This window comes from Pollicipes pollicipes, unplaced genomic scaffold (assembly GCF_011947565.3).
Source record: "Pollicipes pollicipes isolate AB1234 unplaced genomic scaffold, Ppol_2.1 Scaffold_7261;HRSCAF=8764_pilon_pilon_pilon, whole genome shotgun sequence".
Classification (NCBI taxonomy): Eukaryota; Metazoa; Arthropoda; class Thecostraca; order Pollicipedomorpha; family Pollicipedidae; genus Pollicipes; species Pollicipes pollicipes.
The window spans coordinates 62297507-62368659 of NW_023597054.1; the positions used below are offsets into that span (position 1 = coordinate 62297507).

The 71153-nt window shown below is 56.5% G+C and overlaps 1 protein-coding gene and 1 long non-coding RNA gene across 2 annotated transcripts; one reads left to right on the forward strand and one right to left on the reverse strand.

Annotated features, from left to right (window-relative positions):
• Positions 1 to 12905: 12905 nt before the first annotated feature.
• On the forward strand, positions 12906 to 14219 carry LOC119111796 (uncharacterized). The gene is made up of 3 exons (XR_005095618.1): positions 12906 to 12950; positions 13318 to 13390; positions 14096 to 14219. It is a non-coding gene; the product is annotated as an uncharacterized LOC119111796 (long non-coding RNA).
• A 217-nt stretch (positions 14220 to 14436) lies between these two features.
• LOC119112113 (fibroblast growth factor receptor-like 1) lies at positions 14437 to 47101 on the reverse strand. Its single transcript, XM_037236133.1, has 8 exons — positions 46996 to 47101; positions 30046 to 30189; positions 21534 to 21806; positions 20156 to 20352; positions 18677 to 18830; positions 18132 to 18247; positions 16897 to 17131; positions 14437 to 16189 (listed from the first exon to the last, which is right to left on the reverse strand). The coding sequence occupies exons 2-8, from the start codon at positions 30140 to 30142 to the stop codon at positions 15852 to 15854; spliced, it is 1410 nt and encodes a 469-aa protein (XP_037092028.1). The 5' UTR covers positions 30143 to 30189; positions 46996 to 47101; the 3' UTR covers positions 14437 to 15851.
• Positions 47102 to 71153: the final 24052 nt, after the last annotated feature.

Genomic DNA, 71153 nt, shown 5'->3' on the forward strand with positions numbered 1-71153 from the left:
ATGTTTCACCGCCGAAAATGAGCTTCGCAGCAAAGTCAATTAATCTTGGACTTATCGAGCTGCGAGCCGCTGTCGTGTGCTTACATGCGATAACGGGCCTGTGAGTAACCAAGGCGTTCACCAGGGTGACTGGGACACTTACAGTCAGACTGTGCCTTAGAGGTGATAGACACAGCTGTAGATACGAGGCAGTGTTTGCTGACAAGCGAAACGTGCGAATTCCAAATCGATGCCGTGGGTGCGCAGTTTGTAGAGGAGTTTTAAGTGGTCTATGACATCGAAGCACCCGCCGAGATTAAGGCGACAGGGCAGTGATATTTCTCCCCGGTCATTTGCGGAAAAGGTTGTGGTCGGAAATGGCGGTCAGCGCGATCTCCGTGGGGTGGCGGGCGGACATAGGTGGTAAAACGTGCCGACTTGGTAGATGGGGGTCGGCAACGGACGGAAACGTAAATCTTACGCGACACTTGATGCCAAAACAGTTTCCTGAAAACGTTGGTGACGGCCACGACACAATAGTACGGCGCACATCGCCTTATCTAGTGTGAGACCACTATGCTAATGCATATCGTCACACAGTATCAGCAACAATTTCTGTAAGACCATTTACCGTATTCTATGGCACCATGGTATCTTTTTAGGCTTCATCCCAACCCGGTAACAAAAATATCCCACAACTTTAGTTGCTCGCTCGTACTCGGCAGCAGATCGGCGGCAAATCAGTGTATGCTTTGTGGCCGGGCTGGTCGGCCAGTTTTCGCGTTTTTTTACCAGTCGACTCTCGGTGTCCCGAAACTAGACGGTAGAAGGTATTGAAAAAGATCTAGATACGGTGAGTCATTGACCGCATTCTTTAGTTCACCTCCCTCCCCATCCCTTCGCGAATAGCGTAGGAGAGATATAGCTTGTATTAGGGGGAAATGCTGCGCGATTGGAATTCAAACACGTTCAGACTCTTTCCACAGCCCGGACGCGTCCCGTGCTTGTGTTGTTTGCTAATGCCGTAGCAGGCTTATCGGTGTCATAAGCCGCAATGGTTTGCCCTGCTTACGGAACACCACATACAAGCGTTGACATGGCGTCTGTGGGCTTGCTCATGGTGCGAATGCTTGTTCCTGTTCTCCAACGTTTTCCCAATCCAGAAATGCTCTACACCTTGTTTTTGGGAAGGGAATGATGAATGTGTTGTGGTTACCCCGCGGTGAGTGGCTGGTTGTCCAGTCAGAGCACTGGAGGGTTCGCTCGGTCAAGATGCCCCTAAGACCATACCATGCAGTGCCAAACCTGGACAGAATTAGCCCGCTTTAGAGACGCATGGCTGCCCGGCTGCCCATGGCTGCCCATGGCTGCCCATGGCTGCCATGGCTGCCCGAGCTGTCGACAGTACCAGACCTTACGCTATTTGTTACTTTGTGCGGGTTTTCATGGAGAGATCACAGTTTAGCTTCGCTCGTCCACGACCGTGACGAAGCTTGGCCGCCCACGGGTATGTCGCTTGTTCCGCTCAGCTCGAGCTTGGTGGTTCCGGTCGGGTCGAGCTCGGTTGTTCCGCTCGGGTCGAGCTGGGTTTTTCCGCTCGGGTCGAGCTGGGTTGTTCCGCTCGGGTCGAGCTGGGTTGTTCCGGTCGGGTCGAGCTCGGTTGTTCCGGTCAGGTCGAGTTGGGTTGTTCTGCTCGGGTCGAGCTTGGTTGTTCCGCTTGAGTCGAGCTCGTTTGTTCCTTGCGGGTCGAGCTTGTTTGTTCCCCGGTCCAGCTGCCCGCAGACCAAGCTCTCTGCGGTTGAACTATCCTCGGCCTGTGCCTGTGAGGGTCTGTTGTGATCGCCCCGCCCAGGGACCTGCACATATTTGCTGGTGTATATCGCAGCGCGAGACGCTGCCTCAGAGGGCGATTCGTTCTGTCCACCCCCCGACAAGGGATGGGGATGGACGAAATTTGATCAATGAGCCCGTTGCAACCTGAGATGTCGCACAATTTGGAGGATGGAGGGCCACGGAATTCATCTTCAAGCATCTTCGACACGTTGGATTTTTTACACCATCTTTTACATAGTTGCAATCACATCTCCGACCACCAAGAGCTTCTCGGCCGGTTAAGGAATCCTAGACACCCCTGGGAACCTCGCAAAAACTTATTCATCGTTATTGCTCTTCAATTTCTCAAGAAAGTTTACGCACCCGTAATGCGTAACTTAGGCACCGTTCGGACGCTTGGAGGAGCCCCAGTTTCTCAAGTGGAAGGGCAACCGCCCCTTTTATCCCCTCCCCTGCCTGGCTACGCCCTGCGTCAGATCCCCCATTTTCGTTTGATCCCGAAATCGATTCGATTTGATTTCAACAGCCAGGCGTACGAACATGCGTGCTCGACGCGGGCCATGCGCCACGCTTCCATGCAGGCGGAGCTTGAAATCGTAAAATCCTCCCCTTTGAAATAGTCTTAATGGGGCTATCTTTTTATATCTTGATTCAGTTTAAAATGTGACGTGAAAAGCGTTCAAAGACGTCCTGCAAACTTTTTGTTTTTAAAGCAGGCCAATGCAAGAATAAAAACTTCAAGGAAGTTTTCAGATCTGGGAGCTTTCAGTTGCGACAATTCTACCGCGTGCTAATGTCATGTCGTCATCGTTAGGGCGAAAGCCCAGCATCAACAGCTATTGCGCTGCCGTCGTTCTGTTGTGGGATAACTGCGTGCCGTTTGCGTTTATTACTGTCTCAGAACTGTAAACCAGTCACTCACAGACCAAAAAGTTTGTGACAGGCTTCCATTTCGTCGGAAGTGTTTGACTACGGAATCTTACTCATGTAGGATTTTTCCCACGAAGCGCGAGAAGATTCCTGTAGTGTTTATTCCTTGTTCGTTGAAACGAGACGATCATTATGGTTTAGCTTCATCTTGCTGGTTGGTTGCAATAGACTTAATAAACAGTTCACTGGGTGCCATAACTGGTGACCTGTGCTGAGAGGGAGATGTCTCGTCATGAAGGCAAGCATTATTATTTTGCTTTATTGTAAGGCTTCTTTGTCTTTGGGTGGCCATCTGATCAGTCAACTTTATGAAGGCTTTGAATCCTTGATATGGAGATTTTGAGCTGGGATTTACGGTTCTGTCAGGATGCCATTTTCATAAAATAGGCTTGTCACCACCTAACAGTCATCAGTGGGTCCTTATGCTGTTCTGTGGTTGCTTGGGTGAGACAAGAAGAGAGGCAACTGCATAGTTCTGTTGTGCTGACATTGTGCTAATAGCATGGTGCCTATGGTTAGAAATGATGATCATTTGTTATTGTCACATCAGGGGATCTAGGCACATCCTGTGAGTGTTGCCCTCTCTCCCCCATTCCTCACATGTTCCCAAGGTACTTGTTCAAAGTTTTGCATCACTGGAACTCTAAAGCTGATCATGACAGAGTCTGCATCATTTTTGAAAGGTATTAAGGCCTTGAATTTGGATTTAGCTAACCTAAGCCTTCAAAATCTATCCTAATTTTGCATAGCAATTGGCTAGATACATAAACCTTGAACTGGCCAACAGGCTATTTATGCATAATGGAAGCTCATGGAAGTAAATGAGCTGAATGCACTAAATACAAGCCTATTTTGCTCTTGATATAATATAGTAGTGTATAGATTAAGGCAATTTTAACAAGGTCCATTGTGTATACTAAGCATGAACATTGTATAAAAATAGAAGTGCATTTTCCTCCCCATTATGGGTAGATGCTTACATGCACAGTTCTTGACCAGTTGTATAGCTGGCTGTTAGGCATGTTTGTCATTATGATGTGTCAGAAATGGTGTTATATGATACTAAAAGGAGAACTAAGGAGAAGCAAACAAGATAAAATAGATATAAAACTTACATTGTTCTTGTGTAGAAAATTATAAATACCATTGCAGTGGAGGTGTATTTAGGGAAAATGTCTTGCAACAATTCAATGAGCTGTTCAGTTCAAACACAAAGCTATCTATTCCATGGATTCATGATCTTGGATATACCTTAATTCTGATTTTCCAACCTCTTAGCCTTATGGACTCAATACACTTGCCACATAACTGTGACCTTTTACTGCTCCACTGCAGGTTGTGTGATTTTGAGCTCTGACTTTTGGTGGAGGCGGCAGGCACCATATGGTTATCGCTCTCCTTAACACGGCACTACATCCACACACATTACAAATGCACTCAAGTAAAAACAAAATTATACTGTGTACATCAAGTGCAGCAGATGGCTTGTGATACTCTGGTTTACTTGATTGCTGTATAAGTTGTGCTTTGGGCACCAATGTACATTATAAGTGAGGAAATGCTGTGAGCTTAGGATTCAAATGTATTGCCATCTATTGCATGTTTTGGAAAGCTTTTAATGCCTCAATTCTGACAAGCTATTTTTATTTGACAATGGAGCAGTTCTGTGTGATAAGAAATAGGTTACTGGGTCATGGTTTTTATCTTTTTTTGTAATGTTATAATGCTTGTGTCAGTTCTTTTTAAGAAACAGTATTTAACTATATATATATATATATATATATATATATATATATATATATATATATGGTATATATATATACATGTATATACATATATGCATACAAAGCTGCAATATTTCAGAATTGTGATGTTAAGGCATAGAGATCATTGACATAAAAGTTGTGGGTGCATTTCCTGTTTTTTTTTTAGAATAGGCTGCATATATTGACCAGTCTGGTACTCTGCTATGAGGAAATGGAGGAACAGTCTGCAGTTGCAGCATTTACATGACCTCCCCTATGTTCAGCCTAAATTTCCTGATCAGGTGGTTTAGTAATCACCTGATACACATGCCCACAGAACAGTGTGATGCAATGTGAATTCATTCAAATGATATGTGCCAATGGATCAATTACACCAGTAAAGCAATGATACACTGGCTAGCATTGCCCTAGTGCATTCTTACCAAGGCCCCTTGCTCTTGCTATAAGTCCTTGTATGGCAGGGGTCTGGGTGACTGTCACTCTTGGACTTCTTTAATCCATCAGCTTTCTAACTACCCTGGAATCCTCAAGCTGTTCCATGTCCCACAGAACAAGTTCTGTGACCAAAGTGCTGCCTTTCTCAGTTGCAGCATAGAATTTTGCCTCTGGAAGGTATCCCTCAGTAGTAGCTGTCTATCTCATAGCATCCTAGTCAGCACACCCACACCATCAGGATCTCACAGAGGATCCTGGCGTAGGTGTCCACTTGATATTTCACACGCATACACTCACACACATCACTGTAAAACACCTGTATCCCAGTCAGCATACCCACATCTCCATCAGCATCTCAGAGAGGACCCTGATGTAGGTATCCACTCAATATGTCACACACACATACACTCACACACACACACATCATTGTATAACATCTTTATGTTGGACTACATAAAAACAGTTTGAAAAAGGCACAGTTTGTTTGCAGCATGGCCTCATTGCCAGGGGAGTCTCTAAATATTTAGTTTCCAATGTGTGTTTTGATGTGACAGGAGGTCAGGAGGTAAGCAAATTCTGATTGGTGGTCTGTATTAGTGGAGGAAGTGGCTGGATATGATAATCTACTCACAGATTCAACATTTATTGGAAACTTGGCTGCATTCTTGTGTGCATTATGTCTGGTATAATGCAGGATGATTATGTTGTGAAAAGAAGCCTAAGCTAGAAAGATTCCAACCATATAAACTAAGTTGTTGTTAACATTGACATGCTTGTGGCCATTGTCATTATAAATAAACCCCATGCCTGATATTTTTGAAGTCCTAGTTTGGTGCTACATGCCATCAGAAAGATGTCACGGCCCTTACTAAATAATATACAAACAAAACGGTGTTCTGGACGATGCTCACTTTATGTTAAGATGATAGCAGCCGAATCGGCGCTGTTTGCGTCGCAGAAGAACGTCAAGTACCGCGTGACTTATGCCCGGTATCACCCAGCCCTGAGAAGCACTCCTCGACCCATGATGCCCGCCAAAGTCAGCTTTCAGGCACCTGACTACTGCCATTGTCCACCTCATACCGCGCCCACTTCCGACTCCAAAGAGCCCTGACCCCATTCCACCAAAACATTTCGGCGATCGTCCGACCGAACCCGCTGGCTACTCTGTTCACTACCCGCCAGGCCTCGTCGCACAGTCCGCGAAGAGCTTAACTCAACCGAAGTCTGGCCCAAGCCGTAGCCTTGTCGAAGTTCGGCCTGTTGGCCGTCGTCTTGAGCGCTGCGTGACCCCTCCCGCGCCCCTTCGACGGCAGGAGTGAGCTGCGACGCCTGCCTGCGGAGCAACTTCCGCGGCCGCCGCTACAAGTGCCTGATCTGCTATGACTACGACCTGTGCGCCGGCTGTCACGACGCCGGCTCGGCCACCACACGCCACGCGGCCGACCACCCCATGCAGTGCATCCTCACCAGGGCCGACGCCGGTGGGTGGAGGACGTGGGAGCGGGCGGCGGCGGGCCGGCGCCGAAGCGCGGAGCGGAGTGCTCGCACGCTGCTGCAGCTGGTGAACGCGGGGGTTGTTCGGCTATCTTAGAAAATGCTCCTTGTGTCGGAGCTGGCGGTAGTGAGTGCCTGTTGCTACCGAGGTGATCCCCTGGCAAAACTCACGGTGGTGAGTGCATGTTGTTACGAAGGTGACCCTGCTGAGTAACCCTTGTGCGAGAGTGAACGTCGATGGATGCCGTTTGTTACGGAGGGAACACCATTGAGTGTCTTTTATCTCAAAGCTGACATCGGCGAATGCTCCTTGTTGCCGACGCGGTGCCGATGAGTGCACCCTGCATGAGAGATGATGCTGGCGCGAGGTTTATGTGTCATGTTGGAAGGCACTGAGTGCTTTTGGGACGGAACTGACGCTTGCCAGTGATCACCGTTGAAGCACACCTGTTCCAGAGTAGACGCTGGGTAACAATGGTTGACGTAACCTCAGAGTAGTGAATTGATGGCTTCATAGAACTGGCTGGGCTTTCCATGCTGCGATGAGGCTCTGGCTTTCTTCTCGTGACCAGCCCCCCCCCCCCCCCCCCCCCGCCCCCCAATAACAACATCCAGCCCGTCGAGAGTCGTGAGTGACGGTGTAATGGAGTGGGCTGTGCCACACCACCGCACAAGTCCAGCCGGCCGCCCACGTGACTCGACCGGGCAGGTCAGCGGCAGCGTTGCTCTCTCATTGGCACGCGTTATGCGGCGGCGAGTCGGCCAGCGACTGCCGGCCGCCCGCCACGTCGTCGTCGCTCCCAGCCCCGCGTAACCGGCCCCGACGACACCTACGTTGCAGAGGTACTGTACGGTGGCGAGGCGCTTCCGCTGGAGCAACCGCGCTCCTTCGTCTGTCCGCACTGCGGCCGCATGGGCTTCACCGAGCTGACGCTGGCCGACCACGTGACCGCCCAGCACGCCGACACGGCCACGCAAGTGGTGAGTCACGTGGGACGGCGTCGGGGGACTGCCGGCGTGGAGAGAGGAGGAGGGGAGGGGCTGCGATGCCGCGACGGCGTGGTAATACAGCGCCGTTTCGGTCCCGTGGACAGGAGCGGAGCGCTAATGACCTACGAGAAATGTCACAGTTGTGCCAAAGCCGCAGTCGCTGAGGGATTTCAGTGTCACAGGTGGAGCGAAACGACTGGTGATTCACGCCAGTAGCTCGGCTACTCTGACGTCACGGACGCTCTGACGTCACATCCGTGCCGAGATTTCAGTGTCACGGATCCGGGACACGAGTTCAGGAGCTCCTCATACCGCGGCCGCGCAACGTGTAGTCCCGCCAATCTGGCATTGTTACTGTTGTTGCGACAATGGCGAGTCACAGCAGGCAGGGGCGCAGCCAGGGTTTTTCTAAGCGGGGTGGCCGAGCTCTGTGAGAATTCATCACGCCGATTTTACCATTACCGCCGAGGGCCGCCTTCGTTGCTAGACAAATGCGTGCCTGAGGGAGAGTCAGGGCCCCTCCCCCTATGCCCCCTAGACTACGTCACTAGCATGAAGTGTGGTGGGGCCGGGTATATGACGTCATACTGTTCTCGGCGCGCACTGGGGCCTGCTGAGACGCCGAGCGGCTGGCGTTCTGGCACGGCAGCCGGCTGGGCTGATATTGGCCGGGCGTTGTTTGGCTAGGAGGGCATGCCAGTAACCACCACGTCATTCTACCGATTGCATGTTGCAGGTCAAGTCGGCCAGTGCTGTTGCTATTTCTAGAAACTTTGTTGGGGTACTGCGTCGATATCGTGACGGCTGGCGTTGTTTATGCCCGCGCTAATGCGGCCCGCCTGCCGTGGTTGATGCTAACAAACTCACTCCATGTGTTGGGTATATGCCTGGACCATCTTGCATGCACCTCAGTGGTGGTGTAAGTCGTAAGCGCGATCCTGTCTGGTCCATTTTATGCGGATCTCCTCCGTCCGCAAACACTCTGCATTCCCTGGCTTGCGGCGCGCGGAAACGTGTGACCGGCTCCGCCTGTGCTGCCACGCTCTCGGATCGTGCGGATTGCAATCTTTGGACGTGACCCTGACGTACCCACAGTGTGTCAGGTCTCCTCCATGGTCCGCAGGTGTGACCCTGATGTACCCACAGTATCACGCCCCCCTCCCCATGTGCCACCGGTGTGACCCTGACGTGCCCACAGTGTGTCACATCTCCCCCATGCTCCGTTTGTGTGACCCTGACGTGCCTACGGAGTGTCACGTCTCCCCATGTTTCGCAGGTGTGTCCAGTCTGCGCATCGGTGCCCAGTGGTGAGCCGAACCACGTGACCGAAGACCTGCCGACACACCTAAGCGTTGACCACCAACGCGGCGGCGGCGTCGGCGGCGGCGGTGGCGGCGGTGGTGGCAGCGGCGGCGTGCCGGCCCGAGACCTCATCTCGTTCGGTGACGAGCAGGTGTCGGCCGGCCGGCAGCCGGCGCGCCGCGTTCCCCACCCGGGCCAGACGGGCGGCGCGCCGCGCATCCGCCGCTTCAACACACATTTCAGGTGCGCCCGCAGCCGGAGGGGTCAGGCGGTCACTGCCTTATGCAGCCCGCGGGTAGGCCCGTTGAACTGGAGCGTGGTCTGCACACAAACTGTGTGTCTAGCTTTGTGTGTGCCAGCAGGTTTGCTATTGGCTGTTTGTTTATCCAATTCTCTAATTTCTGAACGTACGTCTGTTCGCACGCGTTTTTGTAGCCAGACGCAGAGCACAGACGTGTTCACGGATTGCTGTGAGACTTGCACGTGCAATGTTACGTCACAGGTGGCGGCACTGCAAGTACCAGCGGTGTCGCCTTTTCACGAGCGAAGCGAGCACTAACCGCTGGTGTTTATCTAGTAGTGGCCACATGTGGGATGTGACGACTCCACGCCAGTGTTCCCAAGCCATGGTCATAAGTTATCGCATGAGCCTGTTAACGTCAACTTCAGCTGACGGGTCACGAAGGCAGGCTGGAATGATGGGGCAGCTCTGGGCTGAAAGCGCACCTGGCATGGTTGTAATAGTTCGCATTTTTCGCTCTCGTGCCGAGCGGATTAAGAGGCTGTTCTGGAGGCGTGCCAGCCCAACCAAGTCGTCCTGGAGGCATACGTTTGCCGGTAATACCGGGCCACGTTGCCGGTCGTTGCTCGTGCGCCGGCCCGTGCTGATGCTCCGCTCGTTTGTGGCGGGCCGTCGTGACTGATGGCGGCGGCGTCGCCTGGCAGGGAGTCCATGGACCCGATCACGGAGCTGCTGTCGCAGCTGTCGGGGGTGCGCCGCGCCGCCACGTCGCTCTCGGGCGCGCCCAGCGCCGGCACCATCGGCTCGGGTACCGCCTCCAGACTGCAGCAGCTGCAGGTACGGACGAGTCGGGCGCCGCGGCGGCCGCTGGCGGTGTCGGGCCTGACCAGGTGTGGGCGCAATGGGATGTGGAATCGGTGTGAGTGGGAAGCGTTTCTCAGGGTGGGCGCCGTTTCATGGGATTGGGAGAATAGCGCCAGCCGGCGTGAACTATACCGAAAAAGCAAATAACGTAGTAAATACTGTGATACACATGCGAATATATATATATATATATATATATATATATATATATATATATATATATACATAAAAGGAGTTATTTGTGAAACGATGTTGTAGAGCATACATTGGTCATAATTACAGTATTCGGCGTTTCAAGCCTTAGTTATGATCGCAAGGATCGCAAGTGGAAGGTTCAGAAACGTTAAGCAAAAAACAAATGAACGAAAAAACGGGCACTTAAATCCAGAAAATGCTCCGAACTTTTGCGGACACCGTCATCAAAAGGATTGCTCAAAGCAGCTGATAAAGCCAGATATGATGACCGTGGCGTGCTGGACGTCGGACAGAGGTGACGAATGTGCTGCGGTTCTAAGAACTCTCGAGGTCCGCGCTTTCCTAAGCTGTTGCCAAAAAATATGAATATTTTAGGCATAGGTTGCAGGCAATGTTATATGCTACATTTTTTTCGCGTGCGTTTTTCTTTCAGTCTATTACCTCATTTATGACAACTCTTACTCCCAGCTGGACACGTTGGGATCGCTAGCGCTGGTGTTAACATTGACTTTAAATTGGGACCTTAAGCTCACGCTACCAAGGCCGTGCAAGACACCGGATGGTACGGTGGCATTGGCCTATTTCCACAGCTCGCTATCTATAAAAGGGAGCGTCACATATCCATAGTTTGTCTTGTTTGGCTAGCAATTCTGTAGTTCTTCGCTAGTATGATGTAGTTAAACGGAGAGCGTGCGGCACAAGCATAAGACCTCAGCTCGTTGTTCCTGCTATTCATTACCATGGAAAAGAAGGGACAGTTGGACCGCGATCACATGGTCGTTGATCAGACGGTACGCGCAGCGCTGTCCTCATTTGAGATATACAAACCGTATTCATAGCAGCCATGAGTGCCGCATTGTAACGTAGCATGACCGGGCGTCCACGGGTTTTAAGTAGAGTTCTGTGAAATAGCTTTCATCTTGCCGCACCACTAAAGGGCGTCGATGAATAGAATCGACACGTTTTGCGCGGTGTGATCCAGAGTGAAAGAAACGCTGAGATTGTGTTGATATTTGAAAAGATCTAGCAGTGAGCTCATGCCATGGGTCCAGTCAGCAGTAATAGCCACCACGAACTGTGGAGGCCAGTTCTCGGCCACGTTGAACATATAGAGTCGTTTAACCAGTACCGTCTGGTATGTTGGAGGTCGATGAGTCAGGATAAGGCGTCTGAACTCATGCTGCAAAACCAGGGGCTGAATGCCTTCCGTGCTGATAGCGCGTAAGAAAGTTGTTGGCGTGCATGATACTTCCAACAACTTCCTGCGATTTTAACGCTTTCCTGGCGGCAATAAAGGGAGCGTCCCACCTTTCGAGAATATTTAAAGCATTCCGTAGTGCCACTGCTGTATCATCAAAATATAATAAGGATCTACATTTTAATGATTTTGTAGTCAAAATTACGCTGCCAACGCTTTGCAACGACGCTACACTTCTTCCTTTCGTGGTAGCTCCGGAGCGTACCCCCTGTCCGAGACAACTGCAGTTGTCACGACCGCCGCCGTCACGACATCCCACATCGTCATGGCGACGGCAGTATTTGCTGTGGGCCGTTGTCGGCTGTTACGGGTTAGAGGTATCGCTGTTGAGCTGTTTTAACCCGCGCACTGCGGGCCTGCGGGCTTAAAAATGGCACATCTACGGGTATGGATATGGTACGGTATATGGATAACGTCAGTACCAATCAACGTTCGTGATTGGCACGACGGGGGGCAAGGGCCAGCTACCAGGAAGTGCATCGTTTGACTCTGGTTTCCAAAGCCGAAGTGCGCCTCGAAAAAAGCCGGGGGGGGGGGGGGGGTAAACACCATAGGGGAGAAATTAAAGTCGTAGTATAACGTTTCGTTTCAATGCGCTGGACAATAGCCTCATGTTTGCATATTTTTTTCATCACGGAGTGATCCAAGCTTCCCTAGCATGCATTACAAAAGCATTTCGGCAGATAAATGTGTTGCGAGCATAACATAAGATGCACAGAAAAAGCAAGGCAACTTAAATGCATCGCTTTCATAGTGGTGAGCAGGGAATCCAGTGAGATTTCTCCTGCGGGAGCGGCTACTTCGAATTGACATTATCAGCGATTCAGAAGTGTTTCGAGGAAACTGGTTGTTTTGATCAAATCAAAGGCATCTGGTCAAGCAATAAAAAAGTGCAAAAAGGTAGCGTGTTTCCCTTAAGTCAAACAAATGCAGACTCGACAATGTATTGATTTCTGCCCTTCCCGTCACAGCGTGTCGGCACGTGGCCCGCTGCTTGCCGGTGTCCTCATGCTCGATGATTTGTTTGCGTATTTCCCATGGGTGTATCAGGTCGTGGCTGACATGCATTCGGCAGTAATAGTTATTTAACACGAGCTGGGGGAGGAGGAGGCAGCGCCTGCCCATAATGAACGCCGGCATCACTCTTTCGTATGGCATTGGAAGTAACGGTAGAATGCTCATCCCGTAACGTGCTCTCTCGCATTCCCGCCCCAGAACTTTTTCTAACCGTCTTTTTTTAATCCTGGTCATGTGCCTTACATTACTGGCGGCGATGCCATCTATTGTGTGTTCGACATCCTTCCAGCCATTTTTAAGCTTACGTCCTCCACCCGCGCGGGTCTATGGCACTCTCACACCCTGCATCTGTCTCCCATCGGCCGGCGTCGGCCGCGCCCCTGTAGCCCGTGCGTCTCCAGGCTGCCCTCTTTGTACCCAGCCCTATGACTGCTCCCTGTGCGACAGGCGCAGGCGGTGAGACAGCGGAGCGAGCGGCCGCCACGCCGCCAGGCGGCGCCCGGCTCAGGCGCTCCGGCCGCAGGCGGCGGCGCCCCGCCGGCCCGAGGCGGCCGCCACCCGCCGCACCGCGCCGCCCGGCACCGTCCGCCGCCCAACAGAACGGCGACGCCGACACCGGACGCTCGCAGTTCCTGCTGGCCAGGTCAGGCCGGCGGCGGGTGGCGAGGGCGGGCAGGAGGGGCGGCCCGGCCCGCCGCGGGGGTGGCACGCGGTTCGTCGGTAGTTGTTAGGAATGACGTCGTTTTCGCTGTAATTATCACAAGTTGCTACGAGGACACGCCGGTATATAACATGAACTGTCTTCGTGCCGGCGGGCCCGCCTTCAGCGACGTGGGTCGCAGATAGTTACCGGCCGCCGCCTTCGGTAACGCGTGACCAGTCGGTGGTGAGGCGCTCGCGGCTTCGTGCCGCGTCGCCAGGCGGCGTCCTGACAGGACGTCCGTGTGATGACGCGTTCTGCGCGCGGTCCGGCCGTCCGCGTCCGCCGCTGACGCCGTCTGCCGTTGCAGCGTGCTGGACGAGGACGAGATGACGCAAGGCGAGCGACAGCTGGGCAGAGCTGACCGGAGCGCGTTCGTGCAGGTTAGACCGGCGGCCGAGGACGGGGGAGGGGGCCGACCCGGGGCGGAAGACTGTGAAGCCGAGGGGGCTTTGTTGCGTTCTTAGCAGGTGTCAGGTGGGGCGATCCGTGTAATGCAGGGGATCTGGTCGGGAACAGGCAAGGTTTGTCGTTAAAGTTGCTGAAACTTATGGAGAACATTAATTGTGTGGATGCTTTGAAACTAATGCTTGTTATATCGGAGCGCGTTCTGGAAATCATCAGTTCGTGCGCATGTATCAATGTTTGGCTAGTGACATTGTGGCACTGATGAGTTATGATTGGAGCCGACTCTCCGCCAGTGGGGTCGGCCGCCAGTCTGTCCAGTTTGGGCTCTCTTTTCTCCTCTGTCGATATGGTTGCCCTGCGACCGTCGTGGCGAGTGTCGTCACGAACCGGGGGGCGAATCATACAACGGGGCAGGACAGGCTCGGGGAAGGCGCTGGCCTGACGTCGGAAAGAATCTGGTGCCTCGTTATTTTGATCTGAGCCATTACATGGTCTACGCACTGCCCTGGAAATTCTCATGGAAAGTCATGTAACGTGAACCGGCATGTCATCGCGAACAAGCCGTTGGGAAGCATTTAATATCACTCACCAGAGCGTTTTGGAGAACGGTTCTTCATGCTTTACTTCATTAAATCAAAGAAACACAAATTAACAACTAAAACTTCTGCGCCGTCTTTCAGGAGATCGTGTTGTCGACACTGTCCGAGTCGGTGGAGGCCGTGTCGATAGCTGATCCGCCGCCGCGCGCTGCCGCCCCAGACCAGAAGACGAGCGGTCCAGCGGCGCGGTCGGCCGCTGCCAGCGGCGCCTCGGCGCGCGTCTCTCCGCCGGCCGCCAGTCCGGCCCAGCCGGTGACGGCGGCGGCGGCGGCGGCGACGGCGGCGGCGGCGCGGCCGGTGGCGGTGGCGCGCGCGCCGGCGGCGCGGCCGGGCCGCGGCGCCCCGCAGTTGCGCGCCGCCGGCCTGGCGGGCGTGGTGGCGCCGGCCGCCGGCCGGCTGGTCGGCATGCGCGGCCAGAGGAAGCCGCCCCGCCCGGCCGCCGTTGACGGTCGCCAGGCCGAGCCGTCCGCACACTAGGACGCTGCGCCAGGGCGGAGCCGGGAGAGGGGCACCGGGAGCGATCAGTCGCGCCGCGAAGCTGGGCCGTGTCGGCCCGGCGCTACTCTATCCGGCGCCGCGAGAGGTCGTCTTAATTGAGTGCGGGCGATGCGGCGCCCTCCGGCCCCTCACCGACTTGACCGCGACTATCCGACCGAGATGCCGCGATGACGGATCGCGGCGGTGGCCGGGCGCTGCCGTCCACCGGGATGTGCGGGGAAGCGTTGCGGCCGAGTCGTCGGCGGGCGTGCGAGACCGAATCCCGTGCGTGGCTCGCTGGGAGATGTGTGGTCGGCGGATGGGTGGATGTGTCGAGGGGGCCGTCGCCGGCTCGCTGGCGTCGCGCGCCACTCGGCTGTTGTGCCTGCGTGTGCGTGGACGGGTGCGTGTGCGTGATCGTGTGCTTAGTAGAGGCGTTCCGCGCGGACCGCGCGCGCCCGCCTGCCCGCCGTGGCTTCCGGCGCGCGATCGGCGCGCCCTCATGTGATCCGACGCACAACTCTGCTTCGTCGGCCGTCCGCCAGGGCGTGCGGCGGCCGCGCCTCGGGGCGCTGCCGAATCTCGACGAACTCGCCGTGCCTTGCCGCGCCCCGGACACTGCCGGTCACCGGGCGCGGTGGCAGCGGCTGGCCCCGCGCGCGGGCCGCGGGGCCCATCCGCCTCTCTGCAGTCAGCGTGACTGCCGGCGAGGCTCGGCTGCTGCGGCCCGCTGCCGAAATGGTGTGACCCTTGCTCTAGCGGCTGTCTGGGGCGACGGGTGGGAAATGGCCGACGTGGTGGGAACTCCTAGTCCCTGTGATTGCTGTTGCTGGTGTGTGCCCTATGATGTGATACAGTTAATCAGTCGCGGGTGTTCTTTTCCCGCATAATGATGCTTCAAGGAAACACTAAATCAGCTATAGATCTGTATTACTGTGCTCTCCGAGGAATGATATAAATAAAATCGTTGCTGTAACTGCAGGTGCGTGGGACGACGTAACATATCGAATACATCGCCGACGGTTGGCAGCGCACTTGACACGGTTGGCAGTACAGACAAGGGCCCGCTCGTGGCCCGCTACACACATGACTAGATGCGAAGCTCACGCGCAGGGCGCGGCGACAATCGAGGCCCGCGCGGCCGCGGGCACCTGCGCCACAGGCGCGAAACAACACCGCCCCGGCGGCGGTAAGCGCGAAGGGTCCTCACAGAGTCAAGGGTACAAAACAGCATCGGGCGTGGCCGGCGGGAGTCCAGCGCTCGTCGCAGCGTCCAGGTCACTTCGCACGGTCCCGTCTCCCGCGTCTCGCACGGTTCGCCGAGCGTCCGATCACATCTCGCGCCATCCGCTGGCGCCCATCACACCACGTCCAGGTGGCGGAACTGGCGGTAGTCGTAGGGCGCCGGCGGCGGCACGTGCGTCCGCGAGAGACTGCCGCCGTCCACACACAGCTGGCCCGGCGGCATCAGCACTGTTCGCACGGCGCGGTCGCCGTCGGCAGCGTATCGCTGCGTCACGTAGTTGGGCCGCGCGCCGCCCGGCGGCAGGCTCGGCGCGTACTGTTTGTGTTTGTTGTCGCTAGGCGGCGGTAGCGTCTTGCGGCGCCGGTGCAGGCAGCAGATGGCGCCCAGCACGAAGCCGACGACGGCGACGGCCGGCAGCGCGATCAGCAACGCCTGCATTGAGTCCGGCGGCGCTGGAACCGACAGCGTCGTAGTCAGCGTGCCATAACGACGGCGGCAGGCGCCAGGGTCGATTGTGTGCGTTGCAATACTGCCATTGTATTGGCAGGATTGATGGGGATGTGGATGAGTAGGGTTTTCGCCACTGTCAAAAGCTGAGTGGGGAAAACAGCTTGAGCAAGTTTCTCATCCGTCCCTCTTATCCTCTTTCTTGCTTCACCATGCATCCTCGCTACACCCCGCCTGTCCGGGGGAGGTTGCATACATCAGCCACGTGTGGGCCGATAGCCCTGTGGGAGGGGGAACCCCGACTGGGTACACAGCGCGCATGCGCGGGTTAAGGCATGGCGGGTGGCCCTCAGGCGCATGCAAGCCTGCACCACCGTTAACCCTTTCCCTTCATCCCATAGCACTGAAATAATCATTTCTGGCCGAAAGGGCTCTAATACAAAACCAAACCAAGCCAGTTTCTTCCCTTTCGAAGCCCATAGGAGTCGTGCTGAAATAACGCAAATGTGGAGCAGCGAGGAGAGTCCCATAAGGCATGGGTCATCACGGCAAAGATTAGGTCGCATAGGAGCATGACGTGGTTCAGAAACGAAGAGATCCACAGCATCCGCTTCTACTAAAGTGGCATCATTAGCTGCTTGAGATGTTTTTTTTCTGCTCGTTTTTTAAGGACAGTCTGTCCAGCTTGGCCCGCACTCCCTGGCCGCCTTACCGGGCGCCACGTGCAGGAACGCCTCCCGGCCGGCGAAGCCGTTGTCGTTGGCGGCCATGCAGACGTAGACGCCCTCCTGGCTGGGCACGACCGAGCGCAGCGTCAGCTTGGTGAAGTAGCTGTGGCCGTCTTGGACGGTGTGCGCGCCGGAGATGACTGCGTATCGCACGCCCTGGATTTCCACCAGGGTCTGGTTGAGCGCCGGTCCGGCGCTGGGCCCGATCTTGCGCACCCACTGTGGGAGGGACACGGCGATGTTACGTCGCGTGGCAGGTGAGACAGGTGCGGTTTTTGCGCGCCGAGGTGGGATCTATTCTCCAAATATTTACGGACTGGGTGGTTACGAGTTTGAAACATTCTCCCAAACAATGGTTGTTTGAGTATGGGCTTCTCAGCAAACAGTTGCCACCATCGATGGGTTTAAGACGCTCGCCAGCAACAGTCGCTTGAGCGTGTGCTTTGCCGTAGACAATGCCCGCATGTCTTTCCTATCTGGGTTTTCCTTATCCATTGCCAGTCAGACCACTGACAACGCGACCACTGGGCATGCCGACGGCCAGCTGCGGCGACGCTCCAGCGCGGCGGACCCGGGGTGGCGGCCCTGCACCGTCACATCGCGTGGCAGCGACGATGGACGGCGCCGGCTGGCCGTGCCGCTCTGACGTGCCACTGTCGCCGCCGTGGCGTGAATCAAATCAAACGACGCCATCTTACGCCGACCCGGCGAAGCCGACCGCCAATAAATTGTCCGGCGTCATTGTATTCAGCAGGAGCCTCATTTTGTGGAAGCCATCCTCGCCGCGACCCGAACGTCGATCACGTCGGGGCGTCGGCCGCGTCGCGGCTAATTGAGACGCACGAGACCCAGATTCGAAGAGATGAAGCTCATTAAACCCAGCCGCCAATTTGCACGCCGCTGGAGCCGTCAATATACCAGCCGGGCGGACGTATTCGCGCGCGGCGGTCCGATGGTCCACGACCGGCTGTTGGCGACCGGGCAGCCGGTTTGGCTACGTCGTTTAAATGGGACGCCATTTCAGTGATGGTAAGTCTGAAAGATACGACGCAAAGGGATGCCAGCTCGTTTGTGGGATGGCGTTTACAAATTTACGTCACCCATATCTGCTCAGCGGCTGTGATAAGGGCTCATGCCACGCGACATCCAAACGTCTTGTCACTTTCCCGCGCGTCGACAGCGCTGTCCTCTCGCACCAGTCTGCTGCCCGGCAACCCACCTTGATGTGCGCCTTGGAGATACTCTGCACGCGACACTGCATGACGGCAGTGTCGCCCTCGTACACAGTGGTGTTGGTCGGTGCTCCGAGGAACACGGGGTCTGGCGACACGGGCTCTGTAAACCGGGCCCGAGCGGGGCGTCAGCTGGCTGCGGCGGTCGCGACAGTGTCGCGGCACGTCAATACGCCGTCAGCGGGGCAGCTGTCGCCCGCCGTTACGACCGTTTTGTCGCTCCCGGCTGCGCAATAATGCACGACGTCCCGTGTAGTACAGGCGGCCGGCCATGAGAAAAGCAATCATTTACACGGTCAGCAGTAAATCAATAGGGACAGCATCATAAAACCCATCGGTCGCGATAACAGCGCAAACTCATTACAACGCGGCGTGCTGTAATCACGCAATCAATTTCGTTCCGTCGTCGCCATAGCCGGTGGCTCAGTGCATCGCGACCTGCGGCGACAGCGGCGTGGTAACAGGAAAGGAAGCGACTAGCCGTGATCAATGGCCCGATCGGCGAGCCACCTGGCGGCGTGTTCAGGCCCACCTGTCGTACGCAGCGTCAAGCTGTGATTGGCCGAGCCGAAGACGTTAGCGGCCACGCAGATGTAGACGTCGGCGTCCGACTCGACGAGGCGCGTGAACACCAGCTGGCCGCCGCCGACTTGAACACGCGTCGACGGCAGGACTGCGTGGCCCTTCTGTGGAGGTCAGGTCAGGTCAGGTGGCGCGCAGGTCAGCGCAAGGATCTGTCCAGAAATGATCGGCGTAAGCAGGTTGGAAGGACAGCGGGAGGTCAGAAGTTTAAAGAGAAGGCCGTCGGCTGTGATGCATGCGCGTGCCGAAGCCACGTGAGAGTTTCAACCAGTACTTCTTTTTCAAGATGGGGTACACAAATCATGAGGTTCGCGATGCCACGGCGTTGCATGATTCGTTGCTGGCTCTTCAAACACTAGACTGGGCCACATAGTTTTGCGAGCCCTCCTCATATTGCACGCTTCATCAGAAAGTTTTCAATCTTACATGGCGAGTAAACTCGTCACCAGCACACTTTTTAATAAATGACGTGGAGCAGCATAAAGACGCGCAAATTTTCAGTAAATGTGTGGCACGTGTTCCGTTGAAAAGCTCGATAATGACAGCTCTTTTGCTAAAGTCTTCCTACATTTGCGCACGCGCAAGCACTTCGATGCGTCAAATTTTCGAGCCCACTTGTCACTTAAAATACACCGCTGATCCATAATGAGTCTCTCAGATCTCTAGCCGAGCAGTCTTCGCACCATATTCAACCCTTTGACGACGGGACAATAGCGGGAAAGTCATCGCCTCATCGCGTAGGCCGAAAAAAAACATCTGAAATGCTGGCATGGCATGCGAATCGACTTGGCCGACCTCCTCACGACCGGTTCCTGTACGCCTCTTCTAACAGACCTCCGACGTGAGTTGTCCGGTATCAGCTTTGCGTGCATCAAAATACATGATGATTGCGCTGCACAATGAAATACAGAGCTAAAAACTGACACATGTGGTGTGGACCACGTTGGCTGCCTTATAGGTGGCCAAGCGTACTGTACAGTGGGCAAGCGTTTCAGTAAGGTAATGCAAAATGGCAAGTTGCCATTTTTCACAGCACAACTGTTGTTTCTTAATCAGCTGCCTCAGTTGTTCAGAAGTTCTGCTTCTGGTACATGCAAGCGCATCGCGGAGTCAAGCACTATCCTTTTGCTATTTTTGACGATAATGAAATCATTGCTTGCGTTTGTGGTGGCACGGACTAAATCGAATAACTGCAGCAAATCGGATTTATGGATCGCTCCAGATCTGCACGAGCCGTTCATTGTAATTCTGGAATCCATACAGCTAAGTAAGTGGTGTAGCAAATCATGTTATATAACGGTCTGCATATCTGTTATATAAAGATCCGCACTTCATCCCAGTCAAAAATTTAACGCAGAGTAAAGTACCCGCAAAAGCCGGTCATGGCTCATGCAGCCCAGCACGCGCGTCGCTCGGGTCGTTCGCTCACCTTATACCACTTGACCTCTGGCTCCGGGTAGCCGGAGGTGACGCAGCTGATCTGAAGCCTTGATCCCACCGGGCCCTGGAGGGTGCTGCCTTGCTTGGGCAGCAGGATGACCGGAGGCCGACCCCGTGACGTCACCAGATTGTCAGCCGTGTCGCGGCCTCCCGACAGCTGATCAAAGTGCCCCGAGGCGTTCGGATCTGCGCGGAGGTCACGGTGAGGTCAGGTGAGGTTAGGCCGGGGACAGAGGCTCAGTGGATGTCGTTCACAAGTCAGCGATCCCATGCATTGACCTCGGTGCGGGCGGCAAGTACGACTTATCGCATGTCGGTATGATTATGGGAGAGCACAGTGGGCTCAGACGTTACTCCTCAAGTCTAACACTTTTACAACGTCTGTGGACATAGGGCGACATTCACCACAGCTGTCCTCGGAGCGGAAGGAGCATTTTTACTGCTCGCTGTGTTTGTAATGTAGATTAAGCTTCCTTTCACAAGCGCGGGGCTGTTTTGTAGCTGAGTTGGCGACTCGACGAATGTGCGCTCTTGATTACATGAGAGAAATCATCTGTATTTTTTATGGCCGCCTCTGCGCTCGCAGCGGGTGCGCGCTCCCTCGGGAGGCTTCGAATGCCGCCTGCAATAACGGAAAGCGTGCAATATGCATATGAATAGCGTAAAGTTAGTGAGGCCAACGACGTCACGGGACGGAATAATGTAAAATTCCCGCAACTGCCGCGCCGTCTGCGGCATTGACGGCGCGGCGTTAGCCTGTTGAGAGTGGCGCACGTCTGTCGGCGACGCCCGCTCGCATTCCAACCAGGGCTTCAAAGGGGTCGGTCACTTTGTCCGGCTCTGGCTGAACAGGCTGTCGCTCTGATGTCAGGGGTCGTGTGGGTGAATATCCGGGAAATGAGGACCGGGCCTGCCACCGAGGGCGACGATGGCGGTTTTATTCTGTGTGCCCTAGAGACACAGGATTGGCGCCGCGGGTCGATATTTTCCGCAGTTAATGAAAGCCGGCCAATTTATCGCCTTGTTTACATTTCAGCTCGCGGGCCCGTACGTGAAGGTACAGCAGACAAAGAACGGAGACTCATCGAGTGGAGTCGGGCCGCACTATTTTCGGCAAGCTGCAAAAATGAAGCTGAATCTGCTTTTTAATTTGACTACGACGCAACAGAAACCTGACACGGCAACATTAGTCTCCTTTATCATAATTCCGCGGCTCTATCCGCAGTCATCGCTCGCGCCAGCCGCCAGATTCCTTACGTGCTGTGCTGAATCCTAAAAGTCAGTCGTCTCCCGTCGCAGGGCCGAATATCGGCATCGCCTTCTCCCAGGCGTCCCCGCGCTTCCCTCCGGCGACGCGGCCCACTCACCGATGACGAAGAGCTCCGTGGTGACGCGCTTCGTGCCGAAGCCGTTGACGGCGACGCAGACGTAGACGCCGGCGTCGTCGGCCGTGACGCGCGACACGCGGAGAGTGTTGGCGTGGATGCTGAAGCGCTGCCAGGAGTCGTGGATCTGCGCGCCGTCCTTGCGCCACTCCATCATGGGCGCCGGCGTGCCCGTTACCGGACAGCTCAGACGCACGTCATTGCCCAGCTGGACGACCAGGTGCGGCGAGACGCGCTGGCTGAGCACGGGTGGACCTGCGGCGGGGCGGAAGGTCAGCGCTGAGCACATAGGGGCGGAGGGGCAGCGCTGAGCGCGCAGGAGCGGAGAGTCAGGGGCGGGGGGGGGCAGCGTTGAGCGTGCAGGGACGGAGGGGCGGCACTGAGCGCGTAGGGGCGGGGGGGGGGGGCAGCGCTGAGCACGCAGGGGTGGAGGGTCAGCGCTGATCGCGCAGGGGCGGAGGGTCAGCGCTGAGCGCGCAGGGGCGGAGAGTCAGCGCTGAGCGTGCAGGGACGGAGGGGCAGCACTGAGCGCGCACGGGCGGGGGGGGGGGGGGGGGGGCAGCGCCGAGCACGCAGGAGCGGAGGATTAGCGCGAACGTGCAGGAACGGAGTGGCACCACGAGGGGCAAAGGCGGGCCCAGGATTGGCTGAAGTGAACCTGTATCACGGGCTTTGCTTGGTGCAAGTTAAATGTTCCGCGTAGCGTGAATTAATCAGCGTGGAGGAACTGGCATCGAGGCAGAAATAAGATATATAGTGTAAACTGCACCGAATAACACAAGCGCAGTAGACAGGCTCTTTGCCAACGGACGAATCACAGCATAGCAGGCACGCGGCTCTGGCCTGACCTGCATTTTTTTGTGAAACGTTCGGGGCAACCAGAAATCGTTTGCTGTCAAAACTGTGCTTACCCATCGACCGTAAGTAGTAACAATAAGCCAACCCACCAAATCTCCAATCTACCAAGTCGTGAAAACTGTGAAAACATCATTACGCGTGGCAAACAGCGGCAGACTGCGGCACGCCCACAGCATGACGCCGCGCAGTCCAACCCGGAGCCACCGCGTCACCGTTGCGGCGGCGAGCGGCGATCCTAATCAGCGGAACTCCGGCGGACGGCCGTCGCCGTGTCCGCCAGACGCCACCGTAACTCTGCCGGCCGCCTAGCGCCGACCGCCCCGTCCGGCGACGGCGCCCCGCCGCCAGATGACGACTCCAGGCGCTCTCCCCGGGCGTGGCGGAAGCCGGACACTTCCGGAGACCGGCGGCGGCGGCGGCGCAATCTGACCGGCCCCACGCGCGGGCGACAGGCAATTAAATCAGCTTAGCCCTTTCCGACGTGGGGACTACGCGGGATCACGGAGACGGAGGGCTGTTCCGAAACGGATCAAGCGCTCAGGTGCGCCGGTCAGCGTGCGGTCATCGGCTCAAGTGGCGTACGTGCCTCTACCCTCTACCCTCCCCACGCCCGCAATCTCCCCGCTCCCGGCCGCGGACTTGGGCGCCCGTCGCCGTGGGCACGACTGCAGCCTCCATGGCGAGATGCGCCAGCGACGGGTTGTTTCGTGCTGAGGTGGAGTGGACGTCAGCCCAAGTGCGTGGTAGCGGCGCGCCTGTGCGCTGGCGGTGGTGAGGGGATTTTTTGCGGTTGTCTGCACGTTACCGTTTTCCCATATACGTGCAAGCTTAACTCCCACCCAGGAAACATCCTGAGTCGAGGCTTGCTCGCGTTAGATGTGTGGGCACAACCAGTGGTGAAGCAAAAGGAAGAGGGCTCCTGGGTGTCACGACCCCTAGAGAGGGCCGTACGGCAGATTTCGGCAGACTACGAGGCCCGTGTGGATTTAAAGCACAAAAACGGCCCCCAAAGCTTTAAATTCGGACCAGGGACACGAAAGATACTTCAGCAAGAGGCCAGGGAGAGGCACTACTTGGCTGGGTGTCCTCTGTCATCTGATTGTGCCCGTCCTGGGCGAAGTCCTCGCCACGCCGCTGAGCTGAACCGCTCGCTCAGTCTGTTTCAGCGAAACCGCCTGAAAGCTAAAAAGCCAATCCATCGCCGGTGCGATAAGCGCCTAGTTCTGACACCTCAGCATACTTTCAAAGCTTTTTCTCGCAAAGAAGTGATGGCGTCTTGTGTCGTCGCTCAAACTAACCGACCGGAGCATCGCTCGTTAAGGCCAACAGGTCGTAAACGTTATCTCGCCCTTCAGGCCCCGAGTGCCTACGCCACTTTTTGGTGATTAAGATACCGGTTTTGACAGATAGCGACTGACCCGGTGGAGCGGCGGCGGCGCCGGCGGCCGCCGGCGCCGCCGCGCGGGGCACAGCGCGCTCCCGCCGGCACAGCATGCCCCAGGCGGTGGCGGCGGGCCGCGCTCCCTCGCCGCACGAACAATGCGGCGCATTGCGGGCGCGCGCACGCGCCGCGCCGAAAAACACGCCCGCGGCGCGCCAAATAGAGACGTCTCCGCCGGCGCGCATTTTCGTGCGGCTAAACATTCCGGGGCGTCGACCTGGGCGGTGCGCTGCGAGGGAGGGAGGGGGAGCTGTACCGGTGTTATCATCAGCAACAGCCCACCGTACTCTACACCGATTGCCCAGCATTCTGACCACCAACAGCCCACCGTCACCGCGATCACTGCCCCTATTCCCCCGCGCTAGTGACGAAGCTTTTGAAAGATGATGATCGCTTCATTTCATACGTGCAGGCTGCCCCCGTGTTTAGCAGCAGTGTTTCATTCAACGAACGTGCCCACGTGTTGGGTATAGGTATTAAAAGTAGTTATGAAGCATATAAAGATATAGGTAATAAGCATAGGACTTAAAGGCTATTAGCATTATAAGTACTGCCGTGCCAGCAAGCGGGCAGCTGGCGCGCGGATTTGCTTTTAAACTGAGAGTGTATCAACAGTTTGCGTTTTGTTTATAATGTACCGCCACAGCTCTAACCCGCGCCACGTGCGCGCATTGCGTCATCGACGCTTGACATGAGATAATGAGACCGGAGCAAGTTAGCGAGATGATGTCCTTCGGGCATTGGTGCAAAGAATGTAGCAGGTGTAAAAACAAAATGCCGGTCAGTACAAACGTCTACCGATGCTTACATGCGCACGACCAAAGCGTCGTATTTATGTTAATGCCGTTCTATAAGTGTTGAGATGTCGGGCAGGTATATCAGTCAGCAATATTCGAAATATACTGGGAACAACAGGCGCTAGGTCGTTTACTAGAGACAGAGCGGTGTCCTGTTTCTTGCCTCGAGTTAAAAAGCCTTTTGTCGGCCACAGTCGGTATTTGCTCGGCAAATGTTTGCCAAGAGACATTTAAGTGGACAAATGTCGTGTGCCTTTACTTTGGGAACGAAAGAAATGAGACGACAGCAACAGAAAGACGCCATTTGCTCTGGACTGGATCAATGCAGCTTCAAGGTGCCTTGGTGGGAGGTGACACCAAGGCTGTGCCTTAGTGTCGCCGTTTTCACTTTGGCTTTCCTAAGGCAAACAAAGAAGCCGAGTTGATTGGTCTCAATTTGACGGAACTACTCCGAACCAAATACGCCAGACAACATCGTAATGCAACCAAAGACAGCATCGCAATAGCACGGTAGCCACGGTGTGACGTCATCGCTGCAGTCAGCGTTCAGCGGGAGAGCAAACACGACCGGCGACCGAGGGAGCACACGGTGTGCATGACATTAAATCAACCGGGTCCGACAAGGATAAACGAGCCTAAAGCAAAGACAACACGTCGTACGTGAGCTGAATACCAGATGAGCCTTCTCATCAGCGGCGCCACGTGGAGAAACATGGTGCTGCGTTCGGGCTGCAGCGAGCGAACGCATTAAGAAGCATGAGCCAGACAGGCGGACAGACAGCCGGACAGCCGGACCGGCCAGCTGAATCCGCGGAAACACGCGAAGATAGAGAGAGCGTCGTCAGCTCATGTATTTCTGGCGCCGGTTCTAGATCGGAGCTTGGCTTGGCCGAGGTCGTCTTAAGCGCCACCGCTTTGCCGCCACAAGCTAGACAGCAACGTCAGTCCACCGTCTCGTCACCACCAGCCCACAGCCACCCTGTGCCAGCCGCCACCGCCGCTGTCGCCTCCAGCCAACCGCCCCCGTCACCGCCAGCTCACAGCCACCCTGTGCCAGCCGCCACTGCCGCTGTCGCCTCCAGCCAACCGCCCTCGTCACCGCCAGCTCACAGCCACCCTGTGCCAGCCGCCACTGCCGCTGTCGCCTCCAGCCAACCGCCCTCGTCACCGCCAGCTCACAGCCACCCTGTGCCAGCCGCCACTGCCGCTGTCGCTACCAGCCAACAACCCTGGTCATCACCGGCCTGCACTCCCAACACCGCCTGCCTGCAGTCCTCTGTCGCCGACCTCGTCATCTCCAGCCCACTGCCCTCGTCACCGCCAGCCCACCGCCCTCGTCACCGCCAGCCCACCGTCCCCATGACTGCCAGCCTACCGTCCCATCACCCCAGCCCAGCGTCCGCAAACCCACCGCTGCCACCCGACCGCCGGCCGCGGCGCGCGATTTATGCGCGTCGTTTTTGCCGCGCGCGCGCGGGCAGGGCGCTTCGCGACGGGGGTGCGGCCGATCCATCGGGTGTCACCGGCGCCCGATCGAGCGCTAAAGAACGCCGTGCATAAATAGGCCCGGAACAATGCGGCGCCAAAAAACGGTCCGGCCGCCACTACGATAAAGCACGCTCAATTGACAGTGATGAATGCCGGCCAGTTGGCCGACGTCCGGGCCGGGCAGACCGCCGGCGGCCGCTCGCTCCGGCTTCATTTCTCCGCTGGGAGCGGTTGTCGTGACGGCCCCCGCAGCCTCGGCGGCGCGGGCGCGGGCGCGGGAGCGGGCGCGGGAGCGTGCACAGCACAGTGGCGTCGCCGCCCGGGCGCGGGCGCGGGAGCGTGCACAGCACAGTGTCGTCGCCGCCCGGGCCGCGGCCGCCCGCCCGTCGCGCCGCGAACCAGCCGGCGCGGCAGCAAATAAAAAGCTCGACTCGGCTCGGCTGTGACATTTACATGGCACAGCGGCGCGGGGCGCCCGGCAGAGCGCCCAGCGGGCGTCGTAATTGAATTAAGCGTGTCCGGAATGGCCGCGGCGGTTGCGCCATGCGCGATGGGAGTGGTGCGGAGCCTGTGCGAGTGGCGAGGGTTTTGACCCGGGAGGGAGGGCGGGGGGGGGGGGGGGGTGCGTGATGGTCGTGGTAGCGCGTCCTGGGTTCCGTCGCTAGCCCTTCTTACTTCGTTGTTTACTACGCCTGTGCGCGGTTGTGCACCTTCCAGTTTATGTGATTGGATTACAAATATTCCGTTTTTATGCCGCCCCTGACGAGCCCCTGAGGCTCGAGGGTCTTTGAGAGTCTCTCACGGCTTAAACCCCCGCCCCCCGAAAGTAACGCACTCTCAATGCCCATTCAAATTGATAAGGAACATTCGATGCATGTCATTCCCTGGCTGGATGTGCGGGATCGGATTATCGATCCGGGATCTAATTCAATTGGCAAATATTTTATACTGATACTATAAGTTATAATCAACACAAGGCAAGCAGTGACTTTACGCGACACCGTGAGCACGTATGTTTGGCATTCCTAGCTTATATGCGTCACCTCTAACAGCGATCAGCTGCAGAACACCCCTGTCAGCACAGATGGACCCCATGGACTGTCGGCCCGCGGCCGTCCCCAGTACAGGCCGGCTCCGCCCCCGGGCCGGCCTCCCGCTCAGCGTCGGTGCCGGCGGGCCGTCACTGGCCGTCGGCGCCGGTGCGTCGGACGACGGTCCCCTGACGGCGGGGTAAATGTTTGACGCCGCCGGCAAACAGCGCTCCATTAGCCCTGCACGGCAGCGGGGGGAGGGGGTGGAAGGGGGCTGAGCTGCCGGTCGGGCAGGAAGTCCGAGCGGGGCGGGCTGCGGGGTCGCCGGCCGCGGTGAGAGCGAAGCTGAGCAGCAAGCAAACATCTCACTCGCCGGAGTAGTAGTTCATGGTAGTATTAGTTTATGTGAGTACTAGTAGTGGCAGTGTATGTGAATAGTTCGTAGTAGTTTGTAGTAGTAGCAGAATAGTAGGGGTTTGTGCGCCGCGCATGCTACGCCGGTATGTCCAGCACAAAGTTATCTCGGTTCTGAAGGCACAGGTGTATAATGAATGTCCGCTTTGGCGGGAACGTTGCGTCAGGCGTGCCAGCTCCGGCGGCTGGCGCGCGTCATCTTTATCAGCTCTGTAGGAAGAGGCGTGCCACGTTCGTCAGCGTTCGCGTCGCAGGTGCGGCGCGCGGGTGACGTCAGGGCTGTTGTGACATGCTCCTGTGGCTGACTTAGCCAGGACTCCGCCGGAGCTCGCCTGCGCCAGTGGGCCGCGGCCGGTGCTCACGGCGATCAGTCACCACATGGCTGGCGACGGCCACTGGTACGTCACCCTCGCGCCATCTGTCCGCCCCGAGCCGGCGCGCCACGGATCAGCTTCTAATGCCGGCTCATCAGGTCCCGTACGGCAGCTGGCTCGGAGGCCGCTCAGCGCACACGACACCTCCACTTCCGGGGTCAGCCAGCCCCAAGAAAAAAAAACTCGAAGCCATGAAGCTTCCTTGCTCAGGCTTCTCGCCTGACACGGACATGTTTGCCCAGCCTGCCCAGGTACTAGCTGTTCCGCTGCGGCGCGCGGACCCCCGGCCCAGCGCCAGGCCCGGTGAGCGCGGGTGCGCCGCCTCCGCCGCCGGCCGGCGGTCGCAGCGGTCGGGGGCGGCCAGCCGTAGCTAAGTTCGCGGGACGCCTGGCGTGATGACCGGGCAACGAAGCCTTTGTCCGGGCGTTGGGCGGCGCGCCGTAAAACTCCCATCCGGCGCGATTAGACGTCCTGTCTGGTCCTCGCCACATCGCGATACTATCAGCCCTCTCGGCAGTGCAGACCGCTCGTAAAGGCGCCATGGATGAGAGTGGCTCGTCGGGCGGCGGTGGTCGGCGGAGGGTCTGCCCACCCTGTCTGCTTAAGTCCGACCCTCCCTCCTTTGTCCGTTTCCAAACGTCGACTCTGTTCAGCTTCCACCGTCCGCCCTGTCCGCTCCCTGTCGCCCACTCTGAACACTCCCCCAACGAGTTCTCTCTCGTCCTCCACGGTCCACTAGACCATTTTCCACCGCCCGCTCTTACCAATGTCAGGCGCCTGTTGTCTCCCTTCTCGCCACTTATTATGCCCAATGTCCAGCACCCGTTCCGCCTGCCTCATCCCGCCCACTTTCGACCACCCACCTCTTCTATTTATCACCGCGAGAGTGGCGCCACGCGGCGACGGCCAGGAGCGCCGACCTCCTCCCAAACTGCTCCGACTCTCCCACCGACCCGCACCGTCCGGCAAGGTCATCCCCGCCTCTCACCGTTTGCTTACTCGCCGCTGATTCGGCTTTGTCAAGTGGCTGCGCTTGCCCGACGCGTCATTAATCAGCAGCCGCCAGAGCGCCGACAGCCGCGCGCAGTGGACGTCTGCAGCGAGATGACGGCTGCAGGAACCGCCCCCTGTCGGCGCGGCCCGACGCCGACACAGGTGGGCGGGGCCGCCGCGGGTCATTAGCGCCCGGCCGCGACACGGCGTGGGGCCAATTACGGCTCCGCGCCGGCCGGTCCGCGCACAAATCACACGTCGTTACCGGTCGCGAACGGAGATGAAGAGGGAGCGATGGGTCGCGCCGCTCGTTACCTGAGCGGCCGCGTCCCGCGCGCGCGCGCGCCGCCAGCCGCGGTACGCTGGCTCCCCCGCCCCTACCCGGCGGCGGCGGCCGGTCAGCGCGGCGGGCAGCCCCCGTCTGCGCCGCGGTTAATCCCTTAACCCTCCTGTCAGGGGGCGGTTATCGCGCGGCGGAGGCGCGACTGGCACGCCTCCGCGAGCGCCGCCGGCGCCCGCTGCCCGCCGCGAGCGGCCTCACCTACGCGTCGGGCGCCCAGTCGGCAAGTCTCTCGCGATGCTCAGTGCATTCCGGACGGGTGACTTCTCGCTGAGCAGGCCGCACACTGACCCACATTCCCGACACTGGGCAGCGCCGCGGCCACTGGCGAGTAACATGCGCTCCCAAGCGGCGAGATGTTGTGCAGCCGGTCACAGCTGCACGGTTCGGCTGCTAACGTCAAACAGGCCAGCCCTCGGCGGCACATGTTTGTGACGGCGTCACTCCTGCCTCACGGTCCAACGCTGTTCACGTCGCGGCTGCTGACGCTCGGCCCCGAGATTATGATTTACTGCATGTGCTGCGCAAATATGCCGGCGCGTTTACGTGGATGCCTCTCACATCGCCGGCATTGTTTAGACAGCCGGTTCAAGTCCTCGCCTAAACTCCCGAGTGCGTGTTTTCGAGCGCACGACGCTTCGGTGCTCAAAGCTCTGAAGTTCGGCAAAATCCCGTCTCCGCACCCATACTCCCATCGCTCGCACTGCTCACAACCGTCGGCGCTCGAGTGGCGCCGACAGCGCTGGGAGCGTTCGTACCTTTGATGGCGGCCCCGGGGGCGGCGGCGGCGAGTAGCGTCAGCAGCAAGAGTGCCGCGCCGCCCGGAGACGGTCGGGTCACGCCGATCCCGCTCATGACCTGGCCAGGTCAGCGGCGCCTCGGCACCTGGCCAGGATCACCCGCTGTGGACAAGACAACTGCCGTCAGAAAACAGTGCAAAACGGCGCGCTGAGTTTCGTTGCGAGTCGACAGATGTCGCTCTGCGCAGCGGTGAGGTTGGTCACGCCGTATCGGACGCGGTCCAGTATCACCTGCAGAGGCCGGTGATACGTGTGGGGAAGTCTCCACGATCCGCACGTGGCCTGCGCGAGCTGGCATCGCCCCCTCTCCGCAAGTGTCTTGTCAGAGACGCTGGAAGGTGGCGATGCAAGACAGCCAGAGCCCCAACAGCTGCTGATAACGAATGCTTGCTGTAGTCTTCACGTCTGCTGCATGCCTGGGGCCGGTTTTGGCGCGACAAAACCGATTACGGCGGGTAAGAGGATTAGCAATCATTTGGTACATGGCTTAACTCAGGTGCATCTGACGGAAAAATGACGTGTTCGGGGAGTCCGCGTCATGTGCAACGCTTATGGACATGGCTTGCACATTTTGTCCCGCGGCTGTCGGCTTTTTCGAGTGTATGACCTAGACGCAAAACCAGCATTTTCTCAGACAGAGGTTTTATTGCGACTCCAATCGACAAGTGACAGCTCTGATCATCTCTGACGAGGTCACTGAGACCCGCCGCGTCGAGAGCACTGATCCGTTTTTCATTTCAATGAATTCGATGAGTCGCATGGACATAGGAAATTTAGGCACCGCCGTTTCGCACCATCCAGGCCTTGCCTGCCCGCCCGTGCGGCGTCGGCGCCCGTGAGCCCCAGCTCGACTCTGCCACGGCTGTTTACGTCACCCGGTGCCTCCGCACCGCAGCCGAGCCCCGGCGACCGGCCCGGCGACAGGCCGGCCCAGGCTCGATCGGAGCGCCGCCGCCGCCAGTGCGCACCTCTCGGGCCCTGTGCCCATCAGACATGTCACGTTCCCAAATATTATTGCAGCGGGCGGCAGGCGGGCGGGCAGGGTGCCGCGCGGGCCCGGCGCCGGTCGGGGTGGTCTCCCCAACTCGCAGCGGCCGGCCCGGTCGGCCCGTCTCCGCAGATAAAATCAGGGAGGAGTCATTAAGCAGAATGGGACCCAGGGACTCCAGTTTGGCCCGTCCGGGCACAGATTAAGAAAAATGGATTGTGGCGCGACTTGGAGAGAGGCCCCAGGAGCGTGTCATCTGGCGAACTAATTGGGTTTCGCGGTCACCCCCGCAAAGGCACGACGACACCTCGATAAGTCCGATTCGTAGTGTTCTTTCTCACGACGGTACTCTGATAACCCCGATTTGTAGTGTTCTTTCTAACGACCCTGCATCGGTATCCTACCTTTCAGTCATCAGGTATCCTTAATTGGGCCTCGCGTTAGTCCCATAAAGCTATGAGAACACCCAATTCGCTGATCCCCGGCGTGTTAACTGCCCTGCTTCCCACGGGTACCGTACAGCCGGCGCGGGCTGGGCCGTCCGTCGTTAAAAGGAAGCCCGTGGAGCGCCGCAGCGTACCGCCTCCCATTCGACGGACGCCGCCGCACGGCCGCCTCCCGCCGACTCTTTTTACGTTTGCGGCCGTTGCATTGTTAGTGCACCGCGCCGTCCGTCTCTCCCGGGGCGCCGTTTTTGCCGTGCGTCGTCGTGCGCAAACCGTGCCCAGCGCGGGCGCCGCGGCCGCGGCCGCTCCTCAGCCGTCGACTTTTTGGCCGCGCGATAGCCATCGGCCATCCGATCGGCAGATACGGCAGCGGACCGGGCCGCCGCCCGTGAGAACGGCGCGTCGGCGGCGGCGGGCGCGGCGGGGGGTGGGAGGAGCTGCGCTCGGAATCGCCGCTGGGTCACGACCCGACTGGCTCTCGGGCCCAGTGTCGTGTTCTGCCCCGGCGCCCCGTCGCGCCAGGGAGCGCCGCCGCCCTTTGTCGTGTGTCGCCGGTTGTTTACGATGCATGCCACTGCTCAGGTCTTCAGGGCCTGCACCCGCTGGAGAGACGGCACCAACTGTCCCAACCTCTTACAGCCTCGCCCGTCCTGCGGGGAGCAGAGGCGTGAGACCGCTCGCCCGTGTGGGACAGGGGCTGCCCGGCTGACGGGGGAGCGGTGTAGCCGGGGTGGCATGCGCCGCCACCCAGCCGACATCCGCTGTCCGCCGCGCCGATCCGGTTCTGCCGGCCGTTACCTGGCCTCTGAGTTATGCGGGGCGACGGCGGAGGGGCGAGAGGGCGCCACCCGCGGGGCGGAGCCGCCCCGCCCCGGCGGGGGGCGACCCCCGGGCCGCCGCTCGTGACCATCAATCGTGGACGAGCCCACCGGCTGCCAGCCGGCACAAGATCCGACCGATCTGGGCTCGGAGCACCCCGCCGGCCAGCCCGGCTGGAAAAACAAACGTCCGCTTAGACAGGGCGCCGAAGAAGGCTGCCCGCGTGGGATCCTCTCCCAGAGCACAGGTGAAGGGCTCAGGGATCGAAGATTAAGGGCTGGAGCAGATGCGTTGCTGGAACAGTGTGTCCGGGTCAGGTTTTAGTAGCGTGGACCGAAGTTGTCTAAAATGCTCAATGTTTGCATGCGCGTTTCGAGTTGCGATTACATTGTGGGAGCGCAGTCCTTGGCAAATATCTCTTTCGAATGAAAACTGGGATACTCGTAACTTCCGCGAGCAAAGCTTGAGCATCGAATATCTAAGTTAGCCTGGTTGCGGGTTTAGCCGAGCTAAAAACGTTGAATATTAAAGGTTTGGCCTTACTGATCAATTTAGGAGTAGAACTGAAGCTACGCCCATTGAGACGACACAGAAACGTGAAGTTTCGCTTCATGTAATGCTTACTGCAACAATCATATGAATCCGATGTCTCACGCAACGTTCTCCATGGCTCTGCTGTGTGAAGTATTATGTCGGATAACATAGCGTCGCGACTTGTGCTGCCCGGAACCCCGTGCAACGGCTCAGCATGCACCCGTTCTGCTCGCTCCCCCACGTAAATCACCACCAACATCCTGTGGATAAGCCACAAACATCGCTGGAATGTCAAACACAAACACATTAGGACCACGCCACATTTCCAGTCACACCACCGTCCCCTGCTGACGATGACATAAACACCTCGCCTGCACCCCCCTATCAAACTGAAAGGGTCATGCCACTCAGCGTGGCCTTGGCGGGTGCGGACAGGATCATCTGTTTTCCGGGAACGGGCCTTCGGCTGTCTTCCTGGATGGCCTCTCGCCGGCGCCGCACGCTCTCGGAGCGGCAGGCGCCCGCACACGACGCCAGGGCTCCCTGCCCCGCCCCTCAGGCAATCATTTGCAAATTAAACCGCCCTGCTTATCTTTGTCGTAATACGCTAACAGTAACATAACAACGCGACTTATCGCCCGGTCCCAGCCGCGGGCTAATTAAGACCTATCTAATTAAGGAGAACGAGTAGTTGCGGCGAAGACACTGCCAGGCGCCGCTCGGGGACTATGAGCGGAAAGTGGGCGGGACGGGAAACAGTGCGGAACGCGGTTGTCATCAAGGAAGGTCACGTCAGAGGTCAGTGACCAAGGCGGCTAACGCGCGAAAGTTCAGCAAGGTCAGTTGGCGAGACCGCCCCGCCAGAACGCACGCAACCTGGGAGCCTGCCTTGCATGGGTATCAGCACGCATGCAACAGCAGCCGGGGGCATTGGGAATCAGAGCCAAAGGTGTGCAACCATTTCATTTATGAAAAAGGTCGGCTATACGTCGGCGGTTTACTTCGCTGCACTAACTCGCTCGTCAACTACAACACTTCCCTCGTTTCTCCTGAGTTATGTTTGTACGGTGATTAGGGCCACATTTGCGGTGGGCTGAGGCGAAACTATTTAACTTGTAGCTAGTCACCTCTTGAAGAGCGAGCAGCAAATGGCCTTCGGCTTAAAGGTTATGATGAACTATCTGACCACAAATCGGGCGCCCCGCGAGGCGCACCCTACTCTGCAGGCCGTCACTCTACGATGCTGTTGTCAGGGTGCATCTGGTGCAACCGTTGATGTGAACTAATGGGCTGTTTTATTTCCCCAGATCGTTCAGCCAGCAGAGCTCCCCCCGATAGCATAGGAATTAAGGCCAGTGTCGCCTGGTGGCACGGTCGCGATAGCCCCGTGACAGACGCTGACCCCTCCGAGGTGGAGCCCTGATAACGCCGGCTTGATGATGGACGACGGATGACGCCAGCGTGATGACGGAGCGGCCGCGCCGTGGCTGATGACGCCACCCCGGCGGAAGGCCGGCAGATGGGAGCCGCCGCGATGGAGCGGCGATCGACGGCTCGGGTTTGTGTTGGCTCGCGCTGCGGCGGCGCCGCGCTGGCGGCGATCACCACAACGGACCGACAGGCCGCCACAGCAGGCCCCGGCCGCCACCTCCTCCCCTCGCTCCTCCCCCCGCGCCACACCGGCTCCACCGGAGCGGATCCAGGGAGCAGGCTCGTCGACACACAGCTCACCGGCTCACAGTTCACCGGGTCACAGCTTACAGCTCACAGCTCACCAGGTCATAACTCACCGGCTCACAGCTCACAGCTCACAGCTCACCAGGTTGCAGCTCGCAGCTCACAGCTCACCAGGTCACAGCCCACCGGGTCACAGCTCACAGCTCACCAGGTCACAACTCACCGGGTCACAGCTCACAGCTCACAGCTCACCAGGTCACAACTCACCGGGTCACAGCTCACCGGCTCACAGACCCACCAGAGCGGACCCACGACTTGACCGCACAGCAGACCAACAGCTACAATCCAGCAAACGCACAGCAGGTCGGTGGACCCGCCACAGTAGACCCGGGGCGCCGGTACGGCGGCTGGTCCAGCGCACGGCAGGCACCGAGCCCCCAGGAGGACAGTCGCGCTGCACCTGTGCTCACCGGCGGCCTTCGCGTGGCCCGGCCGACCCGCGCGCTCTCCGCGCCTCGCGCCGGCGCCCGCGCGCCGATCTGGAACTAATCCGGCGAATAAAAGGAGCCTGGCGTCGGAGTTCAAGATTTTCGGAGCGGTTCTAATTGGGCTTGGAATTGGACCGGAGGGTGGCAGCAGCGGTGGTGTCGGGCACACGTGAATCATGCTGATTAGACCGACGGGCGTGCCCGGCAAACGCGCCCGGACAGTCCCGTGCCGTACATCAACTCGCCAGCTCCGTTGGGCCGGCTCGCCTCGTAAACCGGTCACCTGCCCCCCCCCCCCCCCCCACACCTGCACTGCACGTCAAGAGCTATCAGTGGGGTGGGGGAGCAGATTAAGGACGCCATAAACAGAATCGCATCATCTCCGCTGAATACACGACGGCCGGGACATGTCATAAATCTGTCGGGCCGGATTCTTCGAGTGTTTATTCGCGCCGCTCGGCCGTCTCGCGCGCCATCTGTGGGATTCCGGCGGTGTCAGGGATCGCGGTGACCGGTGCGGCGGCTTGGGCCTCGGGGCACCGTGAGGGGTGCGGGGGGACGCACTGTGGGGGATGCCGGGCGTGCGGCGTGATGGGCGACTGAGGACAACTGTTGATAGGCGTCAGCAACCAGCTGTGACAGGCGTGATAAAGGTAACAGCGGGGGATGCAAGGATGCCGTAAGAGATGACTTGGCCGAACTGGTCGTGTGTGAAATCTTGGGCCTCGAAGGCTGCAGGGACGCGAGGTTGTGCCAAAAACTGGGGAACGCTTGAGAAAAATAAACGGTGAAGTATTGCAGCGCATGTCGTGCAGAAACTCATCAACCCGTAAGAATGAGCGGAGACAGTAAAGGCCTCTTCATGGCTGCTCTAAAACCCGAGATAAGACATTGCCACGCGATGGGCATCAAGGAACGATTAACTGCGGCAGTATAAAACGTGATAGTCATCAGTAAACGAGGCGAGACGGTGATGAGCCCAGGAAACATTTCATCAGGCAGCGCTGGTAAATACACCGGGAAGCCTGTGAACTCCAAGGTCCGGCTGCACATGCCTCCACACTTCATCACCCCGACCGTTCTCGCCGCAGTCGGTGCGGCCATCTCGGGGCATGTAGCCGCGAATCCTGCAGGCCGACGGGGCAATCCGATCGTGTGAGCTTAGTCCGTGCACCGTGAACCCCGTGGTGCTTAGTGCAGACCCGACGCCGGCGGTGACAATGGAGCCCGCGATCCTGCAGTCACGCCATGCCCGGCGCCGACCAAGGCTGCTCTGGGCTCATGACGCAACGCGTCAGCCGCCGGGCCGGCTCGCGGCTTTCTGGAACTGTCCAGCGGGCTGCCCGCGCTCGGCCGCGCTCTCGGCTCGGCCGGCAGATGGCTGGAGACACCGCCCGAGCCGCGCCGGCCACCGGACCATAGAGCGTAGCTTCCGACGGCCGCTGTCGGCCGAGCCTTGTACTTCCGTGCGGCAACGCCGCGGCTGGGGCGGCGGGCGCCGCGGCGCCCGCCGCTCGGGGCAGGTCAGGCTGCCGTGCTCGCCGGCCGCTCAGCCGGGCGGAGCCGAGCGACGAGCCGCGGCGCCGCCTTCCTGGTCGGCGCACGCCGCCCCCCGCCGGCACGAGTCGCCGCCTTCGTCCCGTCCGCTCCGCGCCGACCTGGAGTCCGCGCAACAGCGTGCTGCTGGGGTAGGGGGAGGTGGGGGGGGGAGGGGGGGGGGGGGGCGGTGAGGGACGGCGAGCACGACGCTTGGCCTCCAACGGCCGCCTGATCGCGCCGCCGGCCGCACCGCCGGGTAAACACGGCCGTCGCCGCCGCCGCCCGCTGATCGCCGCCCGCTGATGGCCGATGAGCGATGGTCTCGGGCGGCGCGCGCGGCGGCGACGGACCGGCCAGACGCGGCGGGCGCCGCTGCCGCCGACTGATGAGGCCTGACGCGGCGCAGGTGCCGCCGGCGGGGGCGGACGGCAGGCGCCGCTGACAACCGGGCGGCCAGATCGGGCGGACGCTGACCGAGCGCCCCACCGGCTGGCGTCGACTGGACGCGCCGCCTCAATGGAGACGTCAGGAGGTGGAGAGCCGCCGCAGAGGCCGTGACTGCACCGGCGTCCTGTGCGGCGGGCGACACGCTCGTGAGAGCGTCAACATGAGACGGCCCGTGAGCAAACTCGAGGGTGAGAACGGCCCCCGATCGAGACGGAGCCGGATATGTGCCGGCATTCCGCCGGAGCGGGGGGCCGGCCGGGCCGCACGCCCCTGCAGATCAGTTCGGCCCGTGTTCGTCCCGCTCGGCGGCGCCGACCGAGCAGCAGGCGTCCGCCTTGCGGCGCGATAAACCCTCGCTGAGCATGTGAGCCGGTCGCGGCCGGCCTTTGCCGCTGCCGTTTAGGCCATGAACTACTATTTATGCACACATCGTGGCCACGATTTGACTTTCAGAGGGGAGATACGATCTGGCGCGGCCGGGCGCGCGGCGGCCGCTCCTCGCGACGGGCGGGGGCTCCCGGCCGGCTCCTGGCTTCGGCCGGCTCCCGGCTCCGGCGCCCGCCGGTGAGCGGGCGCAGAGCGGTGCCGGGCCGCGCCGACCGGTCGGCGGCTAAAAACGCCATCGGCACCGGGCCGGCTCGACAGGCGGCTTCAGCGGACGCCCGCTGGTGATGTGGACATTGATTTCCGAACCGGAAGGCTACTGTCGAGCTCGCCGGGCGATGGTCAGGGAGCGTGACAGGCGCGGGGTGACCCCGCTCGGACCGTCCGGCTGGGCGGCAGGCAGACGCCGCGGCGCACGTTCAGGTTTTGCCTGCGTTTTTATTTGAGAGTGATGCCTGGTAACGTGACCGGAACGAGATGCTGCGGGCTTGGTGTCACGTGGCGAGTTTGTTATGCCGGACGGATTCGGCCGCTCACGCCAGGGAAAAGGACATTCTACCGTATCCAACGCACGGTGGAGATCTCTTGCGCGATGCTTAGCATGGCGTTCAGTTCAGTCACCCGACGCCTCCAAATTTTGCTGACTGACACTGGCAGCCGAGGCCTTTAAAACACAATATTCCCAGCACTCGTCTCTGACAGCCGTGTTTGCACCACGAGCACTTTGAATTAATGTACCCATCAGAAGTACATGGACACACTCGGCACATCATTCATGTAGCCCTGAGGCTGGAGCCGCGGTGCAGACAATTAATCTCATCTGATGGCGCTTTTGTGCTGCCCCTTGCATGATTTGGGAAAGAAAACACCGCTTGCATCTCAGCAGCCCCATGCGGGCGCGACGCCCGCGGGAGCCTGCAGGAGCTTCGCGGGAGCCCCGCGGGAGCCCCGCAGAACACCGGACAACTCAGAACGGCAGCCTGGGGCTCCGGGGCTTGCAAGCGTGCAGCCAGGGCTTGTTTAAAGAGCGATAATGCGACGGAATTGTTCGAGGTCAGAATGGTCTGCTGTCAGGCGTATCACACACAGCTGTCAGGCGACATTACGACTGACGAGCGGCGGGACAACCAGCCATGGCCGCAGCGGGCGCCTTGAAGCGGGAAGATCGGACGGAGATAATTTGATATTCGGCTCGGAGTGCTTGGAGGCCATGTTTTGTGCAGAGGCGGCGGCGACGCTGACGTGGCGGGCGTTAGTGACGTCACGACCCGGGCTGCGCCACGAATGGTTTGAATGCCGCGCGGGTAGAATGCCTCGTGAGGAGGCGGGCATGCGGCGGGAAAATTGGCTACGCTTAGGCTTGAACGTCCCTGGCGACGCATCCGGCACGTCGCGTGGGGATGGAATAGTTGGCCTGTGAAGATGCCGAGCCTCGCTTCAGCGGCTTCGAGGCCAGCAGATTCACAGGCCAGATCACCCGACCAAAGACCTGCACGTCGGGCCATCGGTTCTTTCACACGAATCCGCCGACAACGAGTCGGCCGACTCCGCTAACTCGGTCCGAGCGCCGGCGGCCGCCCGCTGCCAACCGCGGCCGTGACGAACGAGGGTGCCGGCCGCTCGCGGGCCCCCAGGAGGCTGAAGGCGCTGTTGACGTCGGTGCCGACAGCTGCGCCGGGATCGATGCCGAGTCCTCCGCGGCCGTCGAGGGTCGGCGCCGCGCCGTGCCCGGCAAACAGCCGGCCGACAACAGGTCGGCCCGCATCCTCCCCAGCCGCCTCTCAGCCCCTCTCTCACAGCGGCGCGCCGAGGAATATCGATGGAGGCACGCGCGTGCCGTAGCCGTGCCCAGGGCGGCAGACGGGGCAGTGGGGCACTCGGGGCAGTGGGGCAGGCGGAGCGGGGCAGGGCGGCCGTGCCGTGGCGAAGGGCGACAACAGAGGTGTCAGACAGGCGTCGTGGGGCATGCAGACCTATCGTGGCTGGGACGTCAGTGGATGGAGTCCGGTGGCTGTCTTACGCCAGAGGAAGTGTTTGCGGACTGTTTTTGTAGTGTGGTTTGTTACGCGATAGGAGGTCCGCAGCACCGATGTCGCGCGCCTGTGTAAACGTAAATTTAAACGCTGCCGTTGGACCGCAGCACTGCCGCAGTCTGGTCACAGTGCAATCGCACCGGGGCCGCAAAACAGTGAAGTCGCTAGCCTGGACCGCGGTGTGGGAAATTGACAATGTAATGACGCCATCATTTGATGGCATTGCCTTAGATCGGGCAGCAGACTCTGAGCCACTTTCTTTCGTCGAAGTTGCTCATGATCTGGCCAGATCCTACCGCGGACGATCGCGAAAAGACACGCATGTTACAATGTCATAAAATCGGCCGGCGTTGACGTTAAGACCTCAGCTTTACGACCTTGTAAAGCGCTCAATGTGAAGGAAGTGACTGAGGCCGATAGCAGCTCTTGCAAATGAAACCTGTCATGGATCTGGGAGAAAGTTGTGCACGAATGCTGCGATTATCATTCATTCCTATGTCGCAAAGCAAGCCTGTGATAAATTTATGATTGATGGCACAAGAATACTGATCCTACGCGTTCAATATCGATCAATCCTCACGGCACGAGGGATAAGAAAAATCGTGACACATGCCGTTACCAAGACAGAGGACACTGGTCACAAACATCGCCATTCATCGTAATGATCGCAATATTTGTCGTTCAAACTCCCTGAAAAACAATCATTTTGCGCTCTCCCGAAACACCCTGCACCGAAACATGCGCCAGCTATCATTATCCCAATTAAACCAGTTCAAGCCGTCAAGTCCCTGCAAGCGCGAAGAGCACGGCCACTTATCAGCATTCGCCGCTGATGCGCGCCGGGCGTCCGGCTCGATAACTAGCCTTGAATCAATGCGTCGCGCACGCCAGGACCGGCGGCCTGACAAAACACCGGCGCCACGGCGAACGCGGCCGGGGCCGTCGGCCGTGCACTGTTCGAGCCCCAGCCGAACGCTGAGCCGGACGGATCGCAGTCGGCTCAGGTAATCCCGTGATACGTCGGATTTTCCGTTCGCCTCTGCCGTGCAATCTGGACAGGTGCTGAAAGGCTCGCGTGCGCCCCTCGCTCCACTCCCCGGACGCCACTCCGGCTGCGCCGCACTGAGAGGAGTGGCACGTGCCCTGCGAAACGATGCGAGTGGCGGGTGGCGCGCGTCGCCGCTGCGTTGCGTCGCGAGCTCGTCAGCTGTGTCGCGGGCGCCCGACGACCGGTACGTGACGCGGTCTGTAACGATTCGCGGCACGCTGCGGGTCAGGTAATGACACGGAAGTAGATCGATGCGATATGGGGGAGCATAGAGTGAGGGATGAGGAGCGGCACCGCCAGCGTAGGCGTATAATACCTTGATTTTGAAAGGGGAGGGGAATAGAGGCTGGTGTATGTACCGCTGAAGAATATGACAGGAGACAAATTACTCCAATAAGCGCGCAGAGCTTGTCGGCTCACAGCGCGGCAAATTGCGTCATTAATGATAACAAAAGACAGGGACATGCCGGGGATCGCGTCACGTGTCATATCCCAGCGTCAGGTAGGTACGCCTAACCAGGTTTTAAGTCGCGCAACAGCTGCGGGGCGCGTGTACGCACACCACGCCACGCTCAGGCCGCGCCAGCAGGCGGGAGCGGGCAGGAGGGGGGGGGGGAGGGGGGGGGGGGGCACGTCACATACGGGACTGGGCGCGAGGCGAGACACGACGCAGACGCGCGGAGACGTGTTGGACACAACACCGTCTCAGCGCCGGCGACACCGGCGGCACTGCCACCGCTGCACGGCCGTCTCAGGAGAGGTCCGCGCTGCCGCTGCCGCTGCCGCCGCCGCTGCTGCAGCACAACAGCTCCCGTGGGAGGCCGCGCCGCGCCGCGCCGCGCCGGCGGCTGGCAAGGAAGGTGCGCCTCTACGCCGGCTCAGGCCCAGGCTCCGGACAACACCGCTGCACGACCGCGCAGCTCCGCGTGACACGACCGCGTCGATCCCCGCGGGCCGCGGACGGGTTCCGTGGCCGACCGGCGACAGGTCAGGTCGGAAGGACAGGTCCAGAGCGCGACAGGCCGGATCGGAAGGACAGGTCCAGCGCGCGACAGGCCGGATCGGAATGACAGGTCCAGCGCGCGACAGGCCGGATCGGAAGGACAGGTCCAGCGCGCGACAGGTCAGATCGGAAGGACAGGTCCAGCGCGCGACAGGCCGGATCGGAAGGACAGGCCCAGCGCGCGACAGGTCAGATCGGAAGGACAGGTCCAGCGCGCGACAGGCCGGATCGGAAGGACAGGTCCAGCCCGCGGCAGGCCGGATCGGAAGGACAGGTCCGGCGCGCGGAAGGCGGACGTCCAGGCGCCCGACAGGTCGGACAGGCGGGGCCTGAGCCAACGTTTGGTGCCACGTTCCCGGCGTGCGTTGGGTAATAAGCAAGGTCATCAGGCATATGCATACGGTGCATTAGCGTGGTGCCACCGAGCATGCTAGCACCTAGATGTATCACGGCACGCACCAACGCACGTGACGCAGAACAGAGCCTGGCTTTTATTAATGAGGTGGTTTGTGGGATTTCAATTAAGTTAAAACATCCCGGCATGAGGACGTAAGGATCACTACATCCCGGCATGAAAAATTAGATTTTCCCATCAAGTCGCACGCAATGCCCGGCCGCAGACTAAAATGACACAATTCCCCAATTTATTTCAGGCCGAGTCCAGCACGAAGTGGATTTTGGGCGTGCCCATGCGTTCGTTATTGGAATTCCTTCGGCTGTGTGGCCAGCGGCGCGCCGCACCGGCCAAACCAGGGACCGGCGACGGGATCCGCCCGCGGCGGCCTACGTAGGTCACAAGGTCGTGACCCGACACAAGGCGTGACAATAGCACGACAGCGCGACACCGGACCGGAAGCCGGCCAGTCGAGAGTTGTCACCCGCTGCTGTGACGCCGCGCGCCTGTGATGGCCCCCAGTGGCGCATACAGCAGTCACGCAATCGCTCAAATGGACGTGTACACAAACAGAAGGGCGGCGGACAGGGTACAGACGACGCGGCACATGAGGCCCGACAGGCGACAGGCGACTGCCCCTACTCTCGCAGCCGTGCAGGAACACACCGGCCCATTCGTGGCCCTGCCTGGGATCAGTTTCATGCGCACCCAGAAATACTTGGAGTCCAGAATGGGCCGGCTGCCTCGTCCGCGCACGGAGCCGCGCACCCAGCCACTAGGGGCTCGGGGCGCCCAGACCGGAGCTGACGGAGCCGGACCGGGGCTAGACCGGAGCCGACGGAGCCGGACCGGAGCGGGGCTGAGTCGGCCGGAGCCAGACCGAAGCCAGACCGGAGCCGGCCGAAGCCAGACTGGAGCCAGACCGGAGCGGGTTTAAGCCGGCCGGAGTCAGCCCGGAGCCAGGCCGGAGCTGACGGGGCCAGGCCGGAGTGGGCCTGAGTCGGCCGCAGCCAGAACGGAGCCAGCCGGAGCCAGACCGGAGCCAGACCGGGGTCAGCTGGCGCGAGCCGCACATGCAGCCGCAGCAGCTGTAGCTGCATATAGTTGGGTGTATCCAGGATGCGGCCAACCGGGAGAGGCTGCACCCACACCCGGACGCGCCCCCAGCCAGTCTGGGGGTGGGGCGGAGCCGCGCCCGGCCCTGCTCGGTGGACCTCCTCGCCACGCAGGGGCTGAAGGACGGCGCGAGGTGCCGGCTAGCGTGACCACTGGTGTGTCGTGCGCGCTAATGAGGGGGCGTGTACGAGCGCCAGCGGCCGGCGTAATTATTTAAAGGGATGGTGTGTGCATTTCAGTAGTACTGTACCTTGCAGACGCCGAGGGGTCGACTCTTTAAGCTGAAAGTGTCCGCAGACACGGCTTAATACCGAATCGATTTCCTTTGAGCGACAAGTTCGAGGAAATGTGGGGCAGTTTTGCCGTGGCCGCGCGGGACGGCCGGCCCCAAAGACGGGGCTCGGCAGTCAGCAGCGGGCGGATGCGAAAAGCTCGGTGTGCTGCTTGGCGCCGCTCCAGCGCCGCTGTCGGCTCCTCCAACTTAACATGCAAACGGTCAAACCCGATGATCATTTGGCGGTAACGCATCCTGTCGGCGGCTTAACATTTCCGCACTCTCAGTTTCGAAGAGGCCATCATCACGTAAGTCCCGAAGCGTAAACGATCTGACGTTGCACTCGCCGCCGAGGAGAATCACCCGGCTAACGGGTCGTCAAAGGCTGTCCACGGCCAATTAAGCAGACAAAACATGCCATCACCTCTGCGCCACGCCTCGCGAGAGTGCATCTCGCGCCCGCTCGGACGCGTCTGCCGACAGCAGCCCCAAGGAACAACACCCACGCTGTGCTGTGGTGTTTATGTGCGCTGCAACCGAACCCACCAGTGGGGGACGCTCGAGCCCCCACGTAAATACTCAGCGTAACACAAGCCCCCAACACGCCTCCTCCCCAGCCGGCGCTGACAGGAGGCGCCGAGCGCGCCGGGCCCGGGCGCCGCCGTGACGGCCGTGACGGGTGACGGCCGTCACACGTGACGGCCGAGGTCGGGCTGTCCCGCGTCCATCAGCCTGACGCCCGGGCGCCGGCCGCCCCAGCCATTACACAAACAAACGGACGTCACGGCGACGGGACGCTCAGCCAACCGCGAGCCCCCCCCCCCCCTCCCTCCCACCTGCGGACCGCCTGCTCGCCGCCAGAGTCGGAGCACCCCTCTCCGGTCCGCCGCCGCCCCATCTAAAGGGGCAGTGGACGACCGCGCTGGAGACGCTCCATTTGAGGCGGAGTCGGAGGGGCGGGACGGTCCCGTGGCTTGTGATGGGTGATTTAGGGTGTGCACAGCAGCCCCGGGACGTGGAAGGGGACTGGAAGTCTGCTGCTGGAGGCATGCGATGGTTTGTTTGCTCTCAGCTCCAGCAAGCTGTCGCCGGAAGGTTGAACTGAATGAGTGGACTATACCCCGATAGAGACGTTGCTGGGTGAGTGGGTTGCTGGGACGAGGGTAGGGGATGGTTCCCTCCGGGCATCACAAGGCGAGGTGAGTCGGTCCGCTGGATTACGCTCCGCCGGAAGCGTTTCCAGATAAGAGGTGACGCTGCTCCGCCTGCGGACATCGTCGACCGCCGGATCGGCCCGGCAAATCCAGCTCTGATCCCCAGCCGCAGGGCGGCTTTGGCACGTCCCGGCGTCCGGCGGCGGCGCACGGTGCCAGCATCCCATCCCCCCCAAAGCGTCCACCACTGGCAGTGGACGGCGCTCCACGGCCGCTCCGCTCGTCTCGACCGACACGGTCGGCTGGCGGAGCGCGCCGGCCGTGCAGAGACGGCGCCGAAGGCACGGCAGCGTGCCGCCGCTGCACGTGGTCCGCGACAGCGCGCGGGGCCGCTGCCTCGTCTGCAGGCGCCCCAGCACGGCCGCCGTGGCCACAGCCTCACACCTGCGTGCCGCGGCGGCGGCGGCGATCACAGTGCCGCCCGCGCGTCGTCGAATCCGTCACCGAGCCGCGCTGTCGGCTGTGCATTGTGCAACACGACACCGTCATAAATTGCAGGCTAATCGGCGGCCATCTGGAGGGCGCGGGCAGGACCGGCTCCTCGCTCGGACGCCCACTGCCGCCCGCGGCGCGAGCAGGGTCCGCGGACGCATCAGGCAGGCGGTGAACACCGGCCGGGCACGCGGCGCGGGCGCGGCTGTTCTCGGACAAATGAGGTATAGACCGATGCAAATTAGCACACACGGAGCACACGACCGTATATAAATGCTCGCAGGAGCAGCGAAAGTTCTCCCAGGTCGGGGCTAGCCTTATTGGTTATTCCTTTCCAGTCAACGGCTATAAGGTCAATGCTAAACTTCCAGAAAGTTTGGGGTTCTTCCCCTGTCCTCCCGTGCCCAGGTTCCCGCGCCCTGTCCTCCCGTGACCGGGTCCCCGCGACCCTGTCCTCCTGCGACCAGGTTCCCGCGCCCCTGGACGCACGTGGTTCGTACTGGCACGCATGCAGGTTCATGCGGATTTAAGCTGGGGTCACTGCACAAAGTGCCTACACGGACGTGCCTGGGTGCACACTGAGCACGTACTGAGTCACGTGACCCTGGGGCGCACGGCAGCCAGACAAGCGCGCTGAGTTATGCCATACGATGGAGTGTCGAAGCGAAACGGGAAGGGTATTGAAACGTAGGACACACAGCGCATCCATTGGAGCGACGGGCGTGAGTCCATCACGATTGAATGATAACACGCGGACAAAGGGGCCTCCGACGGACACCCGCGGACACCCGAGGACAGGCGAGGGCAGAGACGGGTATACATGTATTCATAAGGACACCTTCTATAGGCAGAGCTGGGCGAGCACGATAACATCGAGGTACGCAAGCGCGCGCACCGGTGGCCCTTCCCGCCCCCCCCCCCCCCTTCCACGCGCGCCCGACGCTTATTCAATGCACCTGGCACAACGCACACACTCGACAAAAAGAGGCGCACTAGACGGCCTGTCGCAGCTGTCTTCGGACAAACAGAGAGGTTACAATCACAGACAGGCCCAGGCTGATAAGCGCGATACACAAGCTCACGCTTGGACACCTTTCTCACGCCTGAACGCCTTTTTCACGCGTGGACACCATTCTAACGCCTGGATACCTTCCTCACGCTAGGACATCTTTCAACCACCTCTGCACACGCGTAATCGCACGTCCACGCATGTCAACCTGTCCCACGGGCCCCGCCACCCGCTGCGACTATTGACGCAGACGTACTACCCATGTAACGACCGCAATCACCCCACGGACTGCTCGGTCGCAGAGCCGACACCATTCCCGGCCGGTATTGATAATTTCGCCACCCGTTCCGCCACCGTCACCCTTTACGAAGGCCATTTCGAGCGAGCCGGCGCCCGCCCCGCCCGCCGCCGCCAGTGCGAGGCGTGAAGACGCACTCGGCGGCGACCCACATCTGCCGGACAAATAGCGTGCGGGCGGCCCGGCGACGGCGCCTCTGCCACGCACCGCGTGTCTCCGTGAGCGGCTCCACAACGGCGGTGTGCAGCCGGACCGCCGAGCTGCTGGAACGGTGGTCAGGATGCTCGCCACGCCCGCCGCGGCCGTAAACATTAGCGCCGCGGCCATGACGGGATCCTCGAGCGACGGCCGTGGACGTGACGGGATCCCCGAGCAAAGGCCGCGGTCGTGACGGGATCCTCGGAAGACGGCCGCGGCCATGACAGGATCCTCGAGAGACGGCCGCGGCCGTGACAGGATCCTCGAGCGACGGCCGCGGCCATGACACGGTCCTAGAGAGACGGCCGCGAACGTGACAGGATCCTCGAGCGACGGCCGGGGCCGGACAGGATCCTCGAGCGAAGGCCGAAGTCGTTACGGGATACTCGAGAGACGGCCGCGGGCATGACGGGATCCTCAAGCGACCGCCGCTGACGTGACGGGATACTCAAGCGACTGCCGCGACTGTCGCGGGATATTCGAGCGATAGCCGGGGGCGTGACGAGATCCTCGGACGACGGCCGCGGACGCTCCGGCGATGGGCGCGCTCGGAGGTGGGACACTCACCTGGCGGAGACGGCCGCGCGGCGTTGCCCGGATGAGATGATCCTCGGCGCTGGTGGGTGGCACCTGATTCAAGGTGGGACAGGCAGAGGAACGCAACCGCCACAGCCGGGAGCAGGCGCTACACTGGCGAGCGGACGGGCCGGTGCGGCGATCTAGGGCTGGTCCGCGGGGCGGCGCTAGTGTCGCTCCGATGAGTGCATCTCCGGACCCCTCCCTCCCTCCCCCTCCGACAAGAAAGGGGATGAAGAAGACCAACGAATCGGATATTTAAGGCTTTGGCTGCCGTGTGACCGCGATAAATCGTCTTGAAGGTTGTGGCGCTCGTATTTGCCAAACTGCAGAAGGCGTTACGGAAATCATGCAGTCAGAAAGGAGTTTCGCGGAGCACGATTAACGCCTGGAATGAGCCCAAATAAAACGGGATTGGACCAAGGAATGAGCTTCGCGTAATCCCATCAATGTCCCGCGTTTGTCTGAGTTGCAGTCCCCCGAGAAGAAGACTCGCCAGCAGCGGAAATTTACAACGCCATGATTCAAACGATCTGTCGGTCGCCGCCTCTTAAATTCGGTGCCCCGTCCAAACTCATCCTAAATCGCCGCCAACGACCGGTCGGTCTCCGCAGACGAGTATCGGCTATTGCCAAAACAAATGCCAGCCGCCCGGGTCGCGCTGATAAGTGGTCACTGCACTCCCAGCGCGACGTAAATGAACCTCCCTCGTTAGCGCGCGGTGCGAGACGAGCGCCGTGACACTCGCGATGCGTCGGCAGCGACCTCGGCGCGGCCTCTCCGATCGCGCCGCCCCCGCTGGACCCTCTGCTGCGAATGCAGTCGGTGGTCAAGCCAATAACTGCCCGACTGCCGTCGGGACGCTCGTAAACTCTCGGACGCGGCCGGAGCGTCGCCCGGCGCCCTCCGACCGCGTCTCTGCCGCCGCCGTGAGCCGGCGCAACATCGGCGACGCCGAGCCGACGTCGACGCGACGGAGCGCGTCAGTCGCGACGCGGCGCGCGCCCAGCCGCGGTGTTTATTTGGGGGCGTCGGGGAGGATCGGCGGCGGGCGGCGGCGACGGCCGCCCCGACGGGAGTCATTACGGTCGAGACGCGCCGCCAGACGTCCTGTTCGCGCGAGGTGCCGCTGAGCAGTGGCTTCCGGGGCAGGTTAGATTACCCGGCACCGAATCCCCTCCCCCCTTCCACTCGGCGGGGCGATCACGGAAATAGGCGAAGGAGGGTGGAGGCCTTTATGACTGTTGGAACTGTTTTAGGAAGTGGATGGGAATGGCACATGTCTAAGTCGGGTGCTTATCTGATGTTAATAGAGTGCTTCGACATAATTTGGTACTTCGGGCACACTTTTTCGTTCACTTGAATACGTTTTATGACAAGATTGTTCCCGATATGGCCAGCACGTGATGATCAAGACTATTTTAATATAAATTTCCTGGTCGGACGTTTATTCAGTACGACCATATTCAAAACGCTTTATGAAAATTGTGACCCTAGATTGGGGACGGTAAAAAACAATTTTCTATGAGTACGCCAATAAAAATTGAGACATTTCTTCCTAGGTCATATGGTATCCTTAGCAGCAGATGGTGCTTTAAAATCTGCACTAAAACGTCTTGTTTTTTTGGAAACGCTTCGGCATGATAAATCCCCATGCAAGGCGCTGGCTCGTCAGTAACATTTTCTAACTACGTTTTCCCGAAACGAGCAGAAAATTAAAACGCTTAGAAATAGTTTCGGGTATCACAAATCACAAGCAATTCATATACTGTTTTGTCCTGCACCGCAGCGCCGTGGACTTAAAAATCATGATGGAACACAGATATGTGACACTTGCCTCCCACTAGACTGTGTTGGAGCTATAACTCTGCAGACTTGTTCCAGTGCCAACGGAAAAACTCGCCACGAGAAATACATCAAATAAATATCGACGGCATACTTAAACTTTCCACGCGATTAGCTCAAAAGGCTTCTTCCGTTGGCTGGTTTGGTTTGCACACGGCCTACAAAAAATGGACTACGCGCGAAGGCAGCTGCAACCCCCACACCTTGTTCTTGTGTGTTCGTATACTTCAGGTTTCAGGACGCTAACGTAGAGTTGTTTCATTAGCTAGATGCAGAGCTCCTCTCAGCCCCTTTTCTTTTCAACAAAGGATTTCAAATTTTTTATTGCAACGCATTGCACACAACAATTACATTTCATGAGATACATCTAGCGGCCGTGCTACCCCTTTTCGGCATTCAGGTGTTGACGCCTGTAAGCGCCGGGTCATCCTCACAGCCTGTTCAAAATGGCCAACTTAGTTTGAGCGCACTTTGTCAGCTTTCTCCTGTCAATTGCCACTCCTCACCTTCGCAATACGTGTTTACAAAAACACTGAAGCCTGTAAAAGACGAATCGTACTCCTAGTTGTGACGCTGCCAAATAAACTGTTTCTCCAGCATCACACAAAAGGGAACAGCAAACAGCGGTAGTGTTTCAATAACGGTCAACGGAGGTGAACAACATATGCTGCGTTGTAGGAAGTTGCAACACGCGCAACCGCACGCTCAAGTTTGTCCAGTAATTATATAATTTTATCGACTGAGCGCAAAACCAAAAAGCATGCAAAATGCATTTGGCATACAAAATGTCCTCCGTGTGGCTCTGGCAACGCCGGCCCTGGTTAATCTTTGTAATTATGTACAGCTCAGTATGCGATTTGTTAGTAGGCTCCTGTGCGTAATTTTGAACTGTAGTTGCCTCAGTTTTGAAGTCATTTGTTGTGGTGTACAATGATCTGTCAATCGCAGATCACAGTGCATGGTCCCATTTGTTCTGGGATTACCAGGTTCTGACACGCGTGCTGCGGGCAGCAGTGCGTATAGCCGAATCTACTGTTCTCATACTCATACTCATACTGTTTAACTGCTTGAAAATGAAAAAAGTGCGTGCGTGCGTGCGTGGGTGCGTGAGTACGTGCCTGCGTGCGTGCGTGTATATATATATATACATGCGTGCGTGCGTGCGTGCGTGCGTGCGTGCGTGCGTGCGTGCGTGCGTGCGTGCGTGCGTGCGTGCGTGCGTGCGTGCGTGCGTGCGTGCGTGCGTGGTGTGTGTGTGTGTGTGTGTGTGTGTGTGTGTGTGTGTGTGTGTGTGTGTGTGTGTGTGTGTGTGTGTGTGTGTGTGTGTGTGTGTGTGTGTGTGTGTGTGTGTGCGTCAATTGAAGAGGCAGGATACGTCGTCACACCAAGTGTGTTACTCCCCCGTCACCGAACAGTCCGGGGATGTAATGCAGAGAAGTCTCGTCACATGGAGGTCGCATGTGATCTTGCATTATTAATTCAAGTCGTGGTCGTCAGCACTGATGACATTGGCCGGCGTGCTCGGGGGATTTGTGCTGCGCGGTGTATTACTAGCTACATTTCGCGGAGTAACAAATTAGCCTGTCATAAGGATACTGCATTGGTATCATTTAATATCAATCAGGAACATTCAATCTCAATGAGTGAAGGAAACGGCCAATTAGGACCCCGGACGCTGTTACATTGATGAGGCATGGCAGGTCATTACATACATTGCAGAACGCCGCAGGGCACTCATTTTCGTGTCATCCATCTAAACGGCAGTGTTTTCGACCGCGTAGCTCTGCTTGGGAGAACTTGCGCCCTATAGAAATGCACTAAAGTCAAGCGTCTGGGTGAACAACACACTAACCATGCATGTCTCGTGCATCTTTACTTGGTCGCTGGTCCCGGTCCCGTTATAATCCATGACGGTTGTTGAGATTCTATCGTTGATGTATTCTTTGTTTATTATACCGCGTCAGTTATTCTCGACTTTTTATCCTTGGGGGATTACCATCACATTCCGGCGGTCACTTGTTTCTTTTTGCCCACGTGAAGAGGGCATGGATGAACCTGCGTAAACGTGGACATAGATGCACGCATGGATGTGCACGTGTGCATCTGTGCTACTGTGTAATCATTGCGCGTCCAATCAACTTTCCCCAGTCACCAGTTACACGAGTTATGACCACGTGTCTAGCGGGCCAAGACCTGCATTGGATAGCAGCGTGGCTGGACATGGAAAATATATTTCGTTGTACCGGTGGGTTAAACGAAAAACGCGTCTCCCGATAATACATCTGCGAGGCCATATCTTAAGACTAAGTCCCACGTCTTAGTTTGAAGCCGAACTGTACCTATAGGTATCTAAATTAGGCGAATCCGAAATGCGAAGTACTTTTTCTCAGGCATTTTCTTCAGTAGCTCATATCCTCACGAGAAATGGCTATTGTCACGAGACTCTTCCATGGACACCCTTAACCTCTACACTACAAAGAAGGTATTCGGATTATTTTCGTTTGAAGATGGACCTGAAACCAGATAATTTCCCCAGCATATTTCACGAGCAGACTCCCTTCATAAAATATAGAAACATGAGAATCCATAACACCGCATTGCTTTGACAATGCTTTCTTCAAAACACTTACATTCAGGCAAAGCCCAGTAACCTAGGCTTCGACACACGAGTTAAAGCCATTTGCCGTCAGCGGCGCTGAAAGCCAGGCGCCAGCGTTGCGGTGGACTCATCGGACCGTTCAGACGAATTGGCCTGCCGCCAGCAGAGATGTGGTCGCTGCCGCACTTGATGTGAATTAGCGTTGTTTACGACTTTGATCATCGCTTTACGCTTGCGATAAAGTAAAAATTGATTATCTCTGGGTGCTGACGTTTTCGTGTGATGCACAGTGATATCTGGTCCCGCATAATCATTGCGTGCATATTGTTTTGCGTCCAAAAGTGGCACTCTCCCATTCCACATCATGAAGGTTCAGGCGATGTTTCGTGTAGATTAGAGCCTTCAACCATCAAGGCGGTGTCTGCTGTCCAACTTTTAACGCCCTCACATTGACCCTTCCAGACGATTCGATGAGTACATCTTTAACGATACCAGCAACACGTAAGTCTCGACGGCTCAGCTTCCGCTTTGATGTAAGACCAGGTTATAACGAGCAAGAACACTACATCTCTAATGCCTGCCTCCAACCCAACTGAACTGCCTTCTCCGATACCGAGAAGCCCAGAGCATGAGGCTCGAAGGGCGTGTGCTGAGTGACGGGCCTCAGCTGAATGCCGTGGTACACACTGCTTTGAGGAGTTCATCAGGGGCTGATTCACATCCAAGTGACTCGATCAAACACCAGGCACTCCAATATCAAATCAGGCGAAAAGCTGGCAGCGGGTTCCTGAACTGTGTCACACGAATTTGACGCCAAATGCCCTTGTCGACAGCGTCCCCGGCGGGAGCCAAGTTTTGCTAACCACAGATCAAGTGGTTCGTTGTTGCGGATGTGTTACTTGCAGGCGAGTCTCTTGCGTGGCGCCCAACGAGAGGCCCGAGGAGATATCGTGATACGCGATTTGCTTTGCGATTTGGAAGAATCAGTTAGAAAAAACATGGCGATTGTTCGTGTTCCCGCTAGTTCCAAATATGCCATCCTCTTCTACCCTTCCACCTCTTTCTTCATCAGCTGAATACAAACCAAGGCCACTTAAACCTACATTTTATTGGCGTCGAGCTCATTTTTGCGAGGACACAAATATTTATATGCACAGCCTTGACTAAGGTGCAACATGCAGCTTGTATGTCGGCCAACTTGTAACCGCCAATAACGACGATTCATCGCGGCTGCACGAAACCGTAGCACTAACCTAGCCGAGCTTTAGTGATGGTCTCCCACCTCGCGTGCTTCAAACATTTGCCTTACCGAGGAGTAGATTATTTATGACTCCTGGAAAATGGTTCAATGGGCCAGTTAGCTTATCATGGGATACAGCATTTATTTACTTTGCGCCCAAATCAACTTAGGTTAGCGGTAAATCAAACAAGTACCTAGTCCCAAGCATGGTTTAATACAGCGAGACAAGGTAATGCATAGCACTTATCATCAATCCGTGTTAAAAGTGTATGCACCTGCGATGCATGCCGTACCCTCATCTACAAACATATCAAGCACACAAACACGCATGCATATTTACGTTGAAATTGAAATCAAATTGTCAGTCCGCACATACGCATGTACGAAAATCGCGCGTTATGTTTTAATAGTTCGCTAGGACGCGAAGGCGAATGACAGAGATCAGCTGTCCACACTAAATCGGACCCGCGGGAACTCAGACCTGATACCGAGTTTTAAGTGCATGTGGCGCATGTGGTGTTCTTGCGGCGCGATTCGTTGCCTTTTGGGTTCCCGATGGCAGCCAGATGGCGGGCTTCAGCCTGACTTGTGCCCGATTTACCTCAGCAATTTTCGAATCATTACGAACCAACAGCTCTCGGAGCCAAGGCATGTTTCGAAACGGAGACACTTGCAAAAATGGGTCGAATCAATCTCTGATTCCGGCTGTTCTGTTGGGTTGATTCTGGTTATGAATCGCAAATCAAACAGCTGAATCAATAATCGAATCAACTTGATTCAAGGAATGGCGCAGGCAATTACCTTAAGACCCTATCTGCAGCTGAATTCGGCCAAATGGGTAGCCCTATGAAGAGCACGGCACTGCGTAGCTCCCTAGTCCCCAGTAGGCTCCGAGCAATCTGACTTGGATGACAAGCAGTGCAGTGTTAATCTGAAACCGTCTGAATGCGATTATGAACGATTTATGACATCATAGAGCTTGCTTTGAAAGACTGGCATTCGATGCAGCCTTGGTCTTCATAACATTACATATGGCAACGCATACAAGTTGGACGAGATGGACCCAGACCACTTTGAATAGGCATGCTTCCGCGGTGCGCACAATAATATCGACGTTTCAATGACGATGGTCATCATCTTAGCTGAAGTTTAGCGTGGCATTGGTATTGGATTATGTTTTGTCATTACAGCTCAATCATAACGAAAACCCATCCGTGGAAGACCCAACCGTGAGTCACGGAAACAGGTCGTCTAGCAAACATAACTATTAAACCTACTGAAACTTGTGGATGCCTGTAATCCCATCTAGTTAGTTTAATTTAAGCGCCGACTTCTGGGCCAGCATCACTGGGCGGGCACGGTGACATCCGCATACCTCGCTGTCAGACAGGGTAGGCGAGCAAGTCGTTTTACCCACGATGAGATTTTAGACCTTTCAAAAATCCACATAGTCGCAGTGTACATGATCACTGGCAATTATGTGACCAAGGGGTCGGGCTTTTACGAATGGTGTAATGTTATGATTAAGGGGTTCAACACCCACACTTATGAAGGGATCGAGTATGGCTGGAAGTGATCGTGCTGGAGGTCTCAATAACGTACGGATCTCAAGGGGCTGAGAGCCAAGATACGGCTGGAGATCAGTGCCTTGGCGGAAGAAGATCCTACCCCACTAGAGGAGGCTTAGTAACGCAAATAAGGTGGATGCGTTTACACTGATGTGTAACAGGCCTCCGTTCTTACCAGAGGAGTTCCCAGGATTTCCGATGGCAGACCTCGTCGTAACGAACAGGGATCCAAAAAATGTAAGGATCTTTTGTGATGGGGAGCCAAGACGTGGTAGGAGGTCCTAGTCAAGACCAAAACAACGCCTTCGCTATGTACTGTAAACAGCTTGGATGGTTGAGGCCTGTGACACATTAAACGATGCTCATCGTCATGGGCGTGCCCGTGATACGGTAAGGCAGGAAACCTTCTTCGGACTAAGAGAAATGTCTTGTTATGACCAGGCGCGGGCTCCTGCTGCGACTGACAGGTGGGCCTTGTGATCGAAATGTAGATCCGGTAGTATAAGGATCGGTATAATGCCGATGCGTTGAAGGTTTTTGGAACTATCAGAGTGTTTGTTTCATGCTGAAATCGTATGATCTGACACGCGCTTGACTGTGTTTCCACATTTATTTCCAAAACAGATCCCCGTGTTTCGCAGAAGCGAAAGATTACTTTGCAAGCGAGAAAATATAAACGACATTCTCATCGTCGGCGTTCCTAAGAAACTCATACATGCATAATTAAGTGGCGCGTTACAAGCGGTCACAGGCAAGATCGAGACCATGCTTCGTTGTGAGGCCCATGCACCCTGAGGAGGCTCCCTTCTGGAGCTGCGAGGAGGCTCCCTTCTGGAGCTGCGAGGAGGCTCCCTTCTGGAGCTGCGAGGAGGCTCCCTTCTGGAGCTGCGAGGAGGCTCCCTTCTGGAGCTGCGAGGAGGCTCCCTTCTGATGGAGCCCACTGCATGAATACTGATTTGACCATCCTTCAAAAAGCTCGTCGCACCGACCCAGGCTGATCGCCAACTGAGCCATGAAAGGAAAAGTATAGGTTTGGGAACATGTTGAGTAATCAAACCAACTGATCCGGCCCAGTCGCAGCCGCACTTGCCGCGAAAAAGTCGACCGCACAGTTTCTGTGTTTGTGAAGATCTTTTCCGTCGTTGATTGATGCCTTTTAATCGTTTTCGTCTTGCTGCTGAATCAATAGCACCGCAGTCGTTCTGTCGAATAGACTCCGCCGTTGCAAAAGGTTCCGTAATTCCCCAACCCTAAGCCACGTCTGACTGGGCTCTGCTCACAGGTCTAAATCGCCCCGATCTTCAGCTGAAGACGGGCCAGGCTCTGTTTCACACGTCTCCATCACCCCCCTCATCGGCTACGGACGAGCCGGACTTTGTTTCACAGGTCTCCATCACCCCCATCACCGGCTGCAGACGAGCCGGACTTTGTTTCACAGGTCTCCATCGCCCCCATCATCGGCTGCAGACGAGCCGGACTTTGTTTCACAGGTCTCCATCACCTCAATCTTCGTCTGCGGACGGGTCGGACTCTGTTTCACGGGTCTCCATTATCCCTATTATCGGTTGCGGAAGGACCGGGCTTTGTTTCTCAGGTTTCCATCGCCCCAATCTTCGGCTGCGGACGGGCCGGCCTCTGTTTCAGACGTCTCCGTCATCCCGATCTTTGACTAGTGGATGGCCGGGCTCTGTTTTACACGTCTCCACTACTTCCATTTTTGGCTGGTGACGGACCGGGCCCTGTTTCACACGCCTCTGTCATCCCTATCTTTGACTGGTGACGGGCCGAGGTCCACTCCTCGCATTTCTACGGCAGTTCGACGGTCAGCCGTAGTTGGCCGGGCTCTGTTTCACACGTCTCTGTCATCCATATCTTTGACTGGTGACGGGTCGAGATCCACTCCTCACATTTCTACGGCAGTTCGACGGGTGGCTGGAGTCGGCCGGGCGCCGTTTCACACGTCTTTGTCATCTGTATCTTTGACTGGTGACGGGTCGAGAACCACTCCTCACATTTCTACGGCAGTTCGAAGGGCGGCTGGAGTCGGCCGGGCGCCGCTTCACACGTCTCCATCAGCGGCAGACGGCGGCGGCGACGTGGTTGGCACGCCGACAAATCAGCCGCTATGCCGGCCCATTAGGTCCCGACACAGGCTGGTGATTTACTCCAGCGACAGCGGGCGGGGGCGGCGGCGGGGGCGAGGCGGACTGCTGGAGACAAGCCGGTGATCCATCATCCAGCGCCGGTCGGATCGATTCGCGGATCAGTGGATCACAGACGGCGTGCAGGAGATCAGCGACTGGCGTTCGCAGCATCGGACCGACCGCTGCCGGCCCGTTACCCCAGCGCGCTGCGAGCCCCGTGTTTCTTACGATACCCAGGCGACCGTGGACATTCTTCCTGGCTGAATATAGTTCCATCTTCCTTAAAGTTTGCCGGGATAGCTGATTTGTGACAGCCAATAAAGCAAGATTGACTCTAGCTTATGCGTATGTTCGCTTCGTTATCTTCTATACATTGCCCCTCTCACCCACCCACCCTCCCTCTCTCTTTCCCCCTTCCCCCTTTATCTCTCTCCCCTCCCCTCCCTCCTCCTCTGTCGTCCCCCGCGGGCCGTTCACCTCAGTGACCCGCCGCCGTCGGCCGGTGCATTAGCCGGCGTCGGGGGGCGTCGGCGTCACATGACAGCCTCCCTCCTCCCTCCCACGGTTTCGCTCACCCCTCACGCGGCGCCAACTGGCGGCCGACGCCCGTGTCACGCTGTTGTGACGCGGCCCGTGATGCACGGCACAGCCTGCAGCCGGTGCGGCGAACCTGGCGCAGCCGGTCGCGGATCGAGCCAGGTCGAGCGTGGCTCTGCCGGAGGGGGGGGGGGGGGGCAGCGGACTCCAGCGTATTGGAGTGTCATGCCGGCCGACGGGCCGCAAGCTTGGCTGGCCGAATTAGCGGCCGCCGTTATTGATTGCGGTCTGATTAAGTAATGAGTTGATTAATGGATCAGATATTCGGTGATATTCAGCAGTGGCAAGTTCTTGACGCGCGGAGCGCACGTGTCGGCCTTTCATAACGGCGAACGGTGATGGATCAAAACGCCTGGCCCCACCTCGGCACCGGCGACGCAATGCCGACAATTCCAACATATGGAAGTACAGAGTGCAAGCAAGGGTTCTACATACATAAACACTTCACAACGAAAACGCAACTTAAAAAGTTTTGCTTAGCTCAGCAATGCGCTATTCATCAGTAACCCACAGGCAAGCGAATGTCCTGAACCCACCAGTCATCAACACGCTGTGGTAACTCGCTGCGTTGCCTTTGTAATATGCTGCAGATGCCTCACACTCCACGGGACACCTAGCTCGACGCTGAAAAAGTTCGCCTTTCTTTTAATAGCGCCTGAGGCTCTACTCTGAAATGCTGCACTGGCTCTGCATACACACGGGATTAACCACTTTCAGATTTATAAATTCCTTCGCAATACTGACGTGTGTAGCAATAGCTGTACTGTCCGCGCCGTTTCCGTCGCACCGTCTCGCACCGAGCGTTGCCCAACGCTCGGAGACACCGACCTGTCCACAGCCGACCGCCCAGACGTGTCATCGTGTTGGCAGGCGCCGTCGCCTACCCAACTCCTGCCGCTGTGATGTTCTTTGTTTTGGTCGAGTGGCAACGTCAGATTTGATCAATAAGCCCTGCAACTAAGACTCGTAACAGGTGTTTGGACGGACTTACAAGGCTTTGGAAACGTGATAGTGGAGCCAGAATCTCATATACCCAGACAGCATCCCGCCATTTTGAGATGACAGCCAGCCAGTTCTCCCTAATTCCGAGCTATGAGTACCATTGCGTCGGGGAGTCACTGGGACTGCGAAAACATTAAATAGCACTACGTTGATGAAATCCGCCACGGCGAGGCCGCCACAGCAGTGCAGAGTTCATCTCAGCCCTCCCATGGGGATCGTGGGTGGAGCGGAGCTGCCCAGAGTCCAACAAACCCCTGACAGTACCCACCAGCGGGCACGACACGAAAATCCTCTCAGCAAGCCAGGGCTCTGCACAGTCGCGCCCGTCATGTCACCGTCGTCGCTGCCGTCTCCACTCACCCCCGCAAAAACCACCGTGTGTCCCACAACCGTCACCGTCACCGTCGTCACTGAGTCCCCGCCCAAGCCGCGGCGCGCCACGTCCGCGGTGCTGCGGTGCATTCGCCGCCCGCACCGAGCTCGCCGCGCCGCGAGTAGGCTAGTGTCGCGGCGCTGCCCGGGCCGGGGTGGCCCGGTGACAATGCCGCCGCCCTCGGTCGCTTATCAGTATGCTGAGCGCCGGCCGACGTCACTTGACGGATGGCGAGCCCAGCGAGGCGTCGGCTTCGGGGTCACGGCAGGGAGGGGAGGGGATGGGGGGGGGGGGGGCGCGACGCACCCCGCGGCGCGGACGGCCGCGGGTGTGTCTAAGTATGGGCGCTTGTGAGGTCAAGCCGAATTATTGCAGCATGTGCATGTACGTCAGCAGCACGCATTCACACAAATCAGATCACTGTCGTTGTCATTGGGGCCTAGTGACGCACTCAGCTGCAGACGCTATCTGGTATCCTCATACCTCTCCTCACCCTGACGAGAAGGGCGGGTACCGTGGGAAATGGAGCCCCGTACCTCTGGTTTCCTTAATGCAATGCGATTCATGTCATGTTTACTCTCACTACCGGTACCAGTTGTGTAACGGCACTAGCAATGTTTGGATCTGAAAGCTTATAGGTACGAACAAGACATTTGGCAGTTGACTGAAAGTCATTTCGGATTTCAATCGGCTGAAATCCAATGAAGGTTTGTTTATCACGGATATCAAGTTGAATGAAACCACAAATAACGAGTTCGAAGCAAAGCACTTAAAATGCTTTGACATCACCAAAAGACATCTAAATGACAACAATAAGAATCTAGAGCCCGTAGGGCCCTTATCAGCCGAAGCCAGCACGAACATTTTAACCTTATTTGACCCGAAGGTCACGGTCCGGATAGCCACAAATTTGACACTTGTGATTCAACGTAGCGCAATCTAATTGAGTACATGTCCTGAGAATTTGATGTTTTAAGATCTCTAACGTCTTGCAGCGCAGGGGTCGAATTCCCCCCCCCCCCCCCTTGCTCAATTGTGTCGCATTTAGCTGATCAGCCGAGCGCGTGTTAGCGCTGGGCTTATTTTCAGTGCGGTAGACGTGACTAACGTTCCGCCTGCTCTGTCGTGTTGTCCTATGTATCTGCAGGCCACCTACCACCGTGGGACGCAGTCCCATCGTGGAGCCTCTATCGTCTGTCCTACAAGCCGAACAGTCTCCTCGCTAAAAAGTCTGAAACGAAATTTGTGATGTGGAAAGAACAAAGCGAATGCAGTAAAATTACCTGAATCCACCAGGAGCTTTTCTGCTTTAAGACCTTATCTAGCCAAGCGCCACTTAGTCGATTAAAGTCCGCTGCTGCATTGTCGAGGTTGTACTGTACGGCAGCCACTTGCGCCCAAACGACCGCCAACGTTCTTAAGTGCAGAAATTGAATTGGCAATACTGTCGCAGAACGACCACCCGTGTTCCACAACTAAGCCAGAGATATAGGTAATTTTCCATAAGTCTGCAGAAATGGTCCGGCAGTGCAAAGACAAAGGCACGACTCAGCTCCGGCCAGCGTCATCTCGTTAACCCCGCGACCTGCATAAATTACACAGGTCGCGGCAGATCCATACGATCCCACTTCGACGAGCGGTATGAGATAGATGTGCCAATCTACGCTTTGATTGCGAACGCCTGCGTGTGCTTCGTGTCGCCTCCCATTGGCGCTTGCCGAGCTCGGAAGCTCACTTCATCCCGCTGTCTCTGGCGCCAGCGCGGCGCAGCGGCAACAGCAGGTGGTGGCGTCGCTGCGCTGCTTGCCCTCCCGAACTGCGGTCATGCTCAAGGTCATCGCGATCGCGGAGCTGTTGTTATGGCAAGATTCGTTCGAAGGCAAATCGCTGTGCTTCCGGGACCTCCCTTCGATGGGCACGCCATCTGACGTCACGACATCACGCCGGCAGGCCAGCTGGCTTCCGGGTGGAGTTCAATTCCGTCAGAGCTTTTGCAGGGGTTTACCTAATGAATGCAGTGCTCCCCATTTCCGGCAGGCGGGACTGACGCCTGCAAGGCGACACCGGACGCTGCCCCAAATAATGGAGGAGTGTGGAACTCGAAGCCGGATTAAAAATAAGTAATCCATTTAGTTATCAAAAACCATGATTTGCTGGCGCTAGAATAAATTGTAAAAAAACACGATTTGCATTGACGGAGAAAAGCTTCCAGTAGCTTCAACGCTGCTACCCACCCAACTTTGTAAAAGCCTGGGGCATCGCCGCCATGTCTGCGATGTGACGGAAGCTCGAGGCCATGTGTCGGGGACACGGTGGTGGGTGGCGCCCTCTGGCAAGTCGCCCTCTCGCCCGTGACGTGACGGCTACAGACTTGCTCTCACCTTTCCCCCAGGTTTTTACTTCGGCGCCGTCGATACCCGATCCACCGGCGGCGACCGCGTACGACCACATAATGAGGCGCAGGAGACGCGAGGTAAAAACCTCCGTGATCGCATTACACAGCGGGGGCCCGCAGCAGCCTTCGCAGACAAATGACATCCATCCCTGATCGATAAGGTCCTTCGCTGCCTGTAAGCGGGGTGGTGGCACATGCGTGCGTTTAGGTGCGAACGTGCGAGGTTCGTGGAGTGTGTGTGCGACGGAATGTGTGTGTTTGAGAATTTTGGTTGCGTGGAGCAATATGACAGTAGAGTGGTTGAGTGTGCGTATACCTGCGTGCAGATGTGTTTGTGAGCGCGTGGGATTGTGTGTGCATGCGCGTACGCACCGTACACGTCACCGATATGAAACCCAGAGCACGGCATTGACACTGATCCAGGCACTGCCTGAGTTCCAGGGGTGCGTGGGGCATGCACCCTCTCCCCCGGGCAGCCCCAGGTGGAGACTGATGCAATCCGCTTGCGACGGAGGCATCGGGTGAGGGCGATTATGTGCTGGACGGATTTGTAAGCCGGTTTTTGGTTGAAATTGCGCCGCGATTTGTTATGAGGAACCTCTGCTGGACTGATTGTACGACACAGGGCTGACAGATTTGGCGATAAGCATAGGAGTAAAGCTTAGGTTAAACGACCGCCAACAAACCCGCTTGTGTGGTGTCTGACAGCTAGGTGATGGCACATCACATGCAATTTTTGATGCTTGAATTGAGATGAAATAATTAATTGAGGTGAAATGGGAGCGTCTATAACTTCCGCAATCTTTTTAACAATACGTCATCAGAATGTCGTCGTCGGTCTCGCCTCACAAACAATACCGGCGTTTGAAATGCTTGGGCCTTTCTTATAAGCGGCTAGTGTTTTACGCTAACGCCTGAAGAGCATACCCGGAGACAGAACTGTGGCAAGATGTTGAACGAATCCATTCGTGAGCGTGGGAACGCAGATCAAAGCCGTCAGTCGTAGCAGAGATGGTTCGAACGCTGTCCTGCCAACGTTACGTCATGTAGCTATTGCGCAACATTTGTTGTCACTGTCAAGCAAAGTCCTGCATCTGCAATAAACGAGCAGAAATGTTCCCGAACGTAGTGTGAACACAGGGAGCGCCCTCCCTTCGCAATCAACGATGCTAATTAATGTGAGATTGCGTTGGCCGCTGACTTTGCCCGCTGGTGAGATCTTGCGGCATTGGTTTGGTGGGACCTCTGCCTGAGCCCCGTGCGTGCCCCCCCCCCCCCCCCCCCCCCCCCCAGTGAGGGACAGTCCATGGTCGCGACGTCACGTAGGCGTAAGAACGCATGCTGGCGCAAATGCAGCAAGAACGTACATTTGGGGCAGTCTGTGAGATAGCACAAAATGTTGAGGAAAGCACAGATGCGCCTGACGAGTACATTATTTAACGGACGTCGACATGACTTTGAGCCAGCACCAGCCCACGGTAGTCCGCTGCACGGAGCGAATCTTGCCAAGAGCACATAAGCCCGCTAAGAACAGAAATCCTGTATCAGCTTGATTGGGATCAGACCGGTGCAGCCACCACACGGTGTTCAGTTACATATCACTCCCGGTTAGATGGTGACTGATTACTCAGGCCCTCGTTCCTGCCCACTGATTGACCATCTCTCGCAGCCGAGCAACGCTTTGTGGCTAATTGAGAAATTCAGCGCTGGTGGATGGTCGGATTGAAGCCAAATCTATGTGGATTGCGGCTGTGGCGGTAGCTTTATGATGCGTAGGTTTCTCTCCACAGCCCTTTCATCATAATTTTACGGTTATGTTAAGCGGCATCCACAGTTTGATGTCATCGTTTCGTCATGCAAGCTGTTGTATGACGAAGTTCAATAGTAAGCAGCTTAACTTGCGGAAGAGCACTCTCAATTTTTTAGAGACATGGCATGCAAGAAGCGGTCTTTCCCTATTCAGCAGTCTTTACTGCCAGCGGTTTCAGTTACATGACACGTAACTGAATTGTTGTATTTTACGCATCACGCATGTTGAAGACGTGGTTATACAGCAGTCTGCGTCTCTGCGTCTGCGGACGCAGTCCGTCTGTCTGCGGACTGTGCTTCAGACATGCTCAGAACTCCCTATGCTCCTCCACCCTCTCTCCCCTCTCTCCCCCTTTGCCACCGTGCTTCTGACTGAGACAGCTTCGCGGCATCGAGCACATGTTCAAGCCGCACCGGGGATCGCATGTCGCTTGTCATTCGTCTGTTGCTCGATTTTCCTGATGGGGGGTGACGGGTGGAAACCAATCGTGCCTGCTTAAAGGGAATGTTTCACGTTTAAAGATATTAAAGCATGCATCAGATATGAAGAATTAAGCTCACTTTTAGCTATTAATATGCTTTTAAGTCGAAAAGACAGTTCTGGACAAGGCAATTTCTCTGTTAAGTAAATACACTCCTCAATGCGCCATTGTTTGATAACGTCACTGTTTCTCGCGCAGCATTGATTGCGAGCCAATTGACGGCCGTTATATCCGAAAATCGTGCTCACGAACGCCAGATATAAACGACTGGACAACTATACTTTTCTTGGTCTTGATTGCCCAATGACCAATGGAATGGCATGATTTAAATAGCGTTATTTTTACGTCATGGACACCGGGTGACTTTGAAGCAGTCTCCCGAAATAGTCTGCACATCTGCGGGGGTGCGTAGCTCCGAAACTATAGTGATTTAGGTCTCAACAAGGGAGTGGCTGTGAACTGCACCGAATGATCTTGAAGACGTCATTTTCAGTTCAAAACCCCACACAAATGTGGGGCACTCCCTTCAAGCATCATAACCACGCACCCGATCTGTTTGGCAAAAGCGTTTCACCGCACCTTCCCATCGGCACCTCATTCGAGCCCACTTCTTTTTCCCAAACAAATCAGGTCTTTTCATCAGAGCGCGCCGGGCCTCTAAACGTCCCCACCGTCGCGCGAACAGGTCCCATGTCGCCGTATTTGACAATATCACGCCTGGAACGGATGTCGGGCGAGCTTTATGGCGCCTTTACAGGGCGTAACCTGCGTCAGTTACCGCAAACGGCCGCTCTGCCCCGGCTCCGCGGAACAAACAACGACACGGGGATAGGGCTACCACCCGCTGCGTCAGAATACATCGGAAAGTACCCCAACACTGCAGCGACAAATGTATTAAAAATGTGGCTGTTGTGCCCGCGCATCGAGCAGTAATATCATTAGCATCTAGATGGAAATTCTAAGACCGAATGATGTACTCCAGGCTCGATAGTTGGCATTAAGCTGATGCAAATCAGGGGTGCGAGCTACCGAGTGCCACACTCTATAACCGTTCAGCTTCAAACAAATTAATTGCAAGCTTAGATCAGCCCCAACAAGTGCTAGTCTGAGCTCCACCTCTAAGCATACAAATGCTAAAATACCTATCATGGACGCGCTGTGTTTTGTTCTTTGGTGCAAGTAAAAAGCATTAAACTTTTGTGGTTCTTCGGTATTGAGTTCTTATGTTGATACTAACCGATCCGCATGGGACTGGAGGAACGAGTTCAACGGTGTCAGTTTCTGAAATCAGTTGGGGGGGGGGGGACTGAGTTAATAAGCTTAGCCTAACCTCTTTCAAATCCTGATTTCTCCCGGATTTCGGACACTTCGATTTGCGCCACCGATGTTGAGGGTATCAAGCGATTATTTGAATGCATTATGGGGAGGCCTAACTTTTCTAACATCGCTTATGGTTTCCTAGCCAATACTCCTTGGCATACTGGACGCGCTCATTATTAGCATAAGTGGCCAGTGTACACTGGCTATGGTAATGCGTAGTGCTTACATCCACTACTTATAAATTACGCAGTCGCCCGCCAGTATATAAGACACTTTTAAACTTATCTTGATGACTGAAGAAGAATAGAGCGGTCATTCTTAATTCCGACATTTCAATCCACGCTCCTGTTTGAGCCTACGTTCCTCGACGACTTACATAAATGGCTTACCTTTTTTAATTTCGACACTTCAATCACTGCGACTCTCTCAAGGCACTTAAATCTCAATATGGTATTTACTTTGATTCGGGCTGGAACGTCAGCGCACACAACAGCTTACACACGTTTTAACCCGTAGTTTATCACCTTTTCATCCCGCCTAAAATTGCCCGAGATTACAGCTAGCCTGGATCTTCCCTCCATACCAGGCAAGCAAAACGTACGGCCCCGCCTGGGATTCATTAATGCATAGAGGCCATTAGTTCTCGTCTAATTTCAGACGCAAGAGGTTATGAATGTTGCAAAAGCCCCCAGGGTGTTGTACATAAGAGTTGCCCCACTTTCGCGGTTCGATCCATCAACTGGGTCGTCTGTTTCCAGCACTACTATCAGCGGCGCCATTAGCGAGGACGGCCGACTCTGTCCCCCCCCCCCATCCCCCTCCGACCGGAAGCCCGGCACAGCTGGACGGGCCAGGGCTGCCGCGGGGCCCATGTTTTGTAGCATGCCTGCTTTCAAGCGGCTAGAATGAGTATAACATGATATGAGATATGAGATGAGATGAGTATATGAGAGAATAACAACATTCAGCACCACAATGTCATGAGGTCTCTTCCGGAAAACAAGTCATAAGGCGGACAGCTGGACTAGACAGACCATTCTGTCTGCATCGAAATAACACGCGCACCTTATCTGATGCGACGTCTTCGCGCCTCAGCCTTGAACCTCATCTTATACCACCTCCAAATCCCTGCCCGCATCCCAGAGCGCACGTATTCCCACTGCGGCCGCCGTCGGTCGGTGACGGTGTTGACCCAAATCCCGCCGCCGTCGACGCCCCTCCTCCGCGCTGATCCGCGCACCTCGTCGCGGCAGCCGCTATCGTGCGCCGTTTACGACGCACGGGGAGCGCCGCGCGCCGCTGCCCCACCAGGTGCTCACGTCGGTCGATCGCCATTTCCCGTAATACAATAGCGCATATATCGAATAAACAAAGCGGCAATCGCCGGCGCACAGCCGCCGCCGCGGGCTGTTTTCTTGGCGGCGGCGCGCGCTCGCGGCTGACTCGATAAGAACGCGGCGCTGTCCCCGGGCGTCGGCGCCGCCGGACGTCGGCGCTGACTGGCCGTCGACGTCGACGCTGCCGGCGACGCGGCCAGCCGGGCTGACCGGGCCCCGCCTGAGATTGATAGGGGCCTGAGCGGCTACGAGCGGCCGGTCGAAAGTTCATCGGGCGGAGGGGTACCGGGAAAACAGCTGGTGCCAGGCAGCGGATTCACTTCCTGATCAAATCTCCGGCTCGTATTGTGATGTTTCACTTCGAAAGACCGGGCCTCGGTTTGTCGGTTGACGAAAGCAATCACAACTCGTGACGTGTTGTTGGGAGATGGGTGGAGACGCCTTTCAGCGCGGAACGAGATCTGGCGCTGAACGACTCAGGCATGTCAGACGCATTTTGACATGACGCGAAGACTTACCGATGCAGAACGTCTTAGGCTAAACAAAACAGCATGTCGCAAGTCAAAACGGACCCTGACGTGCGACAATCATAACCTGTCATTAGGCGAGCACCGTGTTTAGAAACCCTGCTTGGAAGGCATTTTTGACAGAGTATGTGTCGGGTATGGTTGGAATTATGAGCGTTGTGAAGGTCGGCTTCAAATAAATGCAACATTTTGACGGCTTAAAAGCCCGGCCAGGTGGCACCAACATTTTCCGAGTAAAAACCCGGTGCAAGCGAATTGTGAAAGTTTGCAGCGCTCATATATATCCACGATCCAAACCATCTGGTAGTTTCGTAGGCGAATTCTTACCAGCTATGTCCGGATTTTACAAACCCTACAAGGCTGAGTCATCCGCGCCTATCGTTAGATATTTAAGCGATCTTCTGTGGACAACGGGCTTGATAATTCAGATCCCAATTCAACAAAGTAATTTGAGCTCAGTACCGGAGCCGATTTAGATAAAGTCCATTTAGGTGAAAATTGTTCAGGAGTTAGATCGCTGCACGGGGTGAAAAACCTGCATACGATTAACAGTATGATAAGAATAGCGTGGCAACGACACGTCCCGCGTTGCATTTACTGCGTAGACCAAAAAGTGTCAGAACAAAACATATCTGGCTAGCTACATGTGCTCTTAACTCGATTCATTCGCGAATCCAGATGTTCTATTGGTGAATTCGCAATGTTAGCCAATGTCACATGCCTTCCAACCCAAAGCATAATTTTTGTTCAAAGCAATCACTTCCTCTCCAAATTTAGATAGGCTTTCTTGATTACATTATTGACTCGGCGTCTTCTCAGGTTAGGCACAAATCCAGTAGATATATCAAGGTAGTTTTCTGTAATTCAATGCATAGGTATTTTAATGAAAGGAGCTTTGCATGTGTGAGCATGAGTCACCGTTCCTATTGAACAACTTACACCAGCGTGCGGGGACTCGGCCGGCGTCCCCCGGCATTTGTTCGGCCCCCTTGGACGATTGAAGTGATAAACGTGCTGCGCGTCGATGGTAATAACGCTCGTTCAGGCGGTTTTCTCCCTAGATTCGCCGTTGCTCACAAACTGTCGAACTTTCAAAGATCATTGACCAGTTTGTCAAACGGAAACTACAACATCAGCGACTTTTAATTCTAACCGTGTAAGCATATGTATGATTTGAACTCGCCAATTTTAAGTGCAGTCTTGATTGTTACGTAACTGAGGAATCCGAACAATGATGAAATAAAGTATTCGTCGTAAAGGATTCATGCGTCACGTGATGCAGACAACAGCAAACTAAGTTGCAATTTCGCTTCGAAAAAGGTCACCGTGGATAAATGGCAAAATCGTTGCAGATATAAGTAAGAGAGTTTCCTAGTTTCTTAACACCGTCTTTTGGAACATCTCATTTTGACAAAAATCGACCTCCAGGAGATACTGGTTAAACGGGTTAGCAAGAAAACGTTGGCTGTTCCGATCGTAGCTGTTTAGTTATTAACTTAACATTCATAGTATGGTGTTCTGCTGCGATGGAAGCTAGAGCGTATCGCATTGAATATAACATCTGTGGACAGATCTGTGGATCTGCGATAACATCTGTGAAAGCGGGGGACCACTGCTATGTCTACTTTTTGGAAAGTTTAGCATTATACCTGAGACGACCCATGGGAGGAAACATCCTGAAGAAGAGGCTCAGCCCATAACGCCTACTTCTTGCAACTCTTGCTCTTGCAACTCTCGCTCTTGCAACTCTTGCAACTTCAAGCTCAGGGCCGCTTGCCTAAATTGGAGGTTGACTTAGCAACATAACACATGGGACTGATGAGGTCACGAATGTTTGTTACCTAGGAAGTAAATATGCTGGGCATTATCGATGGACGAATGACCGCCACTAAACGCTCAGAGCACGCCGTCCAGAAATTTGTCCCGGATAGTCACGACAGACATAAACTATGAATAAGTGCCCTGCAGTGCAAAATGACCTCACGTTTACAGCGCAAAATAATTTTACGCGTTGTTTCCGTGGCCCATGCTTGTGCTGTTGGGCAGAAGGAGCATGTTTCGATGCTGTAGTCATGTGTTGCGGCATTTTTAAGGCAGGGGTGCTGATTTATATTCTTTGTTAAATCTCTGATCTCCAATGTAGGTTTTGGTCCCACAATGTTGGTTTGGCCTTCAGTTTTTTTTTTAACTTAACAAATCATGCGTTCCTTGGTTATCAGCTGATGGTCATGGCTCTCGTGCTCCTCAAATAAAGCATCGCCGTTTTTCAAGTAAAGTAGGTTTCATCCATGGAGAAACACACATTTGTGGGGAGATCAGGTTTTCGGGACCCGGCTCAGCCCCGCCCATGATTTACACCAGTCGACGTTCCTATGTAGAGTATGTCATTACCACTCACGAAACGCGGCACCTAGTCTTCATGCTCTTGGTTTATTCGTGTCGCTGGAGCATCAATCTGCAAACCATCAGCTGAAACATTTTCTTGTTTTATCTGATAAATGTAATTATACATATCTTACTTACATTTTTGATGTTCATTATCTGCTGATACATCTGGAGCGCAGCACACAGCAGGCCTGTGATAGAAAGTAGATCGACTCGGGACGAACGCAAACAAAACTTGCACGTAAAGCCTCACAACTTTGTGCTTCGCTGCGTAAATGGTGCTGGCGACATGTCTATTTGTCTTCCAGTTCGTATCAGTTGCCCTCATTTTCGGCATTATTGCAGAGAAGATGGATTAACGCAGTTTACTGTATTTATGCCTGCTGTCGCAGATGGGCGTCCTTGACAAATAACCGTGTGGCGTCTGATTTAAACGGATTGTACGAGCTTCCTTCCTGAAATGAAATGCAGTCTGATGCGTTTATTTCCGTTGCATGAAAGTCAGAGGTCAGTTCAGGAAACAAGAAAGTCTGTTCGGGCTACACCACTGCTCACGAAATCCTCTATGTTCGTAATTATTAGCGTCGGAGTGTAGGCAGCTTTGAAGACTTGTCGAGGAGAATAACTACCTAATCAAGGCTTTTGTCTAGCGCTTCTTTTGGACCGCCTGACTGCCAGTTTAAGAGCAATTTACGTATTACGTATCGCCCAACAACACAACATTTAACAGCACACCGTGGTGATGATGATGCCGATTATTTGAAGTTTTTTAGGGCGCGCTGACTGAGAATGGTCATGCAGCGCCCATAGCTATCATGTTGCAAGGCAGAGTCGCAATTCAAATAAGTTTTTGGAATGCACTAAGTGACTGTGTGAGTCAGCATGGTGCGATGGAGAAAACACCACAGTAAAACATACGTTTGAATATCTTACTGAGCTGGCACATCGCAAATGCGCAACAAATATAATATTCCAACCAGCCTGCCTGTATCAAACGGGAGCTTTTTACATCACAATGAAACCCACGGCAGATATAAACTGAAAAAGCTTTTCAGTTCCGACAGCTTGAGAGTCGTTACCTAAAATGTCGAGAAGTGTAACAACTGGGGCATTCTGTCCAAACAGCCGTGCTCGTATTCCAACCAGGTCACGACAGGCAACCAACACGTGGTGCACAGTTAACGGGCCACGGCACCGGGCTCACGACATTAGGTCGGAGGGGGCAATCATCAGCAAATAGCAAGCAATGGTTTAACGGGTATGCGCGTTCCCTGCATAGCACGCCTGGCTGCTGCATCGGCGATGTTATTCCCAGAGATCTCCACGGGAATCGGGATCCAACACAAAATCACCGTTTTGACCGCCCGACCCAGTGAAGTAAGACGCAAAGGAATATCTTGAACAAGCGGGTACGCCACAAAGAGCCAGAAGGCTGCTCAATGATTGGAGGAGTGTCAAATGTAAATAAGTGGTGTCAATTTCTTCAAAACGGAGGGCTTTGATGAAAGCAGTAAGCTCGGATGTGTCATGGGCAGGCAGCGTGAATGAGCCTGTCACAGCATCGTAATAAAACGATAGTAAAAATGTTTTTCTACACGTTAGATTCCATAGTTTACCACTTCGATCTATCTTTTTTCAAGAACTAACTCAGTTTTTATGGAACACTCGTATAATTTCTCCAAGAAATGCACACATATTAAAGACGAGCAGATGTCCGTTGCGGAATGAATCGTTTTATAAACCTCTGGACTGTTTTGAATAAAACCGCGTGAGCACTGTAACATACCTATGCATAGGTACACTGCTTAACATTGCAAACACATAAAGCTAAACATGCGGAAGCAGACAAGAGATTGAAGGATGTCATGCATCCACAAAGCTATGAAGCCAAGTCATTTCGGTTAAAGCGATCGTGACTTTCCGGCCCGGAACTGGATCAAGTCACTGATATTGCACAATGTCCAAGTTAAGATCGGGCTCGTTCCTTCCGGGGTCACAGAACAGGAACACAACGAAAACCATGTGTTCCAGGAGCTTGCTTTTTGCTTTGTAGAGTTTCGCTTTGGTCCGTTTTAGTGTAATACGTAAGTATTGTTGCCTATGTGTTATATAGTATCATATGGTATGCATGATATGAAGCGCATTTCCTTCGAGCTCGTGGTTTTGTCAAAAGCACAGCTTGAAACGATTATTTACAGTAAAGATAGCCTCAGCATCGTCGTTCAAACAGTACCTCCTGGCATAGTAAGATCGACAACTGTCAGTATAGGAGCTCGCGACGTGGTTTTCGCATACCGATAGTGCCACGAAGGGTATATTTATGCGTTCCTTACCATTGCCCTATAAAGCATGGATTAGGTCCGCTCATTTTTCACCTTCCAGACTTAAATAATCATGATATGTTTGCTCGCATGAGTGCATCCCACTTCGTCGAGTTACTGCTAAAACAACAGCGCCGGCCAGCCAAGAACCGCAACGTCCAATCCGAGAGTACGACCGGCGTTGGCCCATCTTCCGAAACTCGCC

Coding starts and splice junctions, on each gene's coding strand:
- LOC119112113 (XM_037236133.1), bottom strand. CDS start 30,142: ATGAGCGGGATCGGCGTGACCCGACCGTCTCCGGGCGGCGCGGCACTC. Junction 20,353..21,533: donor CACGGAGCTCTTCGTCATCG/GTGAGTGGGCCG, acceptor ACCTCCGCGCAG/ATCCGAACGCCTCGGGGCAC. Junction 18,248..18,676: donor CTTGACGCTGCGTACGACAG/GTGGGCCTGAAC, acceptor CCCGGTTTACAG/AGCCCGTGTCGCCAGACCCC.